The sequence below is a fragment of the Carex rostrata genome, chromosome 10 (genome assembly GCF_964058835.1).
Source record: "Carex rostrata chromosome 10, lpCarRost1.2, whole genome shotgun sequence".
Taxonomy (NCBI): Eukaryota; Viridiplantae; Streptophyta; class Magnoliopsida; order Poales; family Cyperaceae; genus Carex; species Carex rostrata.
Window position 1 is genome coordinate 7,728,045 of NC_135927.1, and position 72,089 is coordinate 7,800,133.

General features: G+C 32.1%; 5 protein-coding genes, 1 long non-coding RNA gene and 1 pseudogene across 8 annotated transcripts; 4 read left to right on the forward strand and 3 right to left on the reverse strand.

Annotated features, from left to right (window-relative positions):
• Positions 1-15,598: 15,598 nt before the first annotated feature.
• Positions 15,599-16,196, forward strand: LOC144560611 (uncharacterized). The gene is made up of 2 exons (XR_013513426.1): positions 15,599-15,818; positions 15,929-16,196. It is a non-coding gene; the product is annotated as an uncharacterized LOC144560611 (long non-coding RNA).
• Positions 16,197-17,560: 1,364 nt separating this feature from the next.
• Positions 17,561-18,312, forward strand: LOC144560228 (uncharacterized). Its single transcript, XM_078309397.1, has 2 exons — positions 17,561-17,940; positions 18,085-18,312. The coding sequence occupies exons 1-2, from the start codon at positions 17,635-17,637 to the stop codon at positions 18,310-18,312; spliced, it is 534 nt and encodes a 177-aa protein (XP_078165523.1). The 5' UTR covers positions 17,561-17,634.
• Positions 18,313-39,218: 20,906 nt separating this feature from the next.
• On the forward strand, positions 39,219-41,688 carry LOC144561084 (F-box protein At5g07610-like). 3 transcript variants are annotated; one of them, XM_078310291.1, is made up of 3 exons: positions 39,219-39,352; positions 39,443-39,538; positions 39,940-41,688. In XM_078310291.1, exons 2-3 carry the CDS (start codon positions 39,460-39,462, stop codon positions 41,076-41,078), a joined length of 1,218 nt encoding a protein of 405 aa, XP_078166417.1. In that variant the 5' UTR covers positions 39,219-39,352; positions 39,443-39,459; the 3' UTR covers positions 41,079-41,688. The 3 variants fall into 3 exon arrangements, with proteins under 3 accessions (XP_078166417.1, XP_078166416.1, XP_078166418.1); XM_078310290.1 differs by having other exon boundaries at positions 39,227-39,538; XM_078310292.1 differs by lacking the exons at positions 39,219-39,352; positions 39,443-39,538 and adding an exon at positions 39,779-39,829.
• Positions 41,689-43,603: 1,915 nt separating this feature from the next.
• On the reverse strand, positions 43,604-46,044 carry LOC144561027 (non-functional NADPH-dependent codeinone reductase 2-like). The gene is made up of 4 exons (XM_078310246.1): positions 45,644-46,044; positions 45,071-45,314; positions 44,515-44,691; positions 43,604-43,907 (listed from the first exon to the last, which is right to left on the reverse strand). Exons 1-2 carry the CDS (start codon positions 46,042-46,044, stop codon positions 45,101-45,103), a joined length of 615 nt encoding a protein of 204 aa, XP_078166372.1. The 3' UTR covers positions 43,604-43,907; positions 44,515-44,691; positions 45,071-45,100.
• Positions 43,677-44,685, reverse strand: LOC144560231 ((1S)-1,7-diacetoxy-luvungin A aldo-keto reductase pseudogene; annotated as a pseudogene).
• A 1,035-nt stretch (positions 46,045-47,079) lies between the features above and the next one.
• On the reverse strand, positions 47,080-50,915 carry LOC144560954 (glutamate decarboxylase 4-like). The gene is made up of 7 exons (XM_078310174.1): positions 50,724-50,915; positions 49,979-50,183; positions 49,382-49,582; positions 49,032-49,246; positions 48,256-48,509; positions 48,106-48,158; positions 47,080-47,741 (listed from the first exon to the last, which is right to left on the reverse strand). The coding sequence occupies exons 1-7, from the start codon at positions 50,816-50,818 to the stop codon at positions 47,253-47,255; spliced, it is 1,512 nt and encodes a 503-aa protein (XP_078166300.1). The 5' UTR covers positions 50,819-50,915; the 3' UTR covers positions 47,080-47,252.
• Positions 50,916-52,561: 1,646 nt separating this feature from the next.
• LOC144560514 (glutamate decarboxylase 5-like) lies at positions 52,562-56,870 on the forward strand. The gene is made up of 8 exons (XM_078309731.1): positions 52,562-52,871; positions 53,436-53,640; positions 53,855-54,055; positions 54,630-54,844; positions 54,942-55,195; positions 55,547-55,599; positions 55,719-56,002; positions 56,287-56,870. The coding sequence occupies exons 1-8, from the start codon at positions 52,783-52,785 to the stop codon at positions 56,471-56,473; spliced, it is 1,488 nt and encodes a 495-aa protein (XP_078165857.1). The 5' UTR covers positions 52,562-52,782; the 3' UTR covers positions 56,474-56,870.
• Positions 56,871-72,089: the final 15,219 nt, after the last annotated feature.

Consider the following 72,089-nt stretch of genomic DNA (forward strand, 5'->3'; position numbering starts at 1 on the left):
TATCTCAAACTTTGCGTGACTTTATGAAAAATTTCAACCGTTTAAATACGTTCTGCACAAATCTCAAAGCACACATAATACTGACCCCTACATCACCCCCCAATAGGCACCGGACACGTCGGTCACGCAAAAGTTGAGATATCTCAGAGGATATGCATTCGTACGGGGCCGGAGAACAAACTAGAAACTAGAAATTTGGAAAACTATAAAATTGACTAATAAAATTGATTGCACAGGAAAACTGGAACTGGAAAGTAGGAAATAAATCTGCGTAGGAACCTGCTTTTCCAAATTCAACTACTCATTTATTTAGAGTTGCGTGCATGAAAATCAACTGTTTTTGGAATATGTGCATTCTAAAATATTGATGGTCAGATAGATTTGAAAAAGAAGGATCCTACAATTCTTGTTGGAATGATCGTTTGTGACAACTTTTATGCAGAAGTGTGTTGCAATTTCTTTCTATTCATCAATACATTTAAAGTACCCAGTACGTGCAAGATTATAAAAGAAAAAAATTAAATAAGTTTCACCAAAATCCATTTAAATTCAGAAGACACGCCAGATGAACTCAGCAAGACTATATATTAATAAAAAAACTAAACAGTTCATGTGTTATTGAAAACAACAACTAATTATATCATGTTATTTTATTTTTTACTTTTCTAGATTGCGCTCTAAAATGGGACAGTTAGCAGAATTTGATTATTAGTGCGGTCCATAAAAAATCTGAACAATTTAGGGTAATATAATTTTATTATAGGAAGAAGATTGAATTTATGCATGTAAAAATTACAAATTAATCTTAATATAAAAATGAATTTAATATTTTTTTTTCGAATGAAGAGTGCTTTTTTATTTTTTTCAAACAAGATGGATTGAGCTTTTCTAGAAAATAGAACGCTATTTATCAACTACATTTGAAGAAATATAAATCGCGATTCGGATTAGCGATACCGGAAATTCTGTACTGAAAAAATGGATTGGGAATCTATCCAAAGACATTTGGACAACATTTCTATTCCTTCTTTTTCTGTTTCAGTCAAAGAAGGAACTTATTTTTTTCTCCATGTTTGAATTTTCAAATCTGATCACTCCAAGTTTGATATTGGGAACTTTTCCTGTAATTATGAATATCCAATGATTTTTTAATTGAAAAGAAAATATTAATTTGATATTTGATTAGTTTAATGAGTATTTAAATGATTTACGATGATGTAATTAATAATGATAGATTATGAATATGCAATCAGTTTTTTTAGTTAATTTTTTTTTATGAATTTCATGAGTAGAACTAAGGTGCTTTTAAGCTCACCAAAGTTTTGGTGAGCTTAACTCTAAAACTCATCAAATCGATTTCAAATGACGAATCTGAACCGTTGAAACCCGCTTACCTTACGTGTGATGCATCTACATGTGAAATTTTTAAATATTCAAATTAATTTAGTATAAAATCAAGCGGTCAAAATTAGAAGGTTATTAAATTAATTTTAGTGCATTCATTTTTTAAACGTTTTTTTGACCGCTTGACTTTATACTAAATTAATTCGAATGTTTAAAAATTTCACATGTAGATGCATCACACGTACGGTAGGCGGGTTTCAACGGTTCGGATTCGTCATTTGAAATCGATTTGATGAGTTTTAGAGTTAAGCTCACCAAAACTTTGGTGAGCTTAAAAGCACCTTAGTTCTACTCGAATTTCATATTTGATAAACCTAATGGATATCCAAATGATTTCTGATTTGATATTACATATTGATTTTTATTATAAATTATGGTATTTGATTAATTTGATATTCATCATAGTGTTGAGCACATATCTATATCTCAGTAGCACACATTTGAATTATTACTTGCAAAATGTATGAATATCAAACTCAACCAATCTATATCTAAAAAATGAGTACTGAACTACACATGTCACATGTGTTTCACCTAAATAATAAGAATCATATATTTAGCTTATAAATACAAATCAATAACTATAAATGAATTAAAAGATGAGATTTTCAAAGAGGGATTGCAGATTTTCTCCGTGTATATATATATATATAGAGAGAGAGAGATGGGCTATGGTGCATTGCAATGCATGGAGGGGTTTGTGCATTGGACCATAAATCTAAAATTCAAAATCCAAATGACCGATCCAAACCGTTTATCTTGTTCTCCATATTAATATGTGCTTGGAGACCAAATTTTACATTTTTCTGAATTTTTTTTACTATTTATTAAGTATTTTACAAAATTGTTGATCTAACGGTGGCTGCTGATTTTACTGTTTTGTTAAGCCACCGTTGGATCAACAATTTTGTAAAATACTTAATAAATAATAAAAAAAATTCAGAAAAATGTAAAATTTGGTCTCTAAGCACATATTAATATGGAGAACAAGATGAACGGTTTGGATCAGCCATTTGGATTTTAAATTTTAGATTTATGATCCAATGCACAAACCCCCCATGCATTGCAATGCACCATAGCCCATCTCTCTCTCTCTATATATATATGAATTCAATTATGCATGGAGAGAAAAAGTTTCCTTCTTTGACTCTGAGAGAGAGAAAAAAGAAAGAAAGTTGTTTCCTTTATTTGCTTAACAGAGAGACACCAACGTCAAAGATAAATCTGTAGCATTAATTCGATTAATTTTGATTAGATCTGATCCTGCGGTCTTGAGAGGCTTTGGTGAGAAATTCCGTCCAAATGGCTTCGGACAGATTAGCGATACTGAAAAAATTGGTTCTTCCAGAAGCAGATAGCTAGCCAGAGGCGATATCCGCTTTACAAAACCTTGGTTCTTTTGAATGAGTCAACAACACAAGCTACCAAGCCACACAGAACTTCTATAACGCCACTATTTTCTCATGTACTTATTACCAATTAAAAGCAAGCGTTAGAGAAATACAACATGATGGACAATGAATTCATTGTTGAATTTAGAAATAGGGAAAACATCAAAACTTTCAAAATATATAACTAATTTTCCTATTAAAATTTATTATTTCTCTATTCTAACTTCTAAACCTTAAAATCAAAGTTGAATTTATAATTTAATTTAATTTTAAAATTTAAATATCTATTTTACCCTTCTATCTAACACCATCTACATGCAAATAATGAATAACGAAATATTAATTAATTACTTGAGAAGCGTAGTAAACATTGTAATACTGATCTACATGCAAATATTATTTTCTGCCTAACAACGCTTCAGTAATTTAAACCTTCGATAAATTCTTTTAGTTCGCTTCGATCGCCCAATTATGAGGAAATTAAATCGATTAATGGAGCATGCATTATGATTTGTCGTTTATCTGTCTTGAAACACAAATTAAACTTATCTTGAAAACTTGATAATCTCTACCGCATAGCCATTATCGGGGTTTCAAAAAAAAAAAAAAAAAACTTGACAATCTGAAAATAATAGTTAAAGAATTATTCAAATCATTTACCGAAAATTAAAGTGCTACAGGAGACCCCTCATAGCATTGATTATATATGGTCTTGTATATCCAGAAATAATTAAAACTTACGAGTCCCCTTTTATAAAATGCATGGTACAGAAACAGAAGGTTGACAAGCAAAACATCTTAGATTTGCTCTTGAAAAAAAAAAAAAAACAGAGAAGTCAAGGGTTCAATTCAGCAGGTTCAAAAATTCGTAATTCGACAATAATTTGGATATAATTCGAGAATGATTCCGAATTGTCTAGACCGGAGATGATTCACGAATAATTTGGGAATGATTTGGGTATAAATTGCAAATAATTCAGCAAAGTTCAGTCAACCGAATAATTCGACGTTGAATTTCCCATCACTAGAAAAACTTTTAATTCACAAAAAGGGTAGTTCATTAAATAATTACTACAAGAAAATTCAAGTCATTACATATGGATAATTAAAAATGAATTCATTCATTCTCTCAAAGTTATTCGGTTGGATCTAGGGGTGTCAATATGGATTGGGTAGAAATATTTTCATACCTATATATGTTATGATAATGAATAAAATTTTTTATTCTTATCCATCGTTTTGAATATGGTACAGGTCGGATAATTAGATAAAAAAATATCATTGACATTTCGATTTGTGTTTTCAATAAAATATTTTCAAAACAAAAAAAAACTAATAATGAATTCAACTAATTTATATTATAAAAATTTTAAAAATACAAAACTTTATCGTATCATGTATCATCTTCATACAAATATATATATATATATATATATGGGCTAAAATGAGTCATGGAGTAAAATGAGTTTGTGTTCCATGGCACTATATTTTTATTTTGAAAATCCAAACGACCGTTCCGAACCGCTCAACATGATCTCCATATTGAAATGTGCTTGGAGTCAAAATTTTACAGGTTTTGAAATTTTTTACTATTTATTAAGCCACTTTGAAAGTCTGATCCGATTGTCCAAAATTTTTTACTGTTTTTTACTGTTCACAGGAAAACAACAATTTTCAAACTTGCTTAATAAATAGTAAAAAAATATAAATTTAATTTCCAAGCACATTTCAATATGGAGAACATGTTAAAAGATTCGAATAGGTTGTTTGAATTTTCAAAATAGAAATATAGCGTGGATTACAAACGCGTTTTACTCCATGGCGTTTTGCTCGTTTGTGAATTAAAATTTGGTTGGCGTCTTCCATTATCTTACACGCGTTTTACTCCATAGCGTGGATCATGATCCAAACCGTATCGTATCTCTATAAACGCGTTTTGCTCGTTTGTGAATTTCATAGAAAATATTCATAAAATAATGGATCTTATTATAAATACTTTTAACATGATTAACATTTCTTCATAAATTTTGTCTAAAATTCTCGAAAGTAGCGGAACTCTATTGTTAAATTTAGTCGATACGAAATTAAATCATAATAGGAGGAAGAGATGATATATTTAGAATTATAATCAAGGACCTCGAGGTCTACGCGGTTGTTTTCTTTCTTAAGAAAGGTTGTTTTGGGCCGTCAACCAGTGATTTCCAAAATAGAGGCCTATTACACTCTTTCTTCTCCTTCCGCTAGCAGGCAAAGTCAATTACACTTGTCAGTTCTTTTGCTTATTACACATATACCCCCCAACTTTCCACAAAAATACACGTGTCCTTCATCCACCCCTACAAAGGAATATCTGAGCCCATTGGATGTCACCATTCTCCCTCTCAAATTGATCTCCTCCGGTTCATACCATCACTATAACTTTCACCCCACTACAAAACAACATGAGGAACCTTCTGTCTCATACGTGTAGGGATTTTATGTGTATGTTAAGAGAGTAAAAATTAAAATTTTTAACTCAATACACAACGAATCTTATTTGTATGATAATTGCAAACAATATTATGTTAAATAAATTCTTCTAGCATCTCATGTACTTCAAATAAAATTAAATAAATTTATTTCTCACGTAAGATGAGAAAAGAATTCATACCTAAATAGATTGTTAAATCTCTTGTTAGAGGGAAGTCGATTTTCCTTCTAGATCTCTTGAAACCGCATTCTCTTGAAAGCACATTTTGGTTCACCTTGAACCTAAACAACGAACTACCACACCTCTTAGATAGATGGATGTGGAGTTCAAGGCATAGATACAACCACCTCTTGATCTTCAAATCAACAAACTATTTGATTTATTGGTGTCTAAACCTAACAAGAGAAGATGAGAGAGCAAGCTTCTCAACTTTCTGCCAAGGAGAAGAAAAAAAATGGCTACTGAAAATTGGTCAATTTTAGCTACGTTTTTGGCAAAAAAAATTAGCACCATTTTTCTTAATTACACCTCATGTAATGTTTAAATTAATTACACACATGCCACTAGCCTTATTTTGTCATTTTATGCTCTCTTTAATCTCATGTTGTGATTGGTTTAATAAATTACAAAAAGAGTTACTACATATTCAGTAAAGGGTACGTGTACAAAAAGAGTTACAACATTCCTAATTCTACTAGCTGAGGATAATACACATATTAAGACATGGTCGAAAAGCAAGGACAATATGGTCTAATTTTTTTTCTCTCTCTCCTCATGACTGGATTTAGAATTGCAGAAATTTCAGAGTGAACAATATCCGATCTCGAAATTTCAGCTAATTTATTTCCTGCAAACTTCCCCACTTACTATCCCAAAATACAAATAAAAAACATGCACAAGATTGTATTATTCCTAAACAAAAAAATATGCAAAGTCATTTCTATCTATAATGCACATCTTATTGGAGAGGATTTAATGGACACGTCAGATGAAGACAGCAAGATCTATTATGAAAAACTAAACAGTGCAGGCGTTATACAGGACAAAAAATAGATTCGAGGTGGGACCCACATAAACTATGGATTTATATTTTCTTCACAAGTAGCTAATAAATAACGTTCTATTTTCTTGAAAAGCTCCATCCATCTTGTTGGAACAATAAAAAAAATACACTCTTCCTTGAAAAAAAAAATTAAATTCCTTTTTATATTAAAAGTTTGTAATATTGTCTATTAAAACCTGTAAATATTTATATGCATAAATTCAACCTTCCTTATATAATAAAATTATATTCCAATAAATTATTCAGCTTTGTAATTTTTATGGGTCGCACTAATAATCAAATTTCTGCAAACTGTCCCATATAAGAGCGCAAGTTTGAAAAGTAAAAATAAAATTACATCTTATAATTTTAGAGTAGAGCTAGGGTGTTCATAAGTTCACAAGTTTCTTGGTGAACTCAAGTCTAAAACTCATCGAATCGGTTTCAAATAATGAATCCGAACTATTGAAAACTGTCTACCTTACTAGTGATGTGTCTACATGCAAAAATTTTATACATTCGAATTAATTTAGTATAAAATCAAGCGGTCAAAATTAGATAGTTAATAAATTAATTTTAATGCATTCATTTTTTTAACGTTTTATGATCACTTGATTCTATGCAAAATTAATTTAAATTTTTTTTCTTTTTTTACATATAGACGCATCACTCGTAAAATAAGCGGGTTTCAACGGTTCAAATTAATTATTTAAATCCGATTCGATGAACTCAAGAGACTTGGTGAACTTAAGAACAACCTAGTTCCACTCATCATCTTATATGTATTGTATAACACATGCCTATACTGTTTTAGTTTGTCATTAATATATAGTCTTGCGGTCTTCATCTGGCTGTCTTCTAATATCCACGTGTACAGAAAAGGATCTTTTGTGGCAGCCATGCGCATATATTGTAGATTTATCTTTAGTCAAGTGTTGGTAAAGGTGCTACTAGATTTGTAACTCATGTGCACTCTTACACGCTGTCCTACAAAGAAGTAATTAGAGAAGATCACTGCCTTGACCGCTGACTTCTTTACTTTTAATAGCAAATCTTAGATGTTGATTTTTTTTGTTTGTTTGTGAGAAGAATCTAAGATGTTGATGCATGCAAGCAAGCCTACTGGTCCATTTATACCATTTTTTTTTTTTAATCCTGCGCCTTCAGTCTTTGTGGTCTTCTGTAGTTCTGTGTAAATTCCTTCTGGAGAACCATAATTAATCAATTCTTTGATGTGGTCTACTGTAGAACTATTTTTTCTGTAAATTTTAATTTTAATAATTCTTAAGTATTATTTTCAGATTGTTAAGTTTTCAAGGCAAGTTTAATAATTTGTGTTCCAATACTGATAAAGGACAAATAATAATGCATGCTCCATTAATTAATTTTCCTTATATATTTGGGTGATCAAAACGAATAACTAAAATATTTTATTGACGGTTTATATTACTGATCAAGAGTTGTTAGCTGGGAAAGAATATTTGCATGTAGATTAGTATTTACAATGTGAACTACGCTTAATTTTCAATGTAATTAATATTTTGTTATTTGGCATATTACTAGCTAGAAAATATCGTCCATTTTATTATTTTTTTTGGGGTTTTACATTGGATATATATGACCCAATGAATGAGTTTAACCGATTAACCCCTTCCCCTAATATTTATATATTTTTTAGTTTGCAAATTAAATAGGAAACAATTTTTTTATTAGTTTTTGCTTACTAAATTGCTCTTTTTTCTCCATAGTGTAAAGTATACCCAGGGAATTTTACTCGGCTTGTATATTAATTTTTTATGTACGGAAAAAAATACTTTTTTTGTTGATGCATTAATTTTTTAATGCTCGATCACAATATATGAAATAGTTCAAGAAAGAAAATAATGTCCAATTTTTGTGTTATACTATATTCATAGTAATTATATAATTCGAAACATACAATAAGTAATATATATTTGGTGTGGTTATCAATCAATTTCATTATTTTGGTTATCTATATATTAATTTTAATTCGATATATAAACGTCGTTATCCCTAAAATGCTAAAACAGAGCTTTTCCTGATTGCTTTCAAAATTTCAGCTACTTTGGATATAAATTTAACAATCTTACTTTACAATTTATAAATTGAAAACTACAATAATATATTAATGTATTTTATTAATTTTAAAAGAAATATATGAAAAATATAATTTAATTTGTATGTTTTGGAAAAAAAAAAAAACGTACATCCGCAGATGCTGTTCATGATCATATATATAGATCATACGTCCGCATACTATAAAATAAGAGTGAGTCTATGGTACTATGCATATTACGATTTGGCACCGTGCTATAGCTCTATATTCGAGTTTTCAAATCCTAACGGTCGATCCGAACCGTTCATCTTGTTCTCCATATTAATATGTGTTTGGAGACCAAATTTTACATTTTTTGAAATTTTTTTACTATTTTTTTAAATTTATTGAAAATCACTGTTTTTGGATGGTCCAGAATTTTCAGATCAAGTGATTTTCTAAATATCTAAAAAAATAGTAAAAAAATTTAAAAAAAATGTAAAATTTAGTCTCCAAATACATATTAATATGGAGAACAAGATGAACAGTTCGGATCGACCGTTAGGATTTGAAAACTCGAATATAGATCCGTAGCACGGTGCCAAATTGTAATATGCATAGTACCATAGACTCACTCTTATTTTATAGTATGCGGACGTATGATCTATATATATGATCATGAACAGCATCTGCGGATGTACGTTTTTTTTTTTTTCAAAACATACAAATTAAATTATATTTTTCATATATTTCTTTTAAAATTAATAAAATACATTAATATATTATTGTGGTTTTAAATTTATAAATTGTAAAGTAAGATTGTTAAATTTATATCCAAAGTAGCTGAAATTTTGAAAGCAATCAGGAAAAGCTCTGTTTTAGCATTTTAGGGATAATGACGTTTATATATCGAATTAAAATTAATATATAGATAACCAAAAATAATGAAATTGATTGATAACCACACCAAATATATATTACTTATTGTATGTTTCGAATTATATAATTACTATGAATATAGTATAACACAAAAATTGGACATTATTTTCTTTCTTGAACTATTTCATATATTGTGATCGAACATTAAAAAATTAATGCATCAACAAAAAAAGTATTTTCTTTCCGTACATAAAAAATTAATATACAAGCCGAGTAAAATTCCCTAGGTATACTTTACACTATGGAGAAAAAAGAGCAATTTAGTAAGCAAAAACTAATAAAAAAATTGTTTCCTATTTAATTTGCAAAATAAAAAAAATATAAATATTAGGGGAAGGGGTTAATCGGTTAAACTCATTCATTGGGTCATATATATCCAATGTAAAACCCCAAAAAAAATAATAAAATGGACGATATTTTCTAGCTAGTAATATGCGAAATAACAAAATATTAATTACATTGAAAATTAAGCGTAGTTCACATTGTAAATACTAATCTACATGCAAATATTCTTTCCCAGCTAACAACTCTTGATCAGTAATATAAACCGTAAATAAAATCTTTTAGTTATTCGTTTTGATCACCCAAATATATAAGGAAAATTAATTAATGGAGCATGCATTATTATTTGTCCTTTATCAGTATTGGAACACAAATTATTAAACTTGCCTTGAAAACTTAACAATCTTAAAATAATACTTAAGAATTATTAAAATTAAAATTTACAGAAAAAATAGTTCTACAGTAGACCACATCAAAAAATAGTTCTAATTATTCCTAAGTCGAGCAATTCATTATTTTATAACTAATCTAATTCTACGCGTAATTAGTCGTTTCGAATCTAAGTCAAAAATAAATATTTCTCGTTGCTAATTAATTGTTCTTTATTAATTAGCAATGAGTTTTTGTACAAGTTCGAAAATGTTTAAATACATATTTTAATTTTAAAAAAACTTATTATGAAACTTTTATTTTATTTTAAATATGTGGAGTGCTTTAATTTTATGCGATTCTTTATTTTAAAACCTAAATTTTAAAACCGCGTTTTTATCCGACTAATTACGTCTTTTGACCTAAGTCAAATTCCATAATTTAATTCAAATTTCTTTTAATCCAATTCTTTTGTATTTTCGGATTGGGCCTATGCCCAATAAAATTAAAAAGGCTCCCTCAACATTTATCTATTAAGGTCTACATAAGCATAGGCCCAAGGGCCTCCATCAATTTAATTAATTAATTCACAAGCCTAACAGCAAAGGTCACAGCAAAGGTCACGGAATTTTTTTCATAAACCATAATTAAAAAAAAGATTCTTAGGGAACCAATATGATTACCAGTTTTTTTTTTCAAAAACTATAAGAACTGTGGGAACGTCACGGTCTGGCATTTTTTTTTTTTCCAGACCGTGTGCTTCTCACGGTCTTGCCAACATTTTTTTTTTTTTTTTTTTTTTAAAAAAAACAGATTTTATTTTCAGACCGTGGGGTTCCCACGGTCTCAATTTTTTTTTTTTTTTTTTTTTTTATAAAACAGAATTTTTTTTTTGTATTAAAATATTAGAAATATTGAATATGTTTCTTTGAAAATAGATGAAATACAATATAATTTGATTTATTAGAAATACTGCAATAAATAACCCGGATCAATATTTTTTAGGTCGGCTTTTTCGCGGCTGTAAAAAAAATTAATATATTTATTTATGTGTTATTAGAAAAAAAATAAAAATGCTTAGATTCTGAGTTATTGATCTCGGTTCAAAAGTCATTTCTAGGTAATCCAGAAAATATTGTGATCCCTCTAAGACATTTAATTTATAAAAAGTTATATCTATTTTTGAAAATAATAATAACTTTTAAGTTATTTAATAATTGTTATTCAAAAAGAATTCTCAAAATAGATATAACTTTTTATAAATTAAATGTCCTAGAGGGATCACAATATTTTCTGGATTACCTAGAAGTGACTTTTGAACCGGGATCAATAACTCAGAATCTAAGCATTTTTATTTTTTTCTAATAACACATAAATAAATATATTAATTTTTTTTACAGTCGCGAAAAATCCGACCTGAAAAATATTGATCCGGGTTATTTATTGCAGTATTTCTAATAAATCAAATTATATTGTATTTCATCTATTTTCAAAGAAACATATTCAACATTTCTAATATTTTAATACAAAAAATAAAAAAATTAAAAAAATTCTGTTTTATAAAAAAAAAAAAAAAAATTGAGACAGTGGGAACCCCACGGTCTGAAAATAAAATCTGTTTTTTTTTTTAAAAAAAAAAAAAAAAAAAAAAATTTGGCAAGACCGTGAGAAGCACACGGTCTGGAAAAAAAAAAAAATGCCAGACCGTCACGTTCCCACGGTTCTTATGGTTTTTGAAAAAAAACTGGTAATCATATTGGTTCCCTAAGAATCCTTTTTTTAATTATGGTTTATGAAAAAAATTCAAGGTCACGGCTCCAAACTCAAATTCCATCACATTTTTCAGATTGGTCCTTGATTAATATAATTTCACACAAGGGCATATATTTTACCAAATCAGCCCCTAATAAAATTTAATTGTAAATTGGTCCCTACCAATTCAAATACTGGTCTAATACACCATAACAAAAAATCTCCCAATAAGCACAAATCAAGGCACCATTCAAGTTATGGACAAATACCATACCAGATTAGACAAGGAAACCCCAAGAATTTTCAGAACCGAGAAAAGATACAAATCGACATAATCAAGTCAGAATACACAAGTTTAATTTAGGTGAAAGAGGCATAAGGGGTGCCCAAGTCTAGGTTGTTGCCAAGAACTGAAATTGTTCCTTTAATCAAGATCACACAAGCAATTTAGGCAAGCAAAAGGGCGCAGGTCAACACAGGTCCAGCCGGGAAAATCAACAACCCGAGCAAAGAACAAAATCCGATCAATTAAATGAGCATTTCAGAATTTACCCGATTAGAGCTAGCACAAGATGGAGAGGGAAAGAAACGGTTGGCTCCAAGCGAGGCTTGCGTCTCAGCCGTCCTAGGTCAACAATTGTAACGACGAGGGAATGCTCGGCTTAGAAACACTTCAAGGACAGCCAACGAGCAAAGGATTTACAGTCACACAGAAAATCAGATAGTAAGATAGGGGATTTTTCTCAACACATGAGAGAGAGGCGGAAAGAGAGAGAGAGGGGGAAAGGGAGACCCAAAAATCCATCAAACAATCATTATATAGGTCGAAATTACCAACCATGCTGCCAGTGGACGGGACAGAGCAACCAAAGTCGCAAGAGGGGCGTGGGTTCGCTGACTAGCGAAGGGACGGGTGTACGGCGCCACAGAGAGAGAGCGGAGCAAAAATCAAACCGCGAAATCCTTCTCCAGGAAGGAAGAAAAGGAGAGAGCACGGGAGATGTGGGCCCTGCGGATCAGTGAGAGAAGTGAGGAGAGATCAGGTGTGGGGTGCGCCACACAGAGACAGAAGAGAGGAAGAGGGAGGCCTTGCCTCCTTGCGCGAAACAGAGGAAGACGAAGAGAGGGAGGGGGTCTGGTGGACCCGAAATGGGCATCTAATTTGGTTAAATCCAAATTTTCAACTTTAATTCAAGCTTCAAGATTCGTGCAAACTTAAAGATAAAACAAGTGAACGAATTAGAATATTTGGGCGGACCCGAACTCAAAATTTGATTTGGTTAATTCCAATTCTTTAATATAAAATAACCCTTGAGATTGGTGCTAGATGAAAAATGAACGGTTGAGATTTTTCAAAAGAAACAAATATGCATACATAGATGTATATGGTGCGAATCCATTCCGACGGAATCAAAGGGATATGTTATAAATCATTCTCTTTTAATTATTGATGTATATGTATATGGTGTGAATTCCTTCTCTGTTAATTATTAAGTTTTTTTTATAACTTCGAATCGAAGTTTTGTAAAATATTATAGTGTCGTACGAATATTATTATGTGTTTTATAATTCGATTCTAAAATTCAAATAGTTCAATATCAAATAGTATATAAGTCATACTTCTATAATTTATAATAAATCATGATTTATAAATTTTATAATATAATATTTTCAAATATTTCACGTGTTTAATCTCATTTATAATCTCGAATAATTCGATATTAAATTATGTATGTTTTTACATAAATATTTATCTATTCAATTTCTATACTTTATTTATTTATACGAATCTTATTATTATTATTTTTTTTTCTAACTCTTATGTTGGTAACGAATTTCCATGGATAGTTATAAAAATTATTTTAAGTCTGTAATAATAATGTTTCTAATATACATAATATCATATTTCGTTTATATTACGAAATTTTAGATTCGTTTTATATTAGTCAGATAAATCTGAGCATTCGTCAATCTAATAAAATTTTATTTAGGCGAAATGATCAATTTAACAATTAAATAATGTTTTAAAATTTAGGAATATAACAGTGTGTGTGTGTGTGTAAGAAGTGAGAACTTATGTGGTATATATTATGTATTAGATACCTTCAAATGCAAGGGTAAGACCTTGTTACAAAAAAATAGGTGAACATGCATCCTCCACTTTTATTAAAAAAACAAGAAAAAATGTTGCAGAAGGTTTCATTTGGATCCAAACCTGGTTTCTTTCTGCTATCCTTTTGAAGAAATCAGGACTCCTATAATAGCACCTTGGTATAAAAGGGACTGAATGGTGTATCTGTTCAGAGACGATCTCAGCCTTTTATTTATCAGATCCAACCATTCTAAATCATTGTGTTGAATATCAGATATTATATATGTATTATATGTATCCATTTGTGTACAAGTCTGGAATTAATTATAAAAACACTCGCCACATGCTAAGCCACATGAAAATTGTATCTCTTTTTTCTTTCTTCCCCACGCGTTTCTTGCTTATACCACTGAAAACGCATATGCTTTCCTCTCTTCCGTTCCACCTTCCTATCGCTTTCTTCCCGATGCAAAGGATGTGCTTTTTCTTCTCTCATTCTCTACGCGGTCTCCTTCTCCTCTTTCTCTTTCTCCTTCCCAATGGTCCATTGAATCTCATCTTCCCTTTCGTTCTCTCGCTCTCAAGCTCTCGCCTGTCTGTCGCTCTCTCACCTCGCGCTCTCGGTCGCCTTCTCACCTCTTGCTCTCTCGCTCGGTCACTCAGAGGACCTCTGGCTCGTTCCTTCACTCTCTATCAGGTACGCTCTATCTCAAGACCCCATTTTTCCGTCAGAGCTTGATTTTAGGGTTTTAGCAAGGTTTTGGATGGTTTGGATTATCCTCGGCACCATTTTCAAATCTAACTACATAGATAGGATCGCAAGGGTTTTAGCAAGGTTTTGGCATGATTTGGGCATCAAATTTGAAAGATAAAGTTGATTTGTAGGTTTGGGTGTTTTAAGTTACCGGTTTCACTACTAACAGTGACCAAGATATGATTTTCTTCAACTCCACTGCATGCTTGGTTCAATTGGACTCATAGGCAATATTCCTATGTTGAAATCTGGAAATTTTGATGAGCAGTTATTTTCGTATTTACCTAATGGGATCGTGGTTCTATTGATTTCTGTAGCGAAGTATCAACTATCAAGGCACTGGTCACTGGATACTAGCTGCTACGAATGGTACTGAGCTATGGAATAAAAATAGTTGTAGTAGGGAACTTGGTTCTACTGGTAACTTGGGGTATCAATTCAACTGGTACAGTGGCGTCGAGGAAGAGAATGAAGACTTATTAGATTTGTAGTACTTAGTTTTATACATGTTATGATGATTTTTTTTTTTTTTTTTTTGTAGGTTTGTTGCCTTCTTGTGTTGTGAACATGGTAAGATGTTTTGGTTTTTTTTCTATTGTTTTCTGCTTATGTTTTGAACAGCTGTAAAAGACTCTACATATTTAATTCTGGTACCAATTTTAGGTACTAAGTCAAATATGTTATGGTTTTCTTGATTTCAATGAAATCGGTGGTAAATACCACTATTTTTCAAAAAAATAATAATATGGGGCTCAAAGTGTGAGCTATTAAGATTGTAAAATATATCATGGTTTGTGTGTTTCAAGAAATATGCAGTGGTGGAGGGCACTGGAGACCACTGCTGTGAGTATATGACCGGCGGCTGTGTTGTAGTACTTGGAAAGTATGTTTCTATCTTTCTGAATTTAAATGTATATCACTGTTAACATGAGTAATAGATGGATGTTTGAAATTCTTTGGAAATTTCGAAACAAATTTAACTTTAGGAAGACATGCATTTATAGATAGAACAAGTACACACCTGGTCCAAGAAAAATTGAAGCCACCAAATGAAAAAGATACACCAGAAGCTTGTGCCAAGTTTGAGAAAGTAAAGAGCAAGCAACTACAGTCTGCCTGAATCCATTCGAGCAAATTCAATTTTGCATAACTGGACTTCGCTTGAAGAGTCTGTGATAGGAAATAACACATCTAAAACCTGAAAGGGAGGGATCTGCTGATCTTGTTGGCTTGAATGTTAGTCAGCTATCTGATATATCTCAAGCATGTGAGTTTAGTCCCAACGTCTTGTGTATTTGTTTCACTTGATACTTGCCATAAATACAGTTTCATGTATAGCTCTCTTTTTCTGCATGAACTACAAATCTCAATATTCAGCTATAAAGAAAGTAGCTTGATTTAGAAGAGGACTGCGTGAAAAATTCTTTCAAATCAAATGTGTTGTATAAAACTATGTAAATTTTTAATCTGATAAATTTAGCAATACTTGTGTACTTGTCAAGAACTTGCTTATTAGGAATTCCTGTTCAAATCATAAAGATAACAACGCCTCCTTGTCAGAAAGAGATGAGGTGACATAGATTTATCCTATGGGCAGTACAATTTTATATTGTTTCTAAATTTGTTCACTACGGTAACTTCATAATTCCATGATGTACTTCTTTTTTGTTAGCAATTTAAATTGATTTTGTTAACTTAAATTGACCGTTCATTATTGCGTTTAGATTTAAGATCCACTATTTCAAGACTTTGCTAACCTGTTGTACGCATTACTTTTTAGGTGTGTTTTCTTCTTAATTCATTGTAGTACTAGATGGCTTCTGGTTCTAGGCTCCATTCTAATGAAGTTGTACTATGCTCAATCATGTATTGGCGTTCTATCGTTTTGTTGTTTTTTTTTTCATTTTGAGCATTAGAACCTTAAGATAAGTGCCAACAAATAAAACAGTTGAACTCTCTCGTAATTGCACTGTTCTAGCTAATTCTGTGAGAACTCATTTTGCCTATTCCGGATTTTTTAATATAACAGTTAGTGAGCCATCTGCTCACCAACCTTAGATAGTATTGGGATGTACATTGATATATTTCTTTTTTTATCAGTACCATTAGTACAAATTTAATGTTTTTATTAACTTCTTTAAGTTCAATGAAACTTGTATAAGAATCCAGTATTAACTAATACATAATTATGCAATCAATTCTTATTAATCATATTTAAATAAAATGATTAAAACAAACTTTCAATCTCCACGGCAACGCGTGAGCACTTAACTAGTATAATATGTGTGCCCGTATAAGAGAGAATATATAAATATGAAACGCGTCATCTAATTGAAACTATCACTGTCTGGCTAGGTGAATTATTTAAGTAGGTTCAGAAATTAATCACAAAAAGCAGGTAAAGTAGAAGAAAATACCTAGGTAGGTAGGCCTATGTTGCAAATTAGTAAGCAAATAAATACGAGTAAAATTTCTTGTTTCCTATTTTGCAAATTAAAAAAGAATAAATATTACTGGAAGGGGTTAATCAGTTAATAAATATTATGGGAAGGGGTTAATCGATTTTGACAAAGCAACTCTGAAATGCCTTGGTCTCTTTCTTCACATTTTTTTTTTTTTAATATTCGCTATTGGTCTCTTTCTTAATGGATAATTTTAATACTAGTTCCAACATAAAAAATTATATATGAATAAGAGTTTTTCTGTTTCTTATCTGTTGTAATCAAGCATATGGTGGGTCAGAAACACGGACCCCGTACTATAAATAAGGGATCGATGCTAGCTCCATATATTGCTTATTAACTCTATTTCTAATTAAAGTTATCTGGCTTTCTTTTCTGAGCCTAGACTTCAGCTTGTTTTTTCTTCCCCCTCCAAGTCAAGAACTGTTCGTAGCCCAGGAATGGACTTCCTTGGTTCTCCTAATAATCTCAACTACCAAGATATGATTCCGATATATCAAGCCAACACACGTCCTGCAATCACATTACAACTATATACCTGCTGTAGAACGTGAACCTCCCCTCCGGGGCCCACAGCTTACCCCCCAAATTGAGGCGCTAACTTCTCGATTTCAGCAACTGATGGCAGGCAGAGCCAGTCAGCACCTTCAGTTTCAAAATGATGTAATTGTCAATGTAGACAGCCAAGGCCCAGTCCTTGAAGTCGGCCTTCCGGACCGCACTAATCAGCAACTTCAGTTTCAAAATGACGTAATTGTCAATATAGATGACCAACACCCAGTCCTTCCGGAATACAACACCGGTGGCAGAGTTGAAGATCCGATTTGGCAGTTGAGGCTCCATGCTACCTACAGCTTTACAGCCGCTACAACCATCGGTGTTCTCTTCCTCCCTGGAGAACTTCACAGAGTCCATGCAACATATGGGGTAAATTTGTCTTAATTCGTTTCTTTATTTGTTCTTTGGGGGTCCCTTCAAATGTCCTATTTAATTGTTTTAATAATTTTTATCGGGCTCTAAGATTTAATTCTGTAATTTATATTTATTATGATATTTATTTAAAATTTACAGAGGGCACAGCTCATGGCAACTGTCGGAGTTCCAATTGCTGTAGCGGTGTTTACTTTTTTGGCCAGCTTCCGGTATGCATCTGATACAGAGGGATGGAGTAATTGGATCACAGTATTGTCAAGGGTGAATACTGGTATGATTGGTGGTGGTCCTCTAGCTTTTTATTTCATGCGCAATCCGGGAACTGGAAGCTTTTTATTTATATATTTATTTCACAGTTTGTGTTAATAAATTTGACAGCTTTTTTCTTTGGGTCAATTTTAAATTCATGATGCTAGTCCCGTACCGAAACTGGTACCAAGTCCTTTCTCTTTTCTTGTCATCTGTCTGAGAATGATATGAAAGAAAGGAGATGCATTGGTCCGTGAGGTTTGCTGAGACTGGATGGTTTTCAGTTTATCAATGTTTGTTTGTATTTTTACACGATTTTGTTGGTTTTGTTGTAGAGTTCTCCAGTTTGTTCATGCTGGTTTTGTGTAAAACATGTAAATTTGTTCTATCATTTCAATATTATTGACATGTATATGTTGTTCTGAACCTTTTCCCTGTGATTCTGGTATATGCATTATTTCTGTGTGTGTGTGTTTTGTCTATTGCCGACGACTTCAAGATTTTGACCGTTATTTTTTTATTCGGTCACTATCTTATTTGGAAAATTTTCATTGTACCCATCAAAACTTTTGAAATAGCCAATATCCCCATAAGAATACCAATATAACATCCTTATTGCTGTGTCCTTCTACTTGTGAAACATCATGGAGATAATGAAATTATTGTTTCTAAAGATGTTAAGCGCGGATGATTTTACAAAGTATTTCATGCCTGATATTTTCCTACTCATCCTGATCATATATATTTTTAATTATTTTATCAGCCGCGATAATATTTTCTGGAGTCATACTAGCAACATACATATATAGCAATCATTTTATTATTACCAACTTGTTTCGATATAGAGGAAATAGAGCCTGATCGATTTGGGTATTTCTCCAAGGAGTTCGTGCATGCACTTCTCCAAGGAAGATAAATGTCAGAGAGCCAAATGTCTCTAAAAATGAGTCTAATCGAGGTTTAGAGGGGCGAGGGATCAAATCAAAATCGAGTTCGATTCGTCCGTTCAAGTGATTGAATCTGTCAAGGAAGCTGGCTCTACTAAGAGACAGGTGACCATTTTGTTTAGAGAAGCACCGCAAAGTGATAAAAATGTCATCCCGCACTTGATTTATGGGCCTGAAACAGATGCAATCTAGCATGACTGAGGTCTCTCCAAAAGTCAAAGAAGATCATAGGAAATCAAAACCTTCCGTCAAGAAAGTAAAGAAGAAAATTGAACTCCCATCTGTTTGAGCTACATCGATGAAGTTAGACAATAACAAAATACAAAAGAAAGAGAGATATGTAAACCTCATGTTGTCAAAATAAGAAGGGCATGACACGCCATGGGAGTTAGAAGAGAAGCTTTCTAGAGAAGAAGATATTAATTAGATAGCAATCGGACACCTCCATTTTAAATGAGAGAGGACATTTTTGTCAATTTAATTTTTAAAATAACTAAATAAAAGGAATAGAAGAAAAGAAATTAAGGCTTTAAGAGAATATTAGATATTATTAGATATTATGAAGTTTTTTTTTTTTTTAAAAAGAGTGGTACTAGACCATCTGTTTCATTAGAAACGGAAATATTACACATCATGCAAAGTAGCAAGTTCATATATGAAAACATAAACATAAAAATCTCCCTAACTGGGAGGCATGGGAGGCAGTTTGGAGATATCTAAAACCACAACATATAGTAGCTAATAGTTTGCTTAGAGGAATATTATACAAAACAGGAGATAGGAAACTAAATTCATGAAGGTTTTAAGAAGCAACATATGAGCTAGCATAGGATGAGTTAGTTTGTGTAGTGGGATCAGAGGATGCAAGGTAGTCGTCTGCTGCATCACATTCAACTCTGTCTCGTATGTAATCAGAGAGGTCGGACCCCTCTGATTAAAAGTTTATGATGGGATATTGGCTAATTTAAAAGTTTACAAGGGCATATTAGAAATTCTCTCTATTTTATTAAAAAAAAGAGAGGGTATTCTGTGAAAGAGGGTACGCTTTTATTTGCATATTATTGAGTTGTGCATTTTGTAGTACTTTTTAAGAAAACAATATAAATAAATGGGGGAATTTCATATATCCCCCTTAGAAAAAGGTTCCCCGGTTAATTAATTTTCTATTTTCCTGCATTTGGTGTTGGAGTCGAATTTTCTTTATTAATAAAGGGTTCCGCGTATTTTTATATCGATCGACCGTTACTCCACTAAAATATATTCACTAAATTCACCGTTATTCAACTTAAAAGAAATAAACTGCTAAAATTTTTGACAGTCTGAACATTTTTAAAAGTAATAAACAGTAAGCAATTTAGTAATTTTTTTATTTAATTGAGGATATCAATAAAAAATTCGAGCCATTGACCTTGGAAGGTTATAATAGATTTGCTACAGAATTTGCAATCCAAATCTCCTGCACCTCTGGGGTGCAGGAAATTCCTGCTCCTAGAACTACTGTCGGGTGGATCCGAAATGAGCACGAGACAAATATTTAAATGTTAAAAGTGATCCTAGCTCCACCTGACAGTGACTCTAGGGGCAAAAATTTCGTGAGCCAAAGACAAATATTTAAATATTAAAAGTAATTCTAATTCCACCCGACAGTTTGTCAGAATTTGATACATCCCAGCCGACTCTAGGGGCAGAAATTTCGTACATCCAGCAGGGGTGATCCGGTTCTCAGAATTTGGACTCCATCAGTTTGTCATGTCACATGTGCAAGCTCTTCTTCACTATATATTTAATTTATTTGTGCCATTTGTCAATGGCCCATGGACCATGGAAGGTTCCAGTATATTTATAACAGAATTTGAACAACATCACCTTGTCACATGTTGCTACCGAAATTTTTATAAATAACATTTAAAATAAATTAAATTAAAGAAAATAACATAGTTTTAATCAAATTTTCAGAAACAATATTTCGATAATTCAGCGAAAATAACGGCCAATAGTTCTTCTGGTTCATTCAGCGGAATGCCATTTATCCCTTTCTGCTGGATAGGAATTTTTTTTTTTTTAAAACTCCCATTTCTTTTGTTTTTATTGTTAGATGTTTAAATTATTGGAATATATTGTTTGAATTTTTATATAATAATTGTTTGAATATTTAAATATGTTGGTTTTATTTAATTGTTTAAATTGTTGATGATTTAACAGAAATAAGATGTACAAGATTGAATTGCTAACGATGAAAATTAATTTTGCTCTAGCAAACAAAGGCATTAATTAAATCACTAATGATATATGTCATAAAATAAAGTCCCAAGCGTAAATGTTAATTATCACTTGAGCTATACAATGTGAATTGTGAGGTTGAAGAGAAAGAAAACAAGTCATTTATGGGGTTTGGGAGAAGAAACATTTTTTTCGCTGAATTATCCAGCAAAATAACCAATACTGTTGGATAATCCAGCAAAAGGAATAAATGACATTCTACTGGATAATCAAGCAGTATCGACCGTTATTTTAGTTGGATTGTCCATCGGAAATATTATTTATGAAAATTTGATTAAAACCATGTTATTGCATTAATTTAATTAATTTAAGTGTTATTTATAAAAATTCGGGATTTGCTAGGTAGGCCTTGTCAAGCCCTTAGAAAATGTTGTAAATTTGTCGAGTATTGCTGCATTAATTGGTTAGGTTATTGGAGTACATGAGGCTAACTGGCTAACGAAAGTCATAACTTAATGAACGGCAATGATCGGTTGTGACCACTTTATGCAGAAGTGTGTTGTAATTTCTTTCTATCCGGCAATACATATAAAAGATTTAATTTATGCATATAAAAAATATCAAATTTTAATGAATAACCATTAAAAAAAAATAATATGCCAAGGAATTTAATATACTTCTTTCGAATGAATAGTACTTTTTTTTTTCCAAAACAAAATGGAAGGAGCTTTTCAAGAAAATGGAACGTTGTTTATTATACACTTTTGAGCAAGGGTGGATCTAAGACTTAGCCAAAAATAACAAAGTTATCTCTATAATTTTAAAATTTTAATTATGTATATTAAATTAAATTAAATTTTCATTTGTATAAAGTTTTATATGGTTTAGCTCCTGTATCGGAAATCCAGAGCATGTGTTGATCGCGATAGTAATTGTTCCTACTTTTCGGGAGAATATCAAACTGATGTGCTTCAATAAATTGACACACGCTTTGCCAATAAAAAAAATTAAGGTGCATGAAAGCCACTGAACTAAATTCTGGTGGTGACATGTGGATCCACTTGTTTGTCACCACTTACCGGACTTTATATATCGTTTTCGAATTCCAAGTTTCCAACTAGCTAGACATGACATAATTTGATAGAAAGATTAATGACACACATAAATTTGACCTCTCATGCTTGAGAAGTATTAATTAATTAAGCACGTGAATTCTCCAATTTTCTTAAGATGAGATACTTGCATGTTTTGGAGTTTTTTTGTATTACAAGTACCGAAAGGGGTAGCTTGTATGAATTGATTATTAGAAAGAAAGCATCATGTCAATTTTAGTTTTCTTAAGATGAGATACTTGTATGTTTTGGAATTTATTTCTCAATTAAAAAGGGTCATTTTGCTTTAGTCCACCTCTATCGTCGGTCAATAACCAATTGTAAAGTAAATAATCGGTGTTTAATTTAATTTAGTGATTAAGACAATACCTTCATATGAAATGTCTCATATTTATAATTTCATTATATTAAAACAAAGTGTTGCTCTGTCGGGCCCCACCTCTAGCGCACCTATTATTATCTATCAATCAAGAATCATTTTTTATTTAAGCATGATATTACAGTTTAATTGTGAGTTAATCAATTTATTTATCTATTTCAGTTTTATAAAGGTGAGTTGATTGAAGTGCTATGGTGACCACCACTATGCAAACGTTACCACTTCTGTACGACGACATGTTAGATTATGAAGCCGTAAGTTATCGTAACTGCTCTTATATAACGGTTACGGACCGGTCCATTAAGATCCCAAATTAACTCAACTGAGTTAGAAGTTCGCAATTTAATATACACAAGGTGTCTATAGAAAAGAGTTCGAACACCTTATCGACTTCTACTCTTTCGAAAACATACAGTCTACCCTCTCTGAAAATAAAACGTACGTATCAGTATCCTTATGATGAAACTAAGCAATTGTTTTTATTAAACAAGAAATGGAAACTCACATTCTGTGATTTCATCCGAAACGAATACAACTTTTGAAATATCAATAAACTAAAATATTTAATATATATGTGTGTGAGAAATGAGAACTTAAGTGGCATTATGTAGTAGATACCTCATAAAAAGTAGAATTGATCCACGTATTGAAATTCAAATGTAAGCCTAATACCTTGTTACAACAAAATAGGTACTCTCCACCCTTTTTTTTTTTACTTAAAAAGTGATGTCGGGTATAATTTATCTACAACTTTAGTAGAGCATTAACAACCCACCAGTAAAATAATTATATATTAATTGTATCTTCAATTCTTTAATGCAAAGCCTTTTTTAATTTAGTAATTCTGTTGAATTAATAATACTATTAAAATATCACATACGCTTGAAATTGACAATTGCACAGCAGTAAAACATAAAAATGTAAAATCAGCAAACACAGTTTTGGGTTACAGAGTTGGTACAAAATTTATTAAATATTAATGGAAAAAATTATTGATATAATATGCAGGGACGGAGCCATGTGGGGTGAATGCGGTCAATTGACCCCATTAATTTTCAATTATTTTGTATTTTTATATGATTTTTTTATATATTAGAGTATAATGTTATGAATGCTGTAAGATTAATTCCATTCAGAATGAAAAAAAATTATATAATTGACTTTCAATATGTATTTGACCTTCATAACTTAAAAGTCTGGCTTCGCCCCTGATAATATGTAATATTATAATTAACTCTATCTCAATTAAAAAACTTTTGACATGGAAAATCAGTCGTTTAGTTTATTGATTAAGTATTTTTAGTTAAAAGGTTTGAGATTTGAAATTTAGATTTTTTTTTTTTTTTATGAATATCATATAACTTAGTTTTTCTTAAAAGAAATTGTTGGTAGGGCACAAGAAGATTCTCTCTACGATTTTACTCAGCGGATTACGCGTGGCTTGTAATGATTATCCGTATCCAACTTTTTTGTAACTTTTGTGTAGTGCAAGAATCAAAAGAGTTAGTTCACACTGTCACACAAATGCTTCATGAAACGTTCCATAGAAGACTTCTCTCTCCTAAGTTCAGTACTTTTGGGTTAATGTGGGGTCGGCTAAATTTTCCTCTAATTTGAAATTATTTTCTGTTTTGGTTGGAAATTATTTAGTGCCCATTTTGTTTGTTTGTTGGTAGTTAGAGAAACATTTAATGAGCGTTAGAATTGTTCATATATTAAATTTTTGTAAAATTGTTGTGTTAATATAAACGTGTGTAGTGTCGATATGCCTACCTCTATAATAATTCTTTCCTGGAGATTACGAATTTCAATATCCTTTTACGTGGATAGTAAATTTCACATGGAATAAAAAAAAATGTCAATAAGTGTTTGTCTAAACAAATTTTATTGTATGATATATGTCTGCATTTTCTTATTATAAAATAGAGACAAAATAAATAAACAAATGAGCAGATCGAGACTTTAGAAGAGGCCCAATTTCATCCAAAAGCAAAAATCTTTCATTTTTTGTACATTTGCGGTTTCATTTGTAAGCTGTTAAAAAGCAGAGGCCCATTCATGTTATTGCGATCAGCTATAACGGTAACATTTGCGGTTCATTCTGCTACTCTTCAAGTTTCTCAACAGCTATAATTTTAAGAAAAGTAGATGACCTCCATTTGAAGGTGAAAGGACATCTCCATTTCTTTCCTTGACAAGTTGACTTTGAGGTTCCTTCGTCTGATCAACTTCTCAATTTTTCTATGCAATTAGAAAAATATTATCATAGGATAAGACAATAAAGAATACTTGCCTAGTTCTCTATGCCTACAACTTTATGTTCATCAGCTTAAGGCCTTAAATGATATATTATATGTGGCACAACTCTTTCTTTATAATGTTAATTTGATTTAAAATTTTAGAAAAATAATTACTCCATCAATTCAATTTATTTATCCATATATCTGAGATAGTCCATTAAATAAAAAATAGAGTAATTAAATACGACAAAACTCTTCTTTATTTACCCTTGTATTATTCATGAATATTACGAATATTTTTTGTTTAATTTTCTATAATTAATAAATATTTGTACTTTGGTATATTGCTTGTATATATTATGAAAAACAAAATGCTTTATTCGAAACTTCTAGCTAAACTGAATGATGCCTTTTCATCTTCGATCATTTATTATTATTATTAAACATTTTTTGAAGGCCAAACCGAACCGTTCAACATGTCTCCATATTAAAATGTATTTGGAGCTCAAATTTTACATTTTTTTGAAGTTTTTTTTTAATATTTATTAAGATGTATACAAAATTGTTGTTTTCAGATAATTTTGAACCATTAAAAAACAACAATTTAAAAAAAAATTCTAAATAAATAGTAATAAATTTCCAAAAAATGTAAAATTTGGTCCCTAAGCACATTTTAATATGGCCATCATGTTAAATTGTTCGGATCGACTATTTGGATTTTGAAATCACAAAAATGACTTATAAAATTATGGTGTCAAGATGTGTCACCATATAATGGTGTAATTGATTATTATTATTATTATTATTATTATTACTATTATTGTTATTATTATTATTTATCAATTTATCTTACAACTCCGATCTTCTTCTTTTTAATCCTAATCTGTTACAGTTTTCCTCAATTGTTTATACTTTTTATCTTTTCTCTATTACTTTATGTAAGTTTTGGTTAATTATTAGATAGAAAGTAGTACCTTGGGATCTAAATAAGTTATCACTTAAACATATATTTCCACCTACGTACGTCATAGATTTAAAAGAAATAAGTTACGAGTGACTCATGTTGTTTATTATTATTATTTTTAGCGCTTAAACGGAGTACTTGCTTTTGTCAATATGGTGATGGTGTGATTGCGTTTTGAAAACGCCAGTTAAATCTGTATATTAATTGAACCTGATCTCCACCTTCCTTTGTCTACTATGGTGAGGGATCGACCGTGAGGATCACAATTTCAGCATCTCCCATCTCTTACTCTCTGAGATATCTTCTCATTTTTATTTCCATCCTTAGAGACAAATAATCTGTAGCCTAGGAATGGAGTACCTTAATAATCTCAAGGACCAAGAAGTGCTTCCGATGAATCAACTTGGAGACAACGCTGCAAAAACCGTGCAACTATCAGCTGCAAGAGGTGAACATCACATGCGGGGCCCAAAGCCCAGCCACCAACCGACGAAGATGATTGTCACCGCACCAACATTCGATCAACAACTTCAGTTTGAAGATGAAGTAGAGAACAATATCTCAGACCCTGAAGCCGAAGAAGGCCTTTTCAACACGCCAATTCACTGTGCAGGAAGGGTGTCGTTCCTTGTTGAGGCTTTTCAGCAACTAAATCCAATTTGGCGGTTGAGGCTCCTCTCTGCCACCTGCCTTATTATCATAGCTGCAGTGGTGAGTATTCTTTTCTACCCTGACGACCTTCATGAGGCTAAAAGAATCCATGACCCATTGGACCCACCTGTTCTGGACCCTTATCACACCGGCCTGCAGCTCCCAGCAGGTCTTCAATTCGTCGGCTTTTCAGGCCAAAATCCGTTGTTGAATTCGTCAGCTTTCGAGGTCTTCAACAATGATAGCCAAGTTGAAGGCTTCTATATTTGGATGGATTGCTCACTGAGTCTAAGCGATTTAATCCTGGCCATGGTACCCGAAATGGATCGGGCGCCAGAATCCAGCACAGGCATGCTCGAATACATTGTCCATTTCATCTTAGGTCCAAATCACTCCGAACCGATTTGGCGGTTGAGGCTCCTTGCTGCCTTGAGCCTTGTTGTCCACGCAACGCTAGGGATCCTCTTCCTCCCCAGATACCTTCACGGGATACAAGCAACATATCAGGTAATTAAGTCCTACTTTCTTTATTTGTTCATTGGCTGTCCCTTTTATACGTAATTTTTATTTTATATCATCATCATGTTAATTATTATTATTGGGCTGTAAGATTTAATGCTATAACTTATATATGATATTTATATAAATTTACTTTTCAGAGGGTTATGCTCATAATAAGTGTAGGAGTTCCAATTGTTGTTGCGGTAATTACCCTTTTGGTCAGCGTTTGGCTTGCACCTGATCCATATGGGCAGAGCAATTGGATTACAGGATTATCAGTGACAAATGCTAGTATACTTGGCGGTCATCTAGCAATTTATTGGGCACATAAATGGGGCACTTGAAACTAATTATTTCTTCTCAGATTGTGTTCATAAATTTGATTGTTTCTTTTTTTGGGGGTTTATGTAAAATCCATAATGATGTTACCGAGATTGATGCCAACTCCTTTGTACTTTTTGTCATTAGGCTGAGAATGGTATGAGCGGGGTTAAAATAAATCTGCTGGTATTCCTTAGGAATAACAACAACTTGTTAATTATTCCGATTTCAATAGTTGATCTTTGTTGAGATTTACACATGAAAAACCTATTTTGTTGAGATTCGTGCATAAAAATGTTTGAATGATTGAGATCGGAATAATAGGTTTCCCTTATTCCCAAGGAATAACAACAGATTCATTTCCCTTTAGGTAAGCTGAGACTGAATGATTTTCACTTTTCATTTTCGCAGTGTTTGTTTGCATTTTTAATTATGTATTTTTGTTGATTTTGTTATACAGATCTGTGATTTGTTTATGTTGTTTTTGCGTAAAACATGTAATGTGTGTATCATATATCACTATTTTCAGAAAAAAAGATATATAAACCAATTTGATTTTTCCATTCAGTATGATTTTTCATGATCAATTCACGTTTAGTTTGTACAAGTAATTATACCATTTTCTTTAGTTATATTTGCGAAAGGAAATATAAAATGTTAATTGCCAAAATATTGTTTTTAAAAGTCAATAAAACATGTGGAGCTCGGTAAAATAAATCAGTATATACCTCATACCTGGGGTGATTCGAATTGAGGTGAGGGGTGGGGCGGAGGGGATAGTCTTGATTTCATTCTCAAATCGTTATATGAGACACAGGATTTCTGAAAAAATGTCTCCAAATCGTCAGTGCATACACATTTATGTGTTTTTGAAGTTTACAAAGGTAAATATGATATTATAAATTTTGTAGGCAAGAAATACGTAATTTCCAAGATTTTGAGGGGTATACATGAAATCCCCTTTATAAAATATTTGAGGTGTAGTTAGTATATAGTACGTGGCTCAATTTTCTTGGATTATCACCTCTCACAAGTCATTGAAAGAGTCCCTTCTTCGTGATTTTAATTATTATTAATATCCTAAAAAAAATTTGTTGAAAACTTTTGGGATCTAAATAGATAGCTTGACACATGATTAAAAAATATGCAAGGGTGGGTCTCAGTCAACGAAACAGCCTCTTTTTGTCACATCGAAAGTACTCGGAAAGAACTCAATCTTGTTAAATTATAAGGTCTTTTTCAATGCTTTTTGTTTGAAAGAAATATCTCAATCTTTTGTCGTAAAGGAAAAGATAGAATTTTTATGTACTAAAAGAATTAAATCATTAATTTAGTTTTTTTTTAAAACATTGTTTGTGATTAAACTAGAAGTATTGAAGTAAAATCATATTTTTTTTTATTTTTTACAAAATAGGAGAGTTTTAATATCTCATGTTTTTCATACCTCATCATATCTCCTATTATCTTCATTTCCAAATTAGTATGGTTATTATATTAAGCAGCTTAAATTGATATATTAAATTTTAAAAATAAAGATATAATATATGAAATATGATAAGTATAAAAAACATGACATATAACCATTATTTGAAAAAATAAAAATTTCAAAAGACAAGATCTCTTTCGAACAAGATGGGAAGTTTTGACACTCTCTTCAGTCCTCAATCTGGGTCAGCGTGCATGTCCCGGTGGGTCTTTTGATTCTATTCTCAATTTACCCAAACTTTTATAATTTCCAGCATTTTTTGTGTTGTTCTCTTTACAACCTACCAGGTAGGAAGTAAATTACAACTGTGTAATGAGTTAAATTCATTCGTTACATGTTATGTTCATTAACATTTAGGCTGTGCTCCAGTAATTGTATAAGAGAGGGAGGGGACGGGATGGGAGCGGAGGGAAAGGGATGGGTTAGCAAGGAAGGGGAAATTTTAATACATTTACTTGCTCCAGGAATTTACACGGAGGGAAAAAAAGGTGTGGTGTAATTTTTTAATGTGAGTTACATTGTATCTAATTGTGACTATTACAATCATTTTACTAATTACATCCGGTGGCATTTTTTATTTCATCCCGAGAAAAATGTTCTCTTTATGCATGTGGGAAAAGGAATGTTCATATCACTTGATTTGAGCGTGACGGAGGTTTCATCGGTTGATATATAGTCTGGGCAACAATGGAGAGTTGTATTGTTGGATTTACACACCTTGTTACTTGGTATGATTATAATGATGAATCTTTCGGTACCTTCACATTTCTAGAGAAGATGATTTGCGCTTCATAACTGTGTAATTTTGTTTTTCTACTGTGACTGTGTTCTAGTTTTTAGTACTGTTGTTACATGCTTTTGGGAACATTGTTTGTCATATTTTGGTTTGATGCTTGTGTTGCTTGCTTCAAAAGTTGTACTAGTGATGTTTGAAGTGATTGTTGCATGCTTTGTTAGTTACTGGCTTGATGGTACCAGTGATGGTAGAAAGGATACTGGTCTGTTGGTACCAGTTGTAATGGCAGTGATGCTAGATGTTTTTATTTGTAGGTTTTGTAGTTTGAGTATTTAATGGCAGGGGCAAATGAGCAATAATGGAAATAGGGGTGTCAATGACACCCGTTTACCCGCTTACCCTACCCGTATCGTATTCGATAAGACGGGTATGGGTAAGGTTTTTTTTTCGTTAGTTTATTGGATATGGGTTTGGATAAAGATTTTTTTTCGTTAGATAAACGGGTATGGGTACGGTTAAAGGTTATTTCGTACCCGTTGGGTAATGGGTAATTATATGAAATATATTATATATAAATATACTAATATTATATCCAATTTATTTATTTTTCTTCTTTTCATATTGTTGTATGCTTGTATCAACGCTGGAGACATATATATCATATATCAACGAATTCATTTCCTTGTTTTCTTCCTTATTCATCGTTATTGCCTTTTTCTCAATTATGCATATGGAAATATTTCATGTTTCAAAGAAAATATATCCTCACCTTATTTTCTAACAATAATGTATTGTTTGGTCTAAATGAGTAATCAATTAATGTCAGCTCAGGTGTTGGCGTCTGAATTTTGCATCACATGTCAGCTTTCTCAAGGTTATACTATGAATATATATATTTAATAATTGAACGAGATGTAATGAAATGTTAGAAGAAAGAATGTAACAAGTAACAAAATTGACCCTATGCTGTTCGAACCATTATATTAGTATTTTCGTTATTCGCCCACTACCGTTTTGTTACCCGTTAATCATAACGGGTATGGGTAGGGTAGGATAAGACAAATTCTTAACGGGTATGGGTAGGGTATGGGTAAGATCAATTCTTAGTGGGTATGAGTATGAAAATAGTTCCACCCTCCCCGTATCGTACCCATTGACACCCCTAAATGCAAATGATGTGTTTGCTTCTAAATGTGACTTTTAGTTGCCTATGCACCAGTTGCTGGTACATGGTGATAGAGATTTCATTTATGTCATGTTGATTCAAATTTGAGTTCTTTCCACTGTTATTGTATTTAATTGGCATTGGGTTCTCTCTAAATATGTACTTGTAGTTTAGTGATTTTAATTCTACTTTGTGGTTGTGGAGACTTGAATTAAAATTCTATGTACCACATATTGTGCACTTTATGTTTTAACCCACGATGAAAATTTTCTAGTTACCATTAAAGCCCGATGTAATATTTCGATGTTGAGACACTGGTAATATAAATTGATACCAGTTCTCAACGACGATAGTTGGCGAGTCATTTACTATAATTTTTGGTGGAATAAGGTGGAATAAAATTAAAACACATGTTTATTTGGAGTTCAGTTAAAGCGTCAAATTTCTTAATTTTTTTCTTTCTAACTTTACTAAATTTGCTTGACGCCAAAGCGTCAAATAACTTTTACAAAAACATAGTAATGATGATAGCAAAAATATCAATGTATCAGCTCTCTTAACATATAACGAATAAAGAAAAAAAAGAAATTATGCATTGAAACTCAAGTTGAAAAATTCGAAAGTTACAGCTAGTTTGCATGGATGAGAGGCTTTTAACAAAAATATCAATGTATCAGCTCTCTTAACAAATAACGAATAAAGAAAAAAGAAATTATGGATTTAAACTCTTTAAGTTGAAAAATCCGAAAGTTACAGCTAGTTTTCATGGATGAGAGGCTTTTAATAGGATCAAGATATTAACAGGGCACTTTTGGCTTTATGTAGCGTACAAATAATATACAGTGTTGTTTTAATTATGTTATCCGTCAGATGCATAAAGCTAAAACTATGCTGTCAATATCTTTACCCTTTCAGTGCCCACGGAATGAATTAAAAGAACCAATATTTATTTACAGTTTATGTTCTCAGTTCTCACTATACCCAAAAATTGATTCCCAAATATACCCTTTCTTCCCTGTTTCCTGTTCTATTCCCTCTAATCCATCTACCCTTTCTTCTCCATGTATGATCATGGTTCACCTATGTCTATATCAGAAATATTAACTGAGTGCAGAGATCCATCTTTTGATAGCATAGCCTCTGCATAAATCCCTTTTTTCTGAGATATCTCACTCATCAACCGTTAATTCGCAATCAAACATCGAAAACAACAGAAATATTTTCTTAATTTAGGAAGGTAAGCCTTAGTGGATCCAGTTCAGTGAAAGTTTAATTTGAGTCTAAATCTTGAACTTGGGCTCCGTAGTCTTGTTACAGTCACAGATCACCACACGAATCACTGAGGTGTGGGGTCCGTTAGCAGCCGAAGTGGAACCCTGAAATTTTAATATTGATAATGCTACCGAGTAATGTCTCATGTCTGTCTGCTCACCAAATCATTCTAAAATAAACCTCTCACCATGTATAGAATCAAAATAAACCTCTCATCATGCATAGAATCAAAATAAGATTATATTATTTGATTGAAAGGCTAATATTCAATTCGAAATTACATCTTTTAGTCACAGCCATTGATAGATCATAACATGTAGATGCTTAATATAAGAAGAGAAATATATACACACACACATACACAATACACACAAACGCTAAGGCTAAGAGAAATAAAAGATAACAACAAATAATCTCTAGCCTTTGATACTACTACATGATATGATAACATTAAAAAAAATATATAAATCTCACATGAGAAGCTTCAAGATCCTCTTGTTCCTGGAATTTTTTAACCAGTTCAATGAGAAATAAACATAAAAATAGTTGTTTGATTCATATACAAATGCATGATGATCAACTTATACTATTTTTAACAGTTCTGATTAACAGTTAAACAATATCTCTATCAGTTTAGTTGAGTAACTGCACGTCTCAACAATATTCAAATTGTCATACGTACCTAACTAAAATGATCAGTTGTTTGATGAATAGCACAATTTTGTTACAAATTAATTAACCAACAATCATAGTCATTTAGTTCCCTTTCCCAACTGAAACTGGGTTTCATTAGAGTCATTCTTTATATGAGCATAAAATTTTTGGAATAATTTCATTATATTATGTATATGATGCAACAATTCAAATAATTAATGCAGATAATAATAATATATGTAAATGTTTATCATTTAATTCTGCACAAAATATCCAGCAGCACACCTGAAAATCACCGGTAGTCTGCTCCAGAAAATCCCACACCTTGTCCGACTCCTCTATCAACGACTAAAAGTCATTAGAGTAATGTATTTTGATTAGCACTTGTAAAATTATTATAAAAAAACAGTTTACATATCGTAATAACTAAGTCCTAGCTAGCTAGGTGTGTGTTTGTTTGTTCCGTAATTTCTTTTAGTATTTGTTTACATTTAATTGGCTGGATGTTTATAAATCACCTTTCATATTATCTGGAGTTTGAGTTATTAACAGGTCTAATTTCACATGTTGTAATTTAAAAAAAAAAAAGTTGTTATTCAAGCTCAGTAAATTTTAATTTAAATTTAGTTTTGAAGTCATACGGATGCTCTCGAATATCAAGAAAATTATCATATAATATTTAGTTGAACACGAATATGATATTTCTCTAAATTCCACGGTTAATTAATAAAAGTTACCATATAATTAATAAATGAGATAATTTACTAATAATTTAATTATCACCTTAAGACTTTCATCACATGCAAAATCTGTTTTATTTACATTTCAGTTCTCGGCTCAGAGGCTTAATATTGCCTAATTCTAAGTTTCAAATTTCCATTTTCTAGACAGCCTTAAAAGAGTCAGTGACAGAGGATGAAATTGATAAAGCTATACATATGTCGTCATAAGAAATGGATAAATTAAATCAAATCCCTAAAATTTTGTATGAAAGAGGTAGCAAGCAACTCCTTTTTCAATTATTCATAATTTTGCCGAAAAACACAATTAAATCCAAAGTGCACAAGCTTTATAAATTAAAATAAATTTATTTTATCTAACAGAAAATAGGAGTGGTGTCCCATAAATTTTCAAGGATAAACACAGATAATCAGCTACAATAAAGGATATGAAAGGGAAAATGCTAGGGGTGAAAATTCAGAAATTCTTATAGTAAATAAATTCATCAAAATAAATCAAGTTAAATTAATTGAAACCTGATTGTGCTGTTTTTGCCAGTATAGGTTCTCAGGCCTCCACGGGATCCCACATATCCCTGTGTGCTTGAGCCAGTATGGGATCTCATGCCTCCACGGGATCCCGCATCTCCCTGTGTGCTTGCGCCAGAACGGGATCTCAAATCTCCCTGTGCGCTTGAGCCAGCATAGGAACCCGCATATCCCTGTGTGCTTGAGCCAGCATAGGATCTCGCATATCCCTGTGCGCTTGAACCAGCATAAGATTCCGCATATCCCTGTGTGCTTGAGCCAGCATAGGATATCGCATATCCCTGTGTGCTTGAACCAGCATAAGATTCTGCATATCCCTGTGTGCTTAAGCTAGAATGGGATCTCGCATCTCTCTGTGGGCCCTGCGATGATAAGTCGTTGACCGTACCTGTGTGCATGCTTCTCATGCAAACATCATATAAAAGCAGAGGTAACCGTTAAGTGATATAAAGTATGAATAAATTAAAACTTAATTGAATTATAGTTATGTAATTAAAATTTAATTAAATTAATTAATTGCAACCTGGTTGTGTTGCTTGTGGTAGCAGATGGCACAGCAGAAGTTGGTCTGGTAATCGCACTGTTGGACTTCCCTCTGGATACCATTGATCCCATCTATCTGTATATAATTCAAAACTTGCTAAATATGTATAACAGAGAGATAGAGTGATATTTCCAAAGGTACGTATTTATACTTATAGTACTCTGATCCGGTATTTGCATTTGATTGGTTGACATTCTTTTCTTCTTTCGTCTTTCAAAAGCAAGCCATTGAAGTTTGGTAGACGCGGCAACAGCTAGCAGGCCACTGAAATATTATATTTTGTAAATAATTTTACTATATCTTTTTTTTTAGTTAGAAAACTTTGTCAACAGTTTGAATTATATGAATTCTGATTACATAATTGTTGAACGAGTCAAATACATTGAGTTGCTCAATTGAAATTTCACTCACGAACCGATCACGGACCTAATCTGAACAATTACCGAACTTTTTGGTTCATGTTTATTCAGCAGCCTTAATCTGAACAATTAACGAGCAAGGAAATGATTTACGGAGGTATTTTAAAAGAATTGTTGTTGTGAGTTGGATGTACATTATCCATGATGTAACTTTAATTAGGTGAATAATTAAATCATTTGTAAAGTAAAGTTGACAACATTATAAAAATAATTTAATTTTTCATTATGTACCTCGACCAAAGGAATTTTAATAAGTGTGCAATAGAAAATGTTTTGGATGTTAACTTGCAAACAGCTACCAACAAACTTTAATTAGTCATCTGCTGACTGTTCTTGAGACTTTTTCTAATTAACTTGCACGGTTTTTGACAATTAAAAGCTAAATTATTAATGGGAGAATTGGGTATGTATTCATCAAAACTTCACTATTTGAAAATTTTCCCATCAAAAGTTTCAGTTCGGATACTAGCAGAGATTTTGTAAAGGTGGAAATAGGCGCCTGCTGGTAATGGGACCGAGATGTACAAACACTGTGGGCGTCACTTAGTTAAAAAATTTCATTAGCTAAGATTTGTAGTTGTAAACAAATTTATTTAATGTAATCTTGATAGTCACTGCCAAGTTTTAAAAAAAAATACTAAAATTTTCTTCATTTCCCTTCCTCTTCAGTCATGGTGACTCTTTCCCAGAAGGAGAAATTACTCATTTGTTCTCGGAAACCGACAAATTAATTAGAGAAATGATATTTTCTTCAAACATTGTATATTTTATTATTTTTTTGGGTATGTTTGGATGAAACAAGAAATAGAGCAAGAACAGAGCAAATCTCAAACTTGAACATAGTAGCTAACTCAACTTTTAATTGGGTTAGTAGAATAGTGAGCTAATTCATTTAAGACAAATAAAGAATAGTGAATTAGTGTTATTTTTGAATCATCCAAACATCAAATAGCTCAAAAAAATAGTACTATTCTCGGGTTAGTGCTATTCTTGCTGCATCTAAACGCAACATTAATGAATGGTAAAACAAATACTTCATGAATTTAAAATAAGTTTTAGTTAATAGAAAAGACAATAAATAGATAAATTTGTGAGTTCTAAAGTTTGGTAAATATGATATCATGAATTTTAGAGGGGAGAATACATAATTTCAAAGTTTTGATGGGTATACATGAAATCCCATGGGAATGTCATTTGAAAGAGACGCTGCTCGTTTATCATCTTAATTATTATTAATATCCTAAACAAAATATGGATGAAAACTTTTTGGGATCTAATTTGAAAGCTAGATTCCAACATATGATTCAAAATATGTTACTCTTTCAATGAAAGTACTTGAAGAGAATCTCAATCTAGTTAAATGATAAGTGTCTCTTTCAACATAATTTTTTATTTATAGAAATAATATTACAATAATATATGATTCTAAATGGATTAATTATAGAGTAAAGATTTTATCTCCCGCTATTTGATCCCCTAATCGTTTCCGTGATGGTTTAACTTCCTTTAAAAGAAAAGACTAGCAGCACTGGCAACCCTTGATTCAAAAAAGAAAAGAGTAAACTTTCTAAAAAGAAATTTAAAAATTGATCGTCATAGAAAACACAACAAGAGAAGACTCCATTCTCTCTCCTCTTCATTCTTGCAACGCATAGCACTTCTCTAGTACCTATAAATACATTCAAACACCAAATAAATTAACTGATTTATAGATTCAAGTTAATTTACACCATAACAATTCACAATTCAATGCGTAAGTGTGAATACTTAAAATTTTAAATATTAGTATTTTTTTACAAATACTACTGTGTTGGTGATTGTGCGGTAGTGGTCCCCCCTCTCCCCAGGTAGTTAATTCACGAAGCACATTTAAAAAAATTTCAAAAATATTTTACAACATAAAAATTCACACTTTAATATATAAGTGTGAATACTTGATATTTTAAAAATAAAAGTTTACGACAATTATAATGCTGACACTTGAGATTGTCATTACGTATTTGCTTGTCCTTGATTTTCTGCATGTGGTCCCTATCTTAGTCGCTTTCAAGCGACATTTGCGCACCCCCCAGGTCAATAGTAAACTAGTAATCCCCAGGTAGTTAATACCAAAGACACATCTATGGACTTCTCAGAAATACTTTACAACATAAATATTCACACTTTACTCAGTAAGTATGAATACTAAGCATTTTAGAGAAGAATACTTGACAAGATATGGATATTTGCACACTGAAATATGAATATTTGAATGATGAAGAATCTGAAAGTATTTCATCATGGATCTCATTTGAAAAAGAAAATTATGTAGAAGATGTTTGTGGTTTTAGATTCACAAAATTCCTCACAGATAGTTAGAAATATTGGTGAGATTAAACAGACAAAAAAGACCCAGTTCTAAAAACATGTAAAATGTGGGTGTGTAAAAGTAAGTTGATGTTCATTTTTTTTTTAAAATACTTAATGTCTTAGATATGAATACTTAGTATATTATATGATAATACTTTCGCATATAAGTATTCATACATGCACGTGTCAGTTATAAATTTTTTTAAATATAAGTGGCCCCCTAAGTAGTTAGTAGTCCTCTCATGTAATTAGTGGTCTCCATCGTACTTTATGCATCAGTTAGTTAGAGGAACGTTTAGAAAACTGAAGTAGAGGTACTGTTTCATCGATCCCTTAATTATATAGATATTTTTTTTATCGCTTCTAAAGGAACTGAAATTTTTTTCAGCCCCGTTAAAAAAAAAGTTTCTAAATAAATGAAAAAAAAAATTCCTCACCATGCACGGATTTGTAAAGGGTCTAAAAAAATTTCAATTCCTTCGGAAGGAACTGAAAAAAAAATCGGTTCTTTCTACCGACTTGAAAAACTCATTTAATCTGTTTATTAATTTATATTATTTTAATACTATTTCTATAAATAAAAAATATTGTTCTTTCCATGCCTTTTGTTTAACTAGCAGAATTTTTATGTTATTTTAAATTTAATGTCACTATAAAAATTATTGCTCTTTCAATTCCTATATCATTTTTAGATTATTTCTCAATTTACACAAACTTCTCTAATTGGCATGATCTTTTGTATTGTTCTATTTACAACCTAGCTATCTTGTAACAATAATAGTAACAAATGAATTATTTGAATTCGATATGGTAGGGCTGGGCAAAAAAGCTCGAACTCGTAACTCGCTCATTTACAGCTCGTTTAACTCGGCTCATTTACAGCTCAGCTCATTTACAACTCGAGTTGGCCAACTCGTTTAATAAATGAGCCGAGTTCGAGTTGGCCCCAACTCGCTCATTTATAACTCAGTTGCAAATTATTGGTCACAATAAATTCCAAAATAATCAAACCCGAATCTCTAGACTGTTATTTGTGCCTTGAGATTCGTGCAAAATATGTTTGAACTTGTGTTGTAATACTATTACTGGTTAAACGAGTTGTGAGCCAACTCGAGTTGATAACGAGCTGAGTTTGAACTTGTGTTGTAATACTATCACTAGTTAAACGAGTTATAAACGAGTTGTGAGCCAACTCGAGTTGATAACGAGCCGAGTTCGAGTTGGCTCTACAACTCGTTATTACCATCTCAACTCGAGTTGGCTCGCTCGTTTATTAAACGAGCCGAGTTCGAGTTGGGGGTAACTCGCTCAAATTCGGCTCATTTACAGCCCTACGATATGGCGAGAAAAAAAATTCTTGATTTGAGAATAATTCATATATAATTCGAAAATGATTTGAAATTATACATTAAATTCAGATCGGATATCTCAATACAACAAGAGAGAAAAAAAAATATAAAATTCACGAATAATTCAGCAAAAGTTCAATCAACCGAATAATATGCCGTCTGTGTCAAAAACGAGTTCTTGTCACTATTTCTAGCAAGTAAATTACAACGGTGTAACGAGTCAAATTCATTCGTTACATGTTATGTTCATTTAACATTTATAGTGACACAAAATTCACAGCAAAAGGTTTCCTTTTTTCTGTTTCGATCTTATGTGGCCTTCTCCTTGCAACACCTACATTGGATCACTCGAAAGTCGAAACTTCGCATAGTTAAAAAACTCACCCGCCTCGTGAGAAGTTATAGAATCTCAAACAACCGGATTCATGTTAATCCCAAAACCCTTCTCTCTTCCCTCCGCCAAAAAACCCCTTCGAAAAAACCCACTATTTTGTATCTCCGCGTAGTCGAATTAGCGGAGGAAAGGCGTTGTAGAAGAACGGCGTAGTCGAATTCACGCATCGCTTCTGAAATTTCAGGAGTTGAGAGATCTTCTGAGACTAAGATTTATGTTAATTTCTAATATTTATATGACAGTGATACTAATTTCATTTCAATTTCATTAATGTAGATTCTCTACGAGGTTAAATGTTTTCTACCGTGCTTCGACGGTCAGAGCGGATCCGGAACAGGAACAACCCCATGCTCCGTCAGACGAAGAAAGAAGGTTAGGTTTGCAACCTTTTTCCCTTTTTCATTGAGATGAAATGCGGTGGGTTTATTACTGTATGGTTGTTGCAGAAATGGTACCAGATCTTGTTAGAACCATTTTATAGTGTCATTAGTATCAGTACAGTACCCCTTTACATGGTGCTAAACAATCAGATACATCGATGATTGTCTTTCCATAATAAAAAAATTTGAGGAAAAAGTTAACTAAAATTCAATACCACGGTTCTTTAAGTCAAATATATTAATTGTCCAATTTTACAGATTTTGATATTTCTATCTGATCAAGGTTAGTTTAGTAATTGCACAAATACGAACATCTGAATCTCTTCTTAATTGCTTTATATGAGAACTAAATTCTGATACAGTTTTTTTTTTAAATATTTTTTATCTTTGCAGGGGGAAGGGTCACTGTCTCTGTTCAGCGCAAGAGCAAGAAAAACATTAAAAGGCACAAACAAGACGCCTCAGTGTTTAGCAAACTACCAGATGTGATGGTTGTAGATATCCTCTCTCGGCTGCCACTTAAATCTTTCTTTCGTTGCAAATGTGTCAGCAAATCCTGGATTTCCCTCTCCTCTGATGCTGTTCGCCTCAACAAGCATTTGGAACCAACTATGAGAGGTTTTTTCTATAACCATGCATATGGTGCTGGTTTTGTGAACTTCTCAAGTGGCATCAACAAGGTGGAGCATGTTGAAGTTGATGGAACAATGAGTGCCTTATCATGTCACGACCAGTATTTGGAGATACTAGATTGCTGTAACGGGCTTCTCCTTGTCAAAGCCTCTAACAAGAAATCACGGTCTGCACATGATATACATGTCTATAACCCGGTAACTCGGACTCTGTTCACCTTGTGGTCCTATAAACAACTTGATGACAAGCTCTTGTATGATGTTTTTTCATTGGCTTTTGACCCTCAAGTGTTCCATCAGTTTCATGTAATTAGATTCACGGGCAAGAAAAACCCCAAATTTAACTTCATTGACATTTTCTCATTTGAAAGAGGCGAGTGCAAACATCACAAAAAGTTGACGTCTCATGTGAGAATCAACTATCAATCCAAGGGCACTTTTATTGACGGGAGGGTTCATCGCTTAACAACTCAAGATGAAATCCTCAGCGTTGATCCCAACAATTGCTCCTATCAAGTCATCCGCCCACCAAATGTGGAAAACCGTGTTATGGTTGAAATTGGACAGTCCGAAGGGGTCTTACATTGTTTGTGTGTGTGCAGCAATAAAATTTGTTTTATTTGGGTTCTTAACAGCTACACTACACAGGAGTGGACCTTAAAGCGCCAACTGAACTTTAATACAGAGTATCAATTTCTCTCTTCTGGTTTCAATCATTTTACTGCTTTCATCCGGTTGCATTTTTTATTTCATCCCGAGAAAAATGTTCTCTTTTTGCCTGTGGGAGAAAAAATGTTCGTGTCAGTTGATTTGAGCCAGAGGGAGATTTCATCGGTTGGTAGTCTGGGCCACAATGGAGAGTTGTATTGTTGGATTTACACGCCTTGTTACTTGGTTTGACTTGATTTCCAAAGATGTAATGATGAATTTTTATGTACCTTCACATCTCTAGAGAAGATGATTTGCGCTCCATAACTGTGTAATGTTGTTCTTTTGTTGTGATTGTGTTCTAGATTTTAGTATTGTTGTTACATGCTTTTGGGAATCGAGTTTCTCATATTTTTAATGCTACTTTATACTTCATATTCGACTTTGGTATGATTTTTAATTACCAGAAGCATTGATTACCAGTAGAATAATGATTCCTCTGCAAATTTTGGGCCCACTGACTGGAATTACTGATGGCATGCATGTGATCCCAATTTCAGCTAGCTAATTTTGGTTAAATGCTTGTGTTGCTTCAAAAGTTGTACTAGTGATGTTTGAAATGTTTGATGCATGCTTTGTTGGTTATTGGTCTGTTGGTACCAGTTGTGATGGCAGTGATGGTAGCTGTTTTTATTTTGTAGGTTTAGTTTATTGAGTATTTAATGGCTGGGGTAAAAGGGCAATAATGCAAATGGTATGTTTGGTCCTGAATGTGAGTTTCAGTTGCCTATGCACCAGTTACTGGTACATGGTGATAGAGATTGCATTTAGGTCATGTTGATTCAAATATGAGTTCTCTCTACTGCTATGTTACCCTGACACTCCTAGAAACTCATCGTGCCAGTGTTCGACACGTATCCGACACCGACACGCCTCTGACACAACCACAATACGTATCAGACACGTCAGCTGGCGCGTTTCTATTTAATGTATATCAAGAACTTTTGATATTTAATTTATATAATACAAGTATTATTAAACTAATAATATAATATAATAGGCGTGTCGTATCCTTAATTTTTGAGAATTGCCGTATCGCCGTACCCGTGTCGTGTTCGACACGATACCCGTACCCGTATCCGTATCCATGCAACATAGCTCTACTGTTATTGTAATTTTGATTGACATTGTTTGTCATGTTGATGCAAATGTGAAATAAACAATATTCTTTTCTGTTTCACTTTTATTTTCTGGCTTCATTTATAGATTTTATTTATGTGTATATCTATTGTGTATTTAAAACAATTTGGTGCATGTTTTATTCAATGTAGCATTTCCTTCTAATCTCAGTTTAAGATTACATTAGCTTGAGCAATTGGAAAGGGTGGATATTAATTTTTCTGAATGCCTGTTTTCAACTTTTTTATTTTACTGTTTATAATTTTGTAAAATTCTTCTTTCTAGGATAAACTGATTTCTTCCCTCAGCTAGCCTAGGCAATTACTTTTACATGTCTAGGCTAGATACGGATCGGATAGTGATCATATTGTATCCTTATTCATTATAATTTTCTAGATACGGATACAGATATGGATAGTCTCGGATACGGATACGGATACGGATTAGATATTAAACACTACGGATATGGATTGGATATCGGACGAATACGGATATTAGATCTAATATTTTCATAATAAATTTGTTGATTACAGAACATATATCCGTAGTATGTTCTGTAATCAACAACCGCAAATGTATATACAATCAAGTAAATGTATAATAAATTTGTTGATTACAGAACATATATCCGTACTAATGATTTATTAAATAAATCAATTTATTATGAATATACAATTCTTAAATTTGTTGATAAAGATACGGATATTAGATCTAATATTACCTATGACATAATGATTTATTTAATTGATAATATGATATATGTTCTGTAATCAACAAATTTAAGAATTGTATATTCATACTAATGATTTATTTAATTGTATATTCACACTAATGATTTATTAAACTGTTCTGTAATTTGTTGATTACAGAACATAAATTGATTTATTTAATTGTATATTCATACTAATTATGTCATAGGTAATATTATTTCATCTATATGCAGTTTAATAAATCAATTTAAGAATATATAGTACATTTGTTGTTGTTTAGAGATATAAACGGTCGGATGTAGATAGTTATGAATAGTTAAAAATCTAACTGTATCTCTATCCGCTATAATTTTTTTAGATATAGATATGAATTAGACAATTTAAGTAACTTTTTGGATTTGGATTCGGATGAAATCGGATGAGATCCGATCCGTTTAGACCCCTACTATAATGTTTCACCTTTACTACTTAATTTACTTGACTTCATGAAAACATTTTGATATTTATATTCAAGTCAAAGCATCAAATAACTTTTACAAAAAATAGTAATGATGGTAATAAAAAAAATATCAAAGCATCAACCCTCTTAACAAATAACGAATAAAGAAGAGAAAAAATGATGCATTTATACTCAAGTTGAAAAATCCGAAAGTTACAGCTATTTTGCATGGATGAGAGCCTCTTCAATGGGATAAAGAAACAGAGGAGTTTTGGCTTTATGCAGCGTACAAACAATATACAGTGTTGTTTTAATTCTGTTATCCGTCAGCTGCATAAAGCTAAAACTGTGCTCTCAATATATTTACCCTTTCAATGCCCACGGAATGAATTAAAAAAGACCAATATTTATTTACAGTTTATGTTCTCACTAAGCCCAAAATTGATTCTCATATATACGCTTTCTTCATTGTTTCCTGTTGTATCCCCTCTCATCTATCTACCCTTTTTTCTCCATGTATGATCATGGTTCAACTATGTCTATATCAGAAATATTAACTGAGTGCAGAGATCCATCTTTTGACAGCATAGCCTCAACATAAATCCGTTTTTTCTGAGGTATCTCACTGATCCTCAGCCATTCTTCGTCGGTTAATTCCCAGTCGAATATTTCCAAGTTCTCTTCAAGCCTTTCCTTGTTGAAGCTTTTTACAACAAAGCTTACACCTTGCTCATAAAGCCATCTTAGACATACCTAAAATAACCAAATTGATGAACATATATAAAGGGTCACAAAGTGTATTTTGGTATAATATCTTGCAAATTGCACCTAACAAATCACAGTATTTGAATACAAGTCTTGCTGTTTCTTATATTTCAAGACACATTGTGATTAGAGTGAGGCTATGGTACTATGCATAGCGCAAATTGGTCCGTACTACGAATCAAAATCTCCATTTTCAAAGTCCAAACAATTGATCTGAACTGTTCAGCATGCTCTCCATATGAAAATGTACTTCCATATCCAATTTTACATTTTTTAGAATTTGTTTACTATCTTTTTAGACAGGAAGAAAATTTACTAGATCTAAAGATTTTAGACCATTCAAAAGTGGTTTTCTACATACCAACAAAAATAGTACAAAAGAAAATCTAAATAATGTAAACTAATATATAGATCCATAGTACAGACATCTGTGTTATGCAAAATACAATAGCCTCAATATTGTATTTAAGTTCTTACTTGATAAATCAAATCACGATTTGGTATTAACATGCAAAAAAGCCTGAAATTCCACTGTAATTTTGAAGAAACCTGTTGTGATAGTAGATAAAATATACAGTATTATCGAGAAAATAACCTGTGCAAGACTTCTCCTTTTAGCTGATGCGATCAATTTGAGCACTTCACAATCCATAACAGTATTATTCCCGACCCTGCCTCGGCCGCCCAAAGGAGAATAAGCTGTTATGTGTATTCCCCTTTTTGCACAATATTCCTTTAACTTTTGCTGTCGCCATACTGGGTTCATCTCGACCTGAATTAAAAACGGAAAGGAATGAAACTAGTATAAGTACTGGTACAAAACTGATCATGGTACTTTATCTGTCAGCATTTAATATAGAGTGGCTTATGTAAAACACTTACGGTTATTTGAATTTATTTTACAACAGATTACTACACATTGACATTAAGTAAGTTGGGCTGATTGAAGCTTAATTAGTAATTACAAAATTGAACCTTGATAAGGATATAATTGCACAGCATTTTTATATGGATGCTTTTCTAAAGAATGGTTATATTAAGCTATGACTACCAAACAAAACTGTGAATAAATTGTATAGTCAAATTTGTAATATTGAGTAAAAAAAAGTGACAGCATTGTATAATAAGAAGAAATGAAAATTAAAAATAACCTGGTTAACAGCTGGAGCAATATTGGCAAATCAAAGCAGCCCATCTAACTTCTTAGTCGTGAAATTACTGACGCCTATGGCCCTCGTCAAACCCAGCCTTTGACACTCCTCCATTGCTCCCCACACCCCCTTCAAATCCATCGGCACAACATCCTCTCTTTTCACAGGGAATGCCGGGGGCCCGGGTTTCACACTCATTGGCCAGTGGATCAGATACAAATCAAGGTAATCCATTCCTAGCTTCCTACGCAATTTAAAAAAAAAAAAAGAATTTCATTTATATCCCTCTGAAACCTCAAAATTATGAATTTCCCCCTCGAAAATTTCATTGGTCCTCTGAAATTAACCATTTAGAAGACTTTCTTTTTTCTTAAACATGCTATATATTCTTTTATTTTTTAATAAATGGTAAAATGGGTACTTCTTAAATTGAAAATGATTTTTACTAGAAAAGACAATAAAATGGGTAAATTTATGAGCTTTTGAAATTTAGAAAGGTAAATATGATATTATGAATTTAGAGGAAAAATAATCTAATTTTGAAGTTTTTGAGGGGTAAATATGAAAAAGTACCTGAGACTAGTTTTGATGGCAGGGAGAACAAGCTCCGGGTGACAATCTGTGCACCATAGCTTAGAGGTAACAAAAACCTCCTCCCGGGATCCAATGAGGCCGAGACTTGTAGCCTCCGCTATGGCATCTCCTATCGGCTTCTCTGATTGGTTGAAAGCAGCAGTGTCGAAATGCCGGTAGCCCAATTCTATTGCGGTCAATACAGCGGATTTTGTTCTTTCCGGGTCGAACGGGTGCTCCGCTGTACCCATTCCGACAAGGGGAAGTGGCATTGCGCACCCGGATTTGAGATTTATTGTAGGGATTTGGGGAGGGGGTTTTCTACGAGGTTCCTGGCCGCTAGCAGCCACACTGCTTGGCCGCTGCAACCACGGCGCCGCGGAGGCCTTGGATGGTTCCATTTGTGCAGGAGTGAAGTCATGCTTAGGAAGGGGAAACTTTAATCATACCGTGGAATCAAAACTGATTCCGATTCACTAAAGTAACCCAGATTTTGAGTTTGCATCTGGATGGTACGATCAGCACCCGACGGGCACGGGGTCCGAACCAAAACAGATCGGACGGTTCATATCCAAAACAAAATTTGGGTTGCTTTAGGAGGACCAAATAACACGGAGATCTGAATCGGATGCAGATAATCGGATGAAGAGGATCTTAAACTTGTCTGCTGGAGGTTTGGACTAGGGGTGCAAACGATCAGATACGGATCAGATAGTGGTAAAACCATAGTGGTATCCGTTTTTATTTTCCGGATATGGATCAGATATTAGATGGATACAAATATGGATTAGATATTAATCGGATACGAATACAGATATGGATATCCGCTTTTTATAATAGTGAATAATATAATTTCATAATATTATATTAAACTATATAACATATATCTACTATTCAGATACGAATAATAAAAATTCAAAACCATATCTGTATTGGTATTCGCACAGATATTCGGATATCGGATATTCATATTAAATTTTCAGATATAGAGTCGGATACGATCGAATATTATCCAACCCGTTTGCACCCCTAGGTTTGGTCGGAAAATGATTATTTACAGAGTAGTTTTGGCTTGATGCAGCGCACAAACTAGAAATTCAAAACAACACTTAATAAGATTTGTGCGCTGCATTAAGTTAAAATTACTCTGTTAAATATTTACCCGGTTTGGTTCTCGTGTATTTGAACCGGGTGTTAATTCTGCTACGCGATCCGGCCCAACCCAAGTGATCCCTCACCTTATTTGGATTAACAAAATTAAAACATAAAACTTGATGGAAAAAATGTTGGTGTCATGAATTAATTTGAACACAGACTGCGAATGTACAGCAAATTAAATTTATGATTTTTATTTTGCTTCATATTCTAACTAGCTTTATTGTTGAAATATTTTCATAATTAATAATGTACAGTATAAAAAGTGACATATAACAGTATATAAAAACATGAGAAGAATAAAATGCACTCGCTAATTTACACTGAACATATTTATATGATTACATCCGCGCATCACATATAAATCATATACATGCATTCATATAACATACAGGCTTGTATATGCATGGCAGCAAGCTAATAAAAGTATCCTTTTAGTGCTAGTTACAACAAATCAACAAACCCCTTTAGTTTTCCCTGTTAGTAGAGGCACAGTTGTTTTCTCCGGCTCGGTTTCTTGCCGTAAAACCCTAACCATGAAAGGTTCACTTGCATCATCTGTACCGGAGACTATTTCGATGGTATACTTCTTTGCTGGTACAAGAGGTGCTTTTGGCAGAGAATCCAGTTCATCCAAACACATGGCCACATGTGATAGAAACTTCTCGGCCATGGGCCGACCAAAATCTTCTCGGACGACAACTCGAAGAACCGTCATGTGCTCTAGGTTGGCCGGCATGGTGTAGGCAGGTACAATCCATCCATACCGACGTAGTAAATTTGACAGTTTGAATGGTGAATTATGGGACTTGTCTTTGAATGAGAAGGCTACTACTGGTACGCCTTTCTCCTTTGAGATGATATCAAAGCGACCGGTACGGATGAGTCCTTCTCGCAGAGTTTTGGCACTCTCCATGCAGTTTTTCATTACATTTTTGTAGCCCTAGCATGGAACAAAATTTCAGATTCCAGTAAAAAAGTTTCTCTGATACTAGCTTATTTCATATTTCATTGCATAGTTTATCAGTATGTGAAAATGAATTAATTAGACAAATCTCAGACCTAATTGAATAAATGAGAGTTTGATACCCTCCCATAATTGGGTTAAAAATTAAATTAAAGCCTAATCATGCAGAGGGCTGCTGCACTGATATCAGAATTAAGGTGCTGATCATTACCAGTAATGAAAATTCCCAATTATTGGTAACTGACTTGCTCTATTGGAAAACTGAGACCTAAATTAGATATCAACTGTAAAATTTATGTTGTTCATGTTACAATTTGTAGGAGAGAACAAGCATATATACCTCAAATCCAAGACGAAGGAACTGGTAATATTGTGAAATGATTTGGCTGGATCCTGAAAACAGAGAAATATATAACTATGTTAATTACATTTATAATCAAAGATTAAATATAAGTTCAGAAGAATAATATAAAAAAGCAAAGGAATAAACCTTTAGAAAAATTGAGGGTGAAGGTAGGCTGATCAGCTCCTAAATAATTTATGTGAAAAATGAGTTCATCAGGCAAATCATCCTTGCTCCTCCATATAACCCAACCGACACCGGCATAGACGAGACCGTACTTGTGACCGCTCACATTGATGCTTTTTACGAGGGGAAGTCGGAAATCCCACTCTAATTCTGGGTACAAGAATGGTGCTATGAATCCTCCACTGGCAGCGTCGACATGAATTGGTGTGTCCCACCTGCATAGATTCACAAAAGGTATAAAATATGTTATAACATATGAATTGTGTATGCATCACAAGTAGAGAAATCAATTATTTGTTCTCAAAAAATAATCAATTAGAAAACGGAATATATTTCTTACACTGACTGCATTTTTTTTTAAATAAAGGGTAAAATTGGTTATTTTAGAAAAAAAGATGCAAGTTATATTATGAATCTTAGAGGGGAAAATACATAATTTTGTGGGTTGGAGGAGTATACATGGCAGTCCGGCAGTCCCCCTTTAAGTTTTTGTGAGAAAATTCAATTTAGCCCTTCAAAAATTTATCTTCCGAAAGTACATGTCAAAATTTTCTTGCTAGGAACATTCTTCTAGTGATCAGAGGTTTTTTTTTGAGTGAAAGGCCCTTAGGCATAGTGATCAGAGTTCATTACTGATGAACCTCATGCGTCTGTACCAAAACCTTCATAAACCAACAGTGTTGGAGATATATATATATATATATATATATATAAATAGATAGAAACTCATAACGTACCCTGTTATTTTGTTCTTTGCAGTTAGCAGATCGTTGAGTTGTTTGACCTCTTCAAATTCGCCGTTCAAGGTCGAACCCAAGATAGCAGCCACGCAAATAGTGTTTTCATCCACCATCTCCACTGCCTTCACCGGATCCATTACATAGCATCCTTCATTCAATTTCACCTCTTTCAGCTCCACCTCAAAGTACCGCGCAAATTTCTCCCAGCAAACCTTCATCGAATTCACAACATTTTACACAATTTATATATTTTCTATGAAATTATATCTCCAAAATAAGTTGTTGAGTGTATTTTCATTATTTACATAATTATATATCTATTTATTTACATTCTATTAGATGGTTACCTGAACATTTGCTCCGGTGACAATGTTTGGTTTGTCGAAGGGCTTCCCTTGCGCCTTCCTCCTATTTTGCCATTTTCTCTTGAAAGCAAGTCCTGCTAACATTATAGCCTCTGATGAACCGACTGTGCCGACTCCAATCGCTGCTTGTCCGTCATTCAAAGGAGCATTAAATAGCCGCGCAATGATATTCACGCATCGATTCTGAATAAGAAAGAATTTTTTTTTTTTGAAGAAGTATGAAAAAATTATTAGAGCCAGGAAATATGACAAATGAAATTATTTGTATCATCTTTCTTCCAATATTTTTTTTAAAAACAATGATGGTATGGCAAAAGTAATAAATATATACATATTTATCATATAATAATATACAATCCCAAACCTCTGTCAAGATGACAGTCACATGTATTAACAAAATCCATTTTTCAATTTTTATATAGTTTTTTATTCATTCTGTTCCATGTAAACATTGAAAGATATGTTGTATATAAAATGCAAGGTCAATAGTTGAATTATAGATATAGACTAAATGTAGTAATTATCCTTTTAAAACAAGTAAAACTAATTATAATATAGTAGGTATATATATAAACTAGCCTGTATTTCAGTGGTGACGGGATACTCGTCCATGTCAGCGTAGTTCTTATTTACGGCTTCGAGCATCAGCTTGTCGCATTCCGGTTCCATCCATGTTGTTACAAAAGAAGCAAGGTTCAACCTCGGGCTGCCATCAAGTAGCAGTTCATCATGGATTATTTGGTACGCTGCATCCTTTGAGATTGACTCCTTCGGCATCTCATACCTAAATCATACATATTTGTAATTTAAAATTTGAAACAACAGTATGGATACAGGGGGATTGTTTATGCTGGTAAAGTGGAAATGGATCCTGTAGAAAATGATATTGTTTAAGCAAGCGAAAAGAACATTTAAATTAACATTTTTTAAGGAAATGTCAGGTTACTTTTATTTATTTTTTTATTCAAATCATTTTAAAGAAATGCTACATATAACATATACAAACTCATATTTAAAGAATTTTCTTTTTTAATTAATTGATCCAAGAGAATGTACTATGCTTAAGTCTTTCTTTCTAATATGATGTTGAGCCAACTATAGCTTAAGTTCTAAACAAATTTTTAATTAATATTATTTAAAGACAATTAACATAGTTACATTATTATGATGAAATCCTGTCATTTAATATTATATCACTTTTTTTTTTTTGCAAATTAATTTCACAAAATTGTTTAGACTCTATAAAATTATCAGAGTGGCAATTACAAGGAGATTATACATTTAGATAAGTGGAATAAAAACCAACACAGGAGATTAAAAGTACCTCGGTAACGGGTCTTGCACATATCTCGATGCAAATACAGAGCCGAAGAAAGCCGAGCTACCTTCCTCCGTCTGTTGCACCTGAGTCAGAACCATGGCTATACAAATAAATCCTTGGTCTCTACTTCTTTGTCAGAGAATGTACAGAGTTATATTGTAGACTTGGTGAGATAATTAATTAGTAAGTGATAATGCTTGTTAGTGCAGAGCAAGGATTCTTATATGCTTTGCTTTGCCTTCCTTGATTGTAGAATTGGTGTTGCTTGTGAAGTTTGTTGTTCTTGATTGTAAACTTAAAGAGTCAAAGATGCTTTACTCAAGAAATGAAGGAAAAGTATTGCTTCCAAGTCTTGTGTTTATTGGTTGCTTTGTTAAAGGTGCAAAAGCCTCCTTATTTTCTAATGTTTTTTAGTACATTAATTTTAATTAATCATGGACACAAAATTAAAAATTACGAGCTAAGCAATGTTTTTAGCTATTTTTGTAATAAATAAATACCGGACAAAAAGCCATATTTCCTCAGTTAATAATTGAGAATCTATATTAATTATTATAAATGCGTCAATATTTGTATACCTAGTATAGTATTTTTTTTTATTATAAGAGAAAAATATGTCTTTAATTTCTGAGCTATTATATTTGGGAGCAGAGTAGGTGAACTCATCAGTGAATTATTTGATATGATTCTAGTCCTTGAAATTTTGTCTTATATTGATTGAAAACATTAATAAACATTCACAATGTGTTGTAAATGGCTTCTAGATCATTAATATGCGTCATTAACTCATATCTTTTTTATTCGCTCAAATTAATTCACGATATTTAGAGTATAATTGTAAATTATGATTGTAGAACTTAATAAAGTTTCTATTGTGTTAAAAGCATTAATAAACAATCATACATATAAAAAAGAAGGTACGTCATGCATTTAATTAATTTTTTTCTATGCCATGAAAGACAATCGGTTATGCAATGCAATCTATATTCTGTTGTAGAACTAGAAACTGTTATCGGATCTTTTTGTATTTACAAAACGATTTATAAAACAAAAAGAAGTATTCTCAGTTCTGAATTCAGATCCTCCCCAATACCGTAATAGGGAATCTTTTACAATTATTGAATCTGGACCGGTCATTTTAACTTCGCACGAATCTCAAAGTAGATAAGAATTAATCTCAAAGTCTCAAACCGTAAAGTAAAGTGAGGAGAATCTTTTACAGTACCTGGCAGGGAGGATACTTTTCCCTCAGGACGTTTTCTAAATTTTTTTTTAATGACATGACATCATTTTTGGGCCCAAATTGTTTGGGCCATAAATTGAAGCCCGTATTAATCAAAACAGGACTTAAATGCCCGTTTTCATCCAGGCCCACCTTATTTAATAATATATTCTTTGTGCGGTGTATCTTTTCCAAGAAGATCAACGAAAAAGAAAACTAAATGCCAGACTACACATTCACAGTACGCTCCTGATTTTTGTTTTTTAGTTATTTATTTTACTTAAATTGATGCACCAAAATTAAATGCCACTTGCCACCGACAAAAGGGCCTAGAGATTAAGCCATATTGAGGGTTTTTTTTTTCATTCAATGCAAATTAAAACAGTGGATCATTGTAAATTTTTAATAAAATAACTACTATATATATTTTGTATCATTACTTTGAGTTCATTCTATAAAAATACTTTGACCATTAATTGTCCTACCTCTTAAAAAATATTAAATTAATAAACAAGAATACTTTTATACCTTAGCATCTTGGTTTCAGTTCCTCAAATAAATAATTAATGTTTACTAACGAAAAAGAAATAGATTATGATAAAATTGTTTGGCTGCGCTTAGATGCAGATAATTTTTGCTAAAATTACTGCCCAATCTACTGGTTGCTGTTAGCTCATGATCCATAAATTTAAATCAAATAAATGTTTACTGTATATAGCATATGTGAATCTGTGCGCTTTTACACCCAGTATTTCTACCTACCAAGTCTCTATATATTTTTTTTCCATTAAAACTTCCAAGCAAATCTCTTGACAAAAAATCTCAAAATTTTTAGAAAAAATGGTGCTAACAACAATGGCAACGGAAGCGGCGGAGCCCCTTCACTGCTCCACCTTCGCCTCTCGCTATGTGCAAGTTTGTCTTCCCAGGTACATAAACAAACCATATGTGTGCTGGCTGGTACCGGGCATTTTTGGTAAAGCAACGAATAATGTTTAAGTTGCTGTTTACCTAAAAATAAAAATAAAAAGAACAAAAGAAATTCAAGTTTATGTGGTATGTTTATAAAAAGTTTCACAGGAGAAAAAGAGAAATGAACTGAAATGGTTGGAAACAGTGCCATTCTGGTAAGCTGATTGTTGAGATCTGAAAGTATATATATTTGATCTTTTTCTTTCTTTTCCTTTAAAAATATGAAGACCCATTTTATTTCTTGTAAAAGTATTTGCTGAATTTTGAAGATTGAAATCTAGTTATGTAAAATATGAAGTTTTATTATGCACAAATGTTTATTAATTCTCAGAAAAATAGTATCCAGAAATTTCCTAGCTATAGGAGTACCAGGCAGGTATAAAAGTAGATACCAGTACCAGGCTTGACCAGACTAGAACATGTTACTGGCTAGTATATATATAATAATGCCAAACAAAAATGATAATATGGCATATTGGGTCTTTGGATTTATTTTAATGATGCTATTTTTGTGCACATAGGTTCAAGATGCCAGACAAATCAATACCAAAAGATGCAGCGTACCAAATCATAAATGACGAGTTGATGCTGGATGGGAACCCGAGGTTGAACCTGGCATCGTTCGTCACGACATGGATGGAACCGGAATGTGACAAGCTCATGATGGCGGCCGCAAACAAGAATTATGTTGACATGGATGAGTATCCCGTCACAACAGAACTTCAGGTAAATTACTTGTATTCAATTCTTAATTTGATTATATTTTCTTTGTAGATCTTATCTTATTTGCTTGCAAACAACTTTTGCACTTTTATGAAGAGAATGGCTATATGATTCAAAGGAAGAAATTTTATTTTCTTATGATTTTCTTTACCGAATTTGCATTTGAAAAGTTTTATGTATATCAGTAAATTTAAGTACTTTGCCTTTTCTTACACAGAATCGATGTGTTAACATGATCGCGCACCTGTTCAATGCTCCAATTGGAGATGATGAGACAGCTATTGGAGTGGGGACAGTCGGGTCGTCAGAGGCGATAATGCTTGCTGGATTAGCTTTTAAGAGGAGATGGCAAAACAAACGCAAGGCAGAAGGGAAGCCTTGTGACAAGCCTAATATTGTAACTGGTGCCAATGTTCAGGTAAATTTGCATTTCTACTGATCAGAGCAACAGTGCAATAAATCACTTTTCTATATCATTTTAGGATTTTATAGTTCGAGGTAGTAAGTTCATTATCTATTTTGGAACCTATATATTACATAGATGTTGATTATTTTATCTGAAAATATTAATTCACAGAGTCAGTACTTTGCAAAGCACGGAACAATTTGTGCTATGGATCAATATCTCCATTTAAAAAGTTCACATATTCGATCTGAACCGTTCAAAATGTACTTGGACACCAAATTTTACATTTTTTTAGAAATTTTTACTTTTCTTTTAGATAGATAAAAAATCACCCGATCTAAAGATTTTGAATCATTTGAAAGTAGTGATTTTCAACCTATTTAAAAATAAAAAAGTAAAATTTGGTTTCCAATTACATATTCATATAGAGATTATGTTGAGTGGTTCAAATTGACTATTTAGATTTTGAAAACGAAGATATGAATCCATAGCACGAACCGATTTGCGCTTTGCAAAGCACCATAGCTTCACTCTAATTCACATCTTGTTTTATCTCTGTTAAATTCACCAAATAATTTAATTGTAGGTATGCTGGGAGAAGTTTGCGAGGTACTTCGAGGTGGAGCTAAAGGAGGTGAAGTTAAGCGAAGGATATTACATCATGGATCCGGTGAAAGCGGTGGAGATGGTAGACGAGAACACCATATGTGTCGCAGCCATCTTAGGATCGACTCTCACCGGAGAGTTTGAAGATGTCAAGGCATTAAATGATTTGCTCACCGCGAAAAACAATGAAACGGGGTACACTTACTATGCTTTGTTAAAACAAAAATGACTGACAAATGATGCCTGATATTAATGTAAATTCCAAGTCTCTTTGAAATTATAATTGATGTAGATGGAACACCCCGATCCATGTTGATGGAGCGAGTGGAGGCTTCATTGCACCGTTCTTGTACCCAGAATTGGAATGGGATTTCAGACTACCTCTTGTGAAGAGCATAAATGTGAGTGGTCACAAGTACGGGCTCGTGTACCCGGGTGTTGGTTGGGTCGTGTGGAGGTGCAAAGAGGATCTGCCTGAGGAGCTCATCTTTCATATCAACTATCTCGGGGCCGATCAACCTACATTCACACTCAATTTCTCTAAAGGTAAAATGTGTGCACATATATATCTGTGGCGGTTATTTATACGCATTTTAGTTCAATTTTTATTAAAACACGAGTGATAGTAATGTGACAGACACGCACACAACATGATTTTAGACTTGAACAACAGGCTACATAGTATATATGCATACTACAAGAGTTGTGCAATTGAAATCAAGAACATAAGTATTTACATGATCTGTACAGAGCAGTACCTGTATGTTAAGGCAGAAACCAAATTGTTGTAATACTGTAACTGTACAAAAGGGATGAAATTGTACTCAGTTTTCTAATTTATTTTCTTTCTTTTTTCAACTAACAATCCTGAAAATACTTTCTATTCTGTATTGTCAGGTTCTAGCCAGATAATTGCGCAGTATTACCAGTTCATCCGACTCGGGTTCGAGGTACGCTGTACATTTACAACTGGAAATATTAAAGCAGAAAAAAAAAATACATAACAATTAAAAAAAAAAAGGAAACTAAAAATTTGTCAAGCAACTTTAATCCTTGCTTCATTTTGCAGGGATACCAGCAAGTAATGGAAAATTGCATGTTAAATGCGAAAGTACTGCGAGAAGGAATAGAGAAAATTGGCAAGTTCAACATCGTTTCCAAAGAAGTCGGTGTTCCCTTGGTTGCATTCTCTCTTAAGGAAACAGTGACTCATAGTACAGTTTTTGATGTATCTGAAAACATGCGCCGTTTCGGTTGGATCATACCGGCCTACACTATGCCGGCCGATGCAGAGCACATTGCAGTGCTGAGGGTTGTTATTCGTGAGGATTTCGGCCGTGGTCTAGCCGAAAGGTCTGTACAAAAATTTGAAATTTCAAAATATCCACATCATTCAATTTCCCTTTTCCATCTTTATATTTTAATTAAACCCATAAGTTAAGTCAATTACGAATATTTCATTTATAATTTTCTATTATACTCTACTATAAAACAAAAAAAAAACAATCCAAAACCAATCAAAAGTAAACAAAATGAGAAAAAAAACAAAAATTGGCAAAACTCTTGTGATAAGCTTTGTAACTAGGTCACAAATGCTTCAAGCATGAGACTAATTAAAATGCTAAACAAAATTATAGGTTGATCACTGATCTTAACAAAGTGATGGAGGAGTTAGAAGCGCATGCTACCCGCAGAGCGGTAGTCGGGCACGCAGAGGTGGCCAATGACGGTAAGCTAGAGAAAAGCATGCGGGAGATCACTGGTTACTGGAAGAAGCTCGTCAGTGAACGCAAGAAGATTGCTGGTGGTTCCGGTGTCTGCTAAGCTAAAATTAATAGGATCAAGTAATTAATAAAATTAAGATGCGAACCAGTCTTTGGTCTAGTGGCAAAAGATAATACCCTCCAGGTACAAGGTCACAGGTTCGAAATCCCATTTATAGATATTGAAATCTGGAATTCAACACCTCCATCTTTCTGACAAATAAAAATAATAATACTTCAAGTATGTTTATTTTTGTATTAATTTTGGTTTAGATTGTTATTATCTTGAGTCCTCTCATTCCATGAAAGTGGATATTGTAGCTAGAGTTGAGAAAATTATAGGACATTGTACTTGTATTGATTTTGTTCCTCCTGAGTTTGTATGATGTTAAGTTGTACTTCAATTTTGCTAAGCTCATTTGCTGCATTTTTCAAATAATTAAGATGGTCTGAAGGCTTTGATGAGAAGCTACAAATTTAAATGCGTTCACCGGTGAGATCTAAATATAGTACCAAAAGCCCAGAATTCCAAATTGATCAAATGCAAAATTGGATAGATTTTGGGCTCCATGGAATTTGGGCCGAACCTTCTCTCTCTGTTTAAATCTTTGTTTCAACATCCATCATAATTATGTATCCTTCACAGTACTTCAAATTTTGAGTTTGAGATTCGAATTAGAATTAGAATTCAGACTAATGCGGTTAAATTTAAAAATTCACAAGGTTCGTTAATAATCGCGCCAATACGGATCGGACTGTTCGAATTCGTTATTTTGATACGAATCATGATACCAACAAATAGCTCGTGCAAATCAATTGTGCAGCAATTTATGCAGCGAATGGAATTTGCAGCCCAACGGGTCATTAAAACAGCATGCACAAGACCACATGGGAAGCGCTTGCACAAAAAATCGATCGAAAAAAAGTAAGATATTGCGGTGGAGGCGTAGAAGAAGAGTGCGTATTCTCTGAGATATCTCATATTGTGCGTGACCGACGTGTCCGGAGCCTATTCGGAGATAGATTAGGGGCCAGTATTATTTGAGCTTTGAGATTCGTGCAAAGCGTATTTGAACGGTTGAGATTTTCCAAAGTCACGCAAAATATGAGATATCTCAGAGGATGCGAATTCGTAGAAGAATGGGTGCGACGATATTGACAGAATGTTTCTGACTTCATGCAGCGCCGATGCGGGAGAAAATTTCGGACCATTTGGTCCTTACTGCTAACCGATGCTAATCTTTACCACAGAGAAATACAAATAGTTTAGAAAAGCTAAACTCTCTCTTCCACCGTTTACAAAGGACATTTATATATATATCAAGGTTCTAAATAGAAATTATAGCGGCATAGCAGGGAAACAAAAAAAAAAGTTATTGCGAATAGCGCAGCTATAGCGAAAACTATTATACATAGCGATTTTCTCTTGTCAAATTTTATATTATATATTTCTACTAATTATCAACATAATTAATATTAAAGAATTGATGTAACATCTAAATGACAAATAATCTAAGTCTATACTTTTTATTAATTATGCAAATAAGAAGAAGAAGAAATTAAAAAGTAAAATTATTTAATAGTTCATACTTCATAGTATTATATATTATAATAGACAAAGAGCAATTAATTTTATATGATAAATGAAGTCAATATACATATTTAAACATTTTATATATAATAATAATAATAATAATAATAATAATAATAATAATAATTAAAATTAGCTTTCAATTGAAACGAACGATAATAATTTTACAAATGAATACTATATAAAGAGCAATCAAAATGAAGAATTAATATTTAAATATTTCTCGATATAGAATGATAGAATAAATCACAAATAAAAACAGAAGCACGTGATTTGGTTTAACATACTTAACGTAGAAGACCATGTAGCATTTGAAATAAGAATAGAAATATAGAAGCTCATATAAATTACAAAAAAAAGTCCATGTAGCATAACGGTAGCTATAGCGGGTCGTACATAGCGGTAATAGCGGTCAACTATTATAGCTATAGCGGTCGTAGCTGAGTTAGCGCACTTTTACTTCGTAGCTTAGCGTTTATGGTCCGAAAAAGCTATAGCTAGCTATTTAGAACACTGATATATATACACATCACAATTTTATTTTAATTTTGATGAAAAAATAATTAATTTTAAAATTTTACGGAGACATATATCTAAATAAAAAATTGTGATGGGTATATATAGAAATTTATGGCCAATAAATTATCCCTTCAACAAATAAAAAGATAAATTTATATATACCTATGAAAGAAGAGGAGGGTTCAAATGCACTCAAATTTTTGTGCACCCAAATGTACCCTATTCTTTTTTTCCATTTTCAAAGTCCGAATAGTCAATCCGAACCGTTAGATGCGATCTATATATTAAGATGTGCTTGGAGACCAAATTTTACATTTTTTGGAATTTTTTTACTATTTATTAAGCCACTTTGAAAAATCGCTGATCCAATGGTCCAGAAAATGTAAAATCAGCGATTTTCAAAGTGGCTTAATAAATAGTAAAAAAATTCCAAAAAATGTAAAATTTGGTCTCCAAGCAAATCTTAATATATAGATCGCATCTAACGGTTCGGATTGACTATTCAGACTTCGAAAACAAAGAAAAAGGATTTGAAAGATAGGGTGCATTTGGGTGCACAAAAATTTGGATACATTTGAACCCTCCTCATGAAAGAAATTATATATATATATATTTCTCGCCAATAAACTATCTCTTCATCAATTAAACGGTAAATTTATAAATAGTCCAACATGGAGGGCATATGCAGCCGACATTTTTCTAAAAAAAAAGAATGCAGCCTGAATATCCGTATATTCGACCGCATATTTATTGGACTATGCAAATCTCTATATACAAACAACTAAATTCTAAATCTATATAGTTTCAACTTCTAACTACTTTTGTCTTCAAGATTAAAAAAAAATTCTTTTCAACCACTATTTTTTTTCCTCATTCTCGTATATTTTTCTGATGATCCGTAATGAATTTTGCGAATCTAAAAATACAAAACTTTTTTTATTCGATTTTCTCTTTCAAATAAAATCCTTGAAGAAATACTTTTTGAGCTTTTTTTATGTCATTGTTTTAATTTTTATTTTAAAATAAAGCTCATGAGCATTGGAGGTTTAAATCGTTGTAGACTGATTTTAAAATATGAAAAATTTAAAGTGCTCATGGACTTTAATTTAAAAAAAAAAAAAGTTCAAAATAACTCAAAAGTATTTCTACATATGCTTTCTCAAATGGAAATGAAAACGAAGAACGATGGGGCAGCAAGTTTAGCGGGGATCAAATACATGGAATTAGGGAAATTATCATCCTCCTCATTTTTTTCTTCTTCAATATATGGTAGAAAATCATATGATGATTCTTCTTGGATACTCCAATCCGATGAGGCTTCTTCTCAAACTCCACATCTCTACTAACACTACTTTCTAGGTAATGGGATCAAAACACTTGTACTCTTTACAATTTTCGACATAGCCAATAAACACTCTTTTTTACTTCTATCATCGAGTTTGAACGAAAATAGTAATATGTCTGGTCCCACAGCTACAACTAGTCTTTTTAAAATAGGAGAGTAAGCTCACTCACAATTTGATCTACTCACTCTCTTTATTCATGGATTTTCTCCAAAGAAGCAAAATCTCTGTTGTAGTCTCCAGAGGACCAAATAAAATTGCAAAAAAATATAGGAATTAAGAAATATTTGGGTTAGCCTACCCCCAATTCCGCACTGCTTTAGGAGTTCGATGTCATAAAATGTATAAGATGTCTAACTGAAACTTGAGTGTTGACTATTTTCATCAAAGAGAAGACAATTTTTTATACATATTTTTGTCATCTCATTTTAAAGAGAAAATCGAGTAGAAAACGCTCGTATTTTTAGATTTGTAAAATTTATCACGTATTATCGAGAAATAGATAAGAATGATAAGAGAAAAATAAAATACGAGTTGGTCAAAAGAATTTTTTTCTGTTTTTAAGTTAAAGACAAAAGTAGTTAGAAGTTAAAACTATATAGATTTAGAATTTTGTTGCTTGCAAATAGTGTAAACAAAACTTTAAAAACTTGAATGTAAGCACTGAAAATGGAAGTTAGACAAAATTGAAAGATTTTTTCTATTAAACTAGTTAGGAACACGTTCGGGTAATTATGGCTTGAGGGATCAGAACATTTCTCTATAAAAAAAATGAATTCATTTTCAAAAGTTTATTTGGAAAAATTTTAATACAATTTTTTGATAATAGAAAAAGTATTGCTTTGAAAATTCACTAGTAAAGATTTATCTTTATCTAAAAAATAATTATAAACATTTGAAAGATTAAATTTGCCTTGTAAACATATTTAATACGGAAATCATATTTAGTAGTTTGGATAAGTCAAATATTACCTACAATGGCATCTGTTATACATATTTTTGGTAACAACTTGGGAGCAAAGCATTAAATATCTAGTAAAATTTGGACGGATACGTAGGGCTAAAGCAACACTAAAATTAGGATAATTATAATTTTTCTCACCTATTCATTCTTCATTTCATCCCTCAACTAACTAACTGTCTATTTTAACTAACTATCATTTCTAACAACCTTTATTTGTTTTCTTTTTCTCCCTTTCTCTTCCACCTTCATCTTCCTTTTTCACCTCCATCTTCTTCTCTCACCTCCCTCTTTCACCTTCTTATCCCACCTCCCTCTCCTATATCTGCCTTCACCTCCTTTTCCCACCTCTGCCTCTGCCTTTCTCTTCCACCTCTGCCTCTCCCACTGTAACATTCCGCAAATAATACATAGATTAAATTAATAATTGCATCTAATATACATAATATTGGAGGCATTTCTTTTTAGAAAAAAATACATGAATGTATTATTTTCTTGAGATATCAAGATAATTATAATATGAAGACAATTACAGTTCATCAAATCAATTAAAGAATTTATTTAATTTGCAATAAAATATGTATAATGTTAATTGGATAATTTTGATATATTCTGAAGTTAAGAAGTATGAATATAAGCAATTTGATAAAATGAATGCAGTAGCAATCTATTCAATTAGAATATTTTATACATCAATTACCATACTTCAACTATTAGGATGAATCTTATTAAGTGGGTCCCCTGTGTCATACTCTACTCCCATCTTTATTTAATTATTCACAGTCTCTCTCTCACTCCTTGCGTGTCAATACCTTCTTGTTCCACCGTGGTTATCTAATGACTAATTAAGAGAGCTGCTTGCTCGATACCGTGTCTAATAAGTCTCTTCTACTTCTCACTTGTTTCTCCAACCCCTCTCCCTCTCTCTTTATCTCTCCTTTGTTTATGTGAAGTAACTTGAGAATAATATGCGCCACTTGTGATTTTTGGGTTTATTTGATGTGTAATTGCTCTCTCTATTCCACAGCACATAGCATAGCTACTTGGTATATATATCTCTCTCAATGTTATTCTTCTTATATCTGACTCATGAATTTTAGACAAGTGAGCTTTGAGCAAGTTTAACTGTTAAATTGAATTATTTATCAAGCTTATATGCTTAACTGCATGAAGTCTTCAATTGTTATATATAAGCTAGTAATATAGCTTGTCAGAAGTACTACAATAGATAATATGTAAATATTGAATACATGACCGGTTGGAAAAATCTAAAGAAAAGTAACAAGTTATGAAATTGAGTCTTAGGCTCAATTAAGAATTGGTAGCAGTAAATAAAGGAAATCAATAGATAAGTGAAATTGGGTATCATGCTTGAACTTTGGACTTGGATACTAATTATTGAGACTTGTGAACAGTGGACTGTTGCACAATTAATCTTAACTGATGTGAGTTAAAAAAAAATGGATAATGAAGTCATTAATAGAAATAATTAAAGAATAATAAATTGATTAGTACATGATGCCTTTAACTAACAACGAATAATAAATAATTTTATTATGTCATAGGTGTCGAATTGTCGATATATGGAAGTGAAACTTGACGGGATTGTCAAGAACAACTTATACGCAATGATTAACAACTCTATATGCCTACGTTATCAGGTGCGGGGGTTCACTGGCTTTGTCTTCATATTCATTTCTAAGAATTAAATTGCTATTAGTTTTGCATGTTGAATAATTGATTGATTGCATTATTTGAACTATTGCATCATATGCATAGCACAATACAAATGAAAACTGAATTACTGGTAAATTTGATGACTTGTCATTTTGGTATGGTTTATCGTTTGTTTGTTTCTTGTTTTAAATAACCGAGTGATTCCACAGTTACCGAATTGTATTGAATTTACTGATTACTGCAAAGTCTACGTCATGACTAGAGTTTGATCCAGGACCCTTATGCGCATATGGTGAATGGCCTCAACTGAACCCAGTACTGGTTGGGTAGAGGATATTGTAAATTGCGACTGTAAGGATAGTAGAACTGTGGTAAATGTCTATTGCTAGTCACTACCTATGAGGGTGACAATATTGCTTATATTATTGAATTACGTATCATTGAATTGAATTGTTGAATTTAAGTATCTGACTTTAAACCAGACTGAATAGAACAGCATAAGCCAAGCACAACAGATATGGGTATGTGTAAAGGCAGATGTGGGTTGATGGTGGGCATCTGTACAGGAAAGAAGGATGGTATCTGTTTGTGTTACCTGACTTAATATTTGCATAAATTTAGAACCCAAATATTCTGATTAGAGTTATTTGATTTTTCATTGATTTCCTGTTGATTACCGTTTGACTGTCAATAATTAGCATTGCATTCATTATTATAGAATTTATATTGATATCATATTGTGGATATTTAATTCTGGATATGGATTCTTATGAATCTTGTAGCCCGAATCAAATTCTGAACTGAGAAATATCGTTGTTATTTCTCACCCCCTCCCCTTTGTGGGTTTTACAGGTTCGTTAGATGAAGAGATGCGTTTATGGGTTATAATTGACAGCAGGGCCAAACAAAAGATATGGTATTTTGAGTTGTAATATCTGACAGGATGTGGAGAGTATTTCTTTTATATCTTCCACCACTAAATGTCAGATATATCTTGTAAACAATTTTGGTTTGGGGTTTATGTAATGGGTTATATTGGTAATGCATAAAAAAGATCCATGCCTTGTGTGTACTGAATTGAAAATATCATGGTAGGCTGTTGCACCCCCGGATTTAGGGTGTGACACCCACCTCCGCCTCCCATCTCCCTCTCCCAACTCCGCCTCCCCACCTCACCTCCGCGCGCCTCTACCTCCCTCTTCCACCTCCATCTCCGCCTCCGTTTTTCCATTGATAAACTCCCTCTCTCTCCCACCTCCCACTCTTTCCCACCTCGAAATAGTAAATACGATAAACTCCATCTCTCTTACACCTCTGCCTCTGTTTTTTTCCGTCTATGCCTGCTGCTCTTGCTTCAGCGAACGTTATGCCGGAGATTATCCGTCACTCCATCTCAATAAAGCACGCCTCTGCCGGGAATGAATACTAGAGCACGCCTCTACTGGGTCAGATCTATCATTGTCGACCGTATCAAAATAATTTTGTATATGTAGATGCAATTAATCCCTTTTATGTCTATGTTATAATTCCTCATGAAGTAGCGAGTTATTTGCAAAGAACAAAACTTTATTAATGGTGAATTATGCCACCGCGTACTAAGTAAATGACATCAAACCAAATTTTGAAAAAAAATAGAGGTATATGAATGAATACTTGATGTCTTAGATGTGAATACTCAACGTATGTGAATGAATACTTGATATCTTAGATATGAATACTTGCGTAACAAGATATTAATACTTATGCAACGGACAACTCGAAAGTATGTTATCATATATCTCATTTGAAAGATAAAATTGTGTAGAAAATATTCGTGGTTTTAAATTTGCAAAATTCCTCACAGATCCTCATAAATATTGGTTAGATTGAACGGAGAAAAAAATTACCTCTAAAAACGTGTAAAAGATGGATGAGTGATGTATTCAGTTTTTATATTTGTACTTGCATAATGAGGATGAATATTTTCTCGATTAGGATGAATACTTGTGCAACGGACAACTCGAAAGTATGTTATCATGGATCTCATTTGAAAGATAAAATTATGTAGAAAACATTCGTGGTTTTAGATTTGCAAAATTTCTTACCGATCGTCAAAAATATTGATTATATTGAATGGAGAATAAAAAATCACTTTTAAAAACGTGTCCAGTTTTTTTATTAAAATACTTGATATCTTAGGTATGAATACTTGGTGTGTTATAGATGAATACGTGATGCATTATATATGAATACTTGTGCGCGTCAGTTATAAAATCTTTCAAATATTAGGTGGTCCTTAAATAGTAAGCGGTCCCCCTAGATAGTTAGTAGTTAATGACTGGAGGATGAAATAGAGGATTGTTATGGGGATAGCTAGGTGCTCCCTTAAAATTATTGACAGCATATTTTAATTGTAAATGTCGACAACATATTTCAACTAAAAATATTGATGAAATATTGAAATTATCAACGACATATTTAATATTTCAATTGAAATTGTCTCGTTACACGTGGCAGCCCCCAAAAAAAGTGGTATATTAGTTTAATGCTGAGCCCATAATCAAATAATAGAAGGCTGTGAGAGGGTAAGACCCGATTTTTTTATTTATATCTAAAAAAAATTAAAATTTTAAAAAATAACCAGTTTTTTTATTCATCCTTCTAGTACATTTAATTTATAAAAAATTGTATCTATTTTTGAAAAAAAAACAAAAAATTTAAGTTATTTAATGATTGTTATTAAAAAGAATTCTCAAAATAGATACAACTTTTTATAAATTAAATGTACTAGAAGGATGACAATATTTTCTGTATTACCTAGAAGTAACTTTTGAATCGGGATCAATAACTCATAATCCAAGCATTTTTATTTTTTTTCCAATAACACATAAAGAAATATATTAATTTTTCTTACAGCCGCGAAAAATCCGGCATGAAAAATGTTAATCCGAGTTATTTGTAGCAGTTTTTCTAATAAATCAAATTATATAGTATTCCATCTATTTTCAAAGAAATATTTTAAATTTTATCTAATATTTCAATACAAAAAATAAATAAATTATAAATATTTTTATTTAAATAAAAAAAATCTGAAAAATGGAAAAGAGTTGGGACCGCAAAATTTTTTGCGGTTTTTTTTAAATGTTGATTTTTGGAAAAATCGCAAAAAAATTTTGCGGTTTTGGAATTCTAAAATTGCAAAAAAAAATTGCGATTTTACATTGAATTACCGCAAATTTTTTTTGCAGTCTGAGTAGATTTCGAAATTCAGTGCCAAACTGGTTATTTTTTAAAATTTTAATTTTTTTTATATAAATAAAAAAATTGGGGATAAGACGCCTGATTTAGAAAGAAAAAAAAATGGGCCCATCAAAAGGAGAAAATACGGATAATAAAAAATGAATTCATTCATTCTCTGAAAGTTATTCTGGAATTATTGTTGTTTTGCTTTTTTTGGATAAAACAAAATTTATTGACTTTTAAAAAATCTTCCAAATGTACCATGGTAAAGATTTTTTTAATTAAAAAAGAATTAAAAAGATTAACTATAGTGTTGTATATTGTACATATTTTTGGTAAGGATTTAGGAGAAAAGCATTAAATATCAAGTAAAATCATTCATCTATTTTTTGGTGATCCTCATGATTATAATAAATGCACAACATTTAACACAATCACATATAATCTCTAGCATAGTCCGTAGAAGTATAATATCTTGCATGATCATCATTTATTGATGCATGCACCAAGATAACCATTTTTTTAATAAAATAAAAAAAAATGACCTATAGATCCATATTATTTTTTAATCACCACGTGTACACTGTAATAAAATATAATGATGTGCTGTCAAATCTGGAACGGGACGCGTAACATTTATATTATGAAATTAAATAATTGTTCTTTCATAAAACAGACAAGGTTGTGGCCAAGTTGCTTCCTTAGAACCAAATCTTAACATTAATAATGGTGTGAATTATGAAAGATACGGTAGCAATTTTTCATATTTTATTTATATCAAAAAATGGTAAAATAAATAGTTTATATATAAAAATAGTAAAAAGTATCCAAAAAATCGTAAAAATTGATATTCTATAAGTTCAATATATAACTAATTTATTGAGCTATTTAGATCGACGTTTTGAAAATAAAATTTAAAAATTTGATCCTATAGTATTTCAGCCAAAGTGTTAGCAAAAACATATTAGTCAACCTCTTATAATATAGATTATAGACACACACACCCTCGTTCCATAAATTATATTTCTGAATTTTTTTATCCTAATTTCTAACCTAACGTGGCCATTTTCTTTTTCAATTATATTTCTAGTTTTTAATTTAACAAAATTATGAATTCTCATTTCCTGATTGTTATCAATTGCTAATTTTACATTGCACTTTTAATTTTATGACGGCTGTATTAATTTCATTTATGTATTAGGCTGTATTAATTTCATTTATGTATTAGGCTGTATTAATTTCATTTATAATTAATTCCTTTCATTAATTAGAGTCCAAATATGAAAATTAATAATGGACCTAATTAATAGAAGCGAACAAAGCCCAACATTAACCTTTTTTTTTTTTTTTTAAAGTTGGATGCTTTAATGCCTACTAACAATTCAATTGATAAAAAATGTATTTACAATGAGTCAAGCGACTCTAATTCCTAAATCTATTCCTTTATTCCTACGAAATCCTCTAAATTACTCTAATCGCCCTTAATCACTTTCTAAATTCTTAGATCTACTCTTCTAATCTTACACATATATACTCATAATTGCTCTAATACCTTAATTTTCATCTCGCTCCACAACCGGATCCGCTCTTTCGCCCGCCGTCGCACTCTGATAACCGGATCTACTCACCGTTGCACTCTGATCAAGATGAGGACTCTATGCTCCGAACTCCAATGATACTGCGCTGTCGGCTCCGATTAGTTCCGCTCGGTTCTCTCATCTCTCTCTCATTATCTTCTCCGCTCAAAGAAATAGAGCCGAGCGAAAGAGAAAGGAGAACATGATACATCGGAGATGAAATCTACAAGTAATGGAAAGAACGAACAAATATAGAGTGTGAGTTTGGGAGAAAAAGAGATCGGAGAGGGTGGTGACTGGCTCTAGGTTTTCCTATTTGTTTATTTTGATTAATGTCAAAAGGAGAGTTGAATTTTACCACAATCTCTCATTTTTTTTATGTGTTAAGCAACATACTTATATTATTGGACCAGTTATATATATATATATATATATATATATATATATATATATATATATATAGGAATATGCTAGCATGCTATGCATAGCATAGAACCCCTCCATGCAACGGCTCGGATTTCAAGTTTTCAAAATCCTAACGGTCGATCCGAACCGTTCATCTTGTTCTCCATATTAATATGTGTTTGGAGACCAAATTTTATATTTTTTGGAATTTCTTTACTATTTCTTTAGATTTATTGAAAATCGCTGTTTTTTTATGGTCCAGATTTGCTGAAAACAGCGATTTTCAATAAATCTAAAGAAATAGTAAAAGAATTTCAAAAAATGTAAAATTTGGTCTCCAAACACATATTAATATGGAGAACAAGATGAACGGTTCGGATCGACCATTAAGATTTTGAAAACTCGAAATCCAAGCCGTTGCATGGAGGGATTCTATGCTATGCATAGCATGCTAGCATATTCCTATATATATATACTATATATCTATATATATATCTAGGACTTGGCTACGGTGCTATGGGTAGCTAAGAGGCCTCCCGTGCTACGGCTCAATATTCGACTTTTCAAAATCCTAACGGTCGATCCGAACCATTCATCTTATTCTCCATATTAATATGTGCTTGGAGACCAAATTTTACATTTTTTGGAAATTTTTTACTATTTTTTTAGATTTATTGAAAATTGCTGTTTTTCAGACAAATCTGGACCATAAAAAACAGCGATATTCAATAAATCTAAAAAAATAGTAAAAAATTTCCAAAAAATGTAAAATTTGGTCTCCAAACACATATTAATATGGAGAACAAGATGAACGGTTCGGATCGACCGTTAGGATTTTTAAAAGTCTAATATTGAGCCGTAGCACGGGAGGCCTCTTAGCTACTCATAGCATATTAGCCAAATCCTATATATCTATATATATATATATATAGAGTTAGGCTGGGGTGCTATGGATAGCATAGTGGCCTCTATGCTACGGCTCAATATTCGAGTTTTCAAAATCCAAAGGGTCGATCCGAACCGTTCATCTTATTCTCCATATTAATATCTGCTTGGAGACCAAATTTTATATTTTTCTGAATTTTTTTACTATTTATTAAGTATTTTACAAAATTGTTGATCCAACGGTGGCTGCACAAAACAGTAAAACCGTTGGATTAGCGATTTTCAAAGTGGCTTAATAAATAGTAAAAAAATTCAGAAAATTATAAAATTTGGTCTCCAAGCAGATATTAATATGGAGAATAAGATGAACGGTTCGGATCGACCGTTTGGATTTTGAAAACTCGAATATTGAGCCATAGCACGGGAGGCCACTATGCTATCCATAGCACCCCAGCCTAACTCTATATATATATATATATTTCAATTATATTCTTTTTAAATTTCACGACAATGATGCATGTATACTAAACTTTTACCTGTTATATATAAAATACATTTTAATCAAGGTTGATAAGTTCAAAGTCTTTCATGAATTGTTTAAGAGTGAGTCTATGGTACTATGCATATCACGGGTTGTTACCGTGCTACGGCTCTATATTCGAATTTTCAAATCCTAACGGTCGATCCGAACCGTTCATCTTGTTCTCCATATTAATATGTGTTTGAAGACCAAATTTTACATTTTTTGAAATTTTTTTACTATTTTTTTAGATATTTAGAAAATCACTTGATCTGAAAATTCTGGACCATCCAAAAACAATGATTTTCAATAAATCTAAAACAATAGTAACAAAATTTCAAAAAATGTAAAATTTGATCTCCAAACACATATTAATATGGAGAACAAGATGAATGATTCGGATCGACCGTTAGGATTTTAAAACTCGAATATAGAGCCGTAGCACGGTGCCAAATCGTAATATGCATAGTACCATAGACTCACTCATTGTTTAATGAGAAACCAACTATACCTTTTTAATCAAGGCTTACTTAGGAGTAACACCACCCAAGACAACATTATTGGTACATTAATAATTATATCAGATTTTTTTTGCACATTAATTAAGGCGACTAATTATGCATGTGATCCCTAGTCTAATAGAAGGCTAATTGTTCCACATTTGAATTTAATTTATAATTGACTTTGACCAATCAAGAAAAAAATATTATTATTATTATTATTATTTTCATAGTTCCAAAATGTCATGTATTTTCTATTTTGGTTAATTAACATAACATGGTCATATATTCAGCATAATTACGTACATATATTAAAAAATAATTAAGATCGGGTAAGATTGAAAATAATTATATTGTGAGGTAAGAAGCTCCGATTTTTTATTAATACCCTAAAAAATAAAGAAAATATCAAGAAAATATCAAATATGCCCGTCGAAATTTTTTTTTTTCAAATCTGCCTTGACTGCCCAAACGTGAGGGGGACCAAGTTTTTCTACCAATCCGCCCCGCGTTGGGGCGGCCAACTTCTTTTTTTTTTTGACCAAACTGCTCCTGGGAGGAGCGGTCAGCTACAGTATTTATTTTTTAATTTTTTATTTATTTTGTTACAGATATCTTAATATTTTACTCTAAAAAATTTTCTTCGGTAAATTTTCTAGAATTTTTAAATCAAGTGACTTTATACTAAATTAATTCCAAAATTTATAAATTTTGCATATAAATGCATTATAAATATAAATTGGTTTTAAAAGTTTTGATTCGTCATTTGAAGTCAAGCTCAGCAAAAAACTTGGTGAATTTAAGAACACCAAGTTCTACTCAAGTAGACTGACATAAATATTTGAATTTTTGTTTTGGTGAAATGGAGGATTTTGTTAATAATATTGGAAAAAAAAATAAGGATATTAGTCACCTTTTCTAATAGAGAGGTGGCGGAGTAATATGATTCCTTCCAATCAAAAGTGCAAAAACTCTTAAGAGAATATAATCAAATTCAATTATCAATTTAAGGCATAGAGAATTTTAATTGACCTCTGAAAAAAAATTAATATTCTAAAGTACTTGAGATATAATATATAGTGGTATTCAATGTTCATGTGCACGAGTGATTGTCAAAAAATATTTGATTATTAATAGTGGACTTAACATAAATTTTTAATATTAAAAGGTTAATTAATGTCTATCTTGGTCTTTAATCTTTCTATAATCCATCCTAAGAACCTTCCCTGATTTATATCTAGGTTCCTTAAAATTGTTGCTTATTTGTTTGAGATGATGAACTGTACTAGGGAAAATTAAAAATGATGCTATTAATTTTTATGTAAGTGCGTTGAGCTCGTCAGACTGGTTCATAATACATTTTTTTTTAGTTTTCCTATAAGAAAATTAAAAAAATGATGCTATTAAATTAAAAAAAAAAAATTATATCCTTGTCACCTTAACAGAGTCAGAGCATTTTAACATTATTTAGGTATAGCCTCAACATGTGATTTACTGTTGATGTAATGTAACTGTACTCTGTGGTTTTCCTGAGTATTTATCCATTATATTTCTTTTAAGAATTCAATGGTTTGGTTTTATTATGCTTCTCTGTTATTATTCCTCTCCGCTTCAGTTGCGCAGCTTGATTCATCGGTCATCCTATGCTTGATATATATATATATAGAGTTAGGCTGGGGTGCGGCCTCTATGCTACGGCTCAATATTCGAGTTTTCAAAATCGAAACGGTCGATCCGAACCGTTCATCTTATTCTCCATATTAATATCTGCTTGGAGACCAAATTTTACATTTTTCTGAATTTTTTTACTATTTATTAAGTATTTTACAAAATTGTTGATCCAACGGTGGCTGCACAAAACAGTAAAACCGTTGGATTAGCGATTTTCAAAGTGGCTTAATAAATAGTAAAAAAATTCAGAAAATTATAAAATTTGGTCTCCAAGCAGATATTAATATGGAGAATAAGATGAACGGTTCGGATCGACCGTTTCAATTTTGAAAACTCGAATATTGAGCCGTAGCATAGAGGCCACTATGCTATCCATAGCACCCCAGCCTAACTCTATATATATATATATATATATATATATATATATATATATTTGCTTCAATTATGTATACATTGGTCTTTTCAATTATTTCTCTATGTGATACATTTGCTTCAATTATGTACTAGTAACAGAGTACATACATATATATGGTTCAAATACCTCATTTTATTTTTGCATCATCTATATCTCAGCATTCTTATTTTTTTTTTCAAAACTAAAATAGTCTATCCGAACCACTCAACCTGATTTACATATTTTAGACTATTTTTTGCCATTTTTCATAAATTATAAAAAAATAGTAAAATTTTTTTTCAAAAATAGTAAAAATTAGTATTCTACAAGTTTATTATATAACCAACTTATTGAACTATTTAAATCGAAGTTTGAAATTTATACGATAGGTTTTAAGGAAAATATTAAGATATCT

Coding starts and splice junctions, on each gene's coding strand:
- LOC144560228 (XM_078309397.1), top strand. CDS start 17,635: ATGGCAGGCAGAGCCAGTCAGCACCTTCAGTTTCAAAATGATGTAATT. Junction 17,941..18,084: donor GAGTCCATGCAACATATGGG/GTAAATTTGTCT, acceptor TAAAATTTACAG/AGGGCACAGCTCATGGCAAC.
- LOC144560514 (XM_078309731.1), top strand. CDS start 52,783: ATGGTGCTAACAACAATGGCAACGGAAGCGGCGGAGCCCCTTCACTGC. Junction 52,872..53,435: donor GTGCAAGTTTGTCTTCCCAG/GTACATAAACAA, acceptor TTGTGCACATAG/GTTCAAGATGCCAGACAAAT. Junction 54,056..54,629: donor TAACTGGTGCCAATGTTCAG/GTAAATTTGCAT, acceptor ATTTAATTGTAG/GTATGCTGGGAGAAGTTTGC.
- LOC144561027 (XM_078310246.1), bottom strand. CDS start 46,044: ATGGAACCATCCAAGGCCTCCGCGGCGCCGTGGTTGCAGCGGCCAAGC. Junction 45,315..45,643: donor GCCATCAAAACTAGTCTCAG/GTACTTTTTCAT, acceptor TAAATTGCGTAG/GAAGCTAGGAATGGATTACC.
- LOC144560954 (XM_078310174.1), bottom strand. CDS start 50,818: ATGGTTCTGACTCAGGTGCAACAGACGGAGGAAGGTAGCTCGGCTTTC. Junction 50,184..50,723: donor GTGCAAGACCCGTTACCGAG/GTACTTTTAATC, acceptor TGTATGATTTAG/GTATGAGATGCCGAAGGAGT. Junction 48,159..48,255: donor CACCCTCAATTTTTCTAAAG/GTTTATTCCTTT, acceptor CTCTGTTTTCAG/GATCCAGCCAAATCATTTCA.
- LOC144561084 (XM_078310291.1), top strand. CDS start 39,460: ATGTTTTCTACCGTGCTTCGACGGTCAGAGCGGATCCGGAACAGGAAC. Junction 39,539..39,939: donor CCGTCAGACGAAGAAAGAAG/GTTAGGTTTGCA, acceptor TTATCTTTGCAG/GGGGAAGGGTCACTGTCTCT.